The 71,568-nt window shown below is 48.1% G+C and overlaps 1 protein-coding gene across 1 annotated transcript; it reads left to right on the top strand.

Annotated features, from left to right (window-relative positions):
* The first annotated feature begins 30,134 nt into the window (after positions 1-30,134).
* Positions 30,135-67,284, top strand: LOC142382694 (FH1/FH2 domain-containing protein 3-like). Its single transcript, XM_075468817.1, has 10 exons — positions 30,135-30,391; positions 37,804-37,910; positions 41,287-41,351; positions 57,456-57,523; positions 58,905-59,010; positions 60,579-60,673; positions 61,001-61,112; positions 63,154-63,248; positions 66,574-66,717; positions 66,884-67,284. Exons 1-10 carry the CDS (start codon positions 30,227-30,229, stop codon positions 67,265-67,267), a joined length of 1,341 nt encoding a protein of 446 aa, XP_075324932.1. The 5' UTR covers positions 30,135-30,226; the 3' UTR covers positions 67,268-67,284.
* The last annotated feature ends 4,284 nt before the right edge of the window (positions 67,285-71,568 follow it).

Below are 71,568 nucleotides of genomic sequence, written 5' to 3'. Positions count from 1 at the left end.
CTAGGGACCACGGCCCTCGGGAACTCGGGACCACGGCCCTCGGGAACTAGGGACCACGTCCCTCGAGAACTAGGGACCAGGGCACTCGGGAACTAGGGACCACGGCCCTCGGGAACTAGGAACCACGGCCCTCGGGAACTAGGGACCACGGCCATCGGGAACTAGGGACCACGGCCCTCGGGAACTAGGGACCACGGCCCTTGGGAACTAGGGACCACGGCCCTCGGGAACTAGGGACCACGGCCCTCGGGAACTCGGAACTAGGGACCAGGGCCCCCGGGAACTAGGGACCAGGGCCCTCGGGAACTCGGGACCAGGGCCCTCGGGAACTAGGGACCACGGCCCTCGGGAACTCGGGACCACGGCCCTCGGGAACTATGGACCAGGGCCCTCGGGAACTAGGGACCAGGCCCTCGGGAACTAGGGACCACGGCCCTCGGGAACTCGGGACCACGGCCCTCGGGAACTCGGGACCACGGCCCTCGGGAACTATGGACCAGGGCCCTCGGGAACTAGGGACCACGGCCCTCGGGAACTAGGGACCACGGCCCTCGGGAACTAGGGACCAGGGCTCTCGGGAACTAGGGACCACGGCCCTCGGGAACTAGGAACCACGGCCCTCGGGAACTAGGGACCACGGCCATCGGGAACTAGGGACCACGGCCCTCGGGAACTAGGGACCACGGCCCTCGGGAACTAGGGACCACGGCCCTCGGGAACTAGGGACCACGGCCCTCGGGAACTCGGAACTAGGGACCAGGGCCCCCGGGAACTAGGGACCAGGGCCCTCGGGAACTCGGGACCAGGGCCCTCGGGAACTCGGGACCAGGGCCCTCGGGAACTAGGGACCACGGCCCTCGGGAACTATGGACCAGGGCCCTCGGGAACTAGGGACCAGGCCCTCGGGAACTAGGGACCACGGCCCTCGGGAACTCGGGACCACGTCCCTCGGGAACTCGGGACCACGGCCCTCGGGAACTATGGACCAGGGCCCTCGGGAACTAGGGACCACGGCCCTCGGGAACTAGGGACCACGGCCCTCGGGAACTAGGGACCAGGGCTCTCGGGAACTAGGGACCACGGCCCTCGGGAACTAGGGACCAGGGCCTTCGGGAACTAGGGACCACGGCCCTCGGGAACTCGGAACTAGGGACCAGGGCCCCCGGGAACTAGGGACCAGGGCCCTCGGGAACTCGGGACCAGGGCCCTCGGGAACTAGGGACCACGGCCCTCGGGAACTCGGGACCACGGCCCTCGGGAACTAGGGACCAGGGCCCTCGGGAACTAGGGATCACGGCCCTCGGGAACTCGGGACCAGGGCCCTCGGTAACTAGGCACCACGGCCCTCGGGAACTAGGGACCAGGGCCTTCGGGAACTCGGGACCACGGCCCTCGGGAACTAGGAACCAGGGCCCTTGGGAACTAGGGATCACGGCCCTCGGGAACTAGGAACCAGGGCCCTCGGGAACTAGGGATCACGGCCCTCTGGAACTAGGGACCAGGTTCCTCGGGAACTAAGGATCACGGCCCTCGGGAACTAGGGACCACGGCCCCTTGGGAACTAGGGACCAGGGCCCTCGGGAACAAGGGATCACGGCCCTCGGGAACTCGGGACCAGGGCCCTCGGTAACTAGGCACCATGGCCCTCGGGAACTAGGGACCACGGCCCTCGGGAACTAGGGATCACGGCCCTCGGGAACTAGGAACCAGGGCCCTCGGGAACTCGGGAACACGGCCCTCGGGAACTCGGGATCACGGCCCTCGGGAACTAGGGACCAGGTTCCTCGGGAACTAGGGATCACGGCCCTCGGGAACTAGGAACCACGGCCCTCGGGAACTCGGGACCACGGCCCTCGGGAACTAGGAACCAGGGCCCTCGGGAACTAGGGATCACGGCCCTCGGGAACTAGGGACCAGGGCCCTCGGGAACTAGGGACCACGGCCCTCGGGAACTCGGGACCACGGCCCTCGGGAACTAGGGACCACGGCCCTCGGGAACTCGGGACCACGCCCCTCGGGAACTAGGGACCAGGGCCCTTGGGAATTAGGGACCACGGCCCTCGGGAACTAGGGACCAGGCCCCTCGGGAACTAGGGACCACAGCCCTCGGGAACTAGGGACCACGGCCCTCGGGAACTAGGGACCAGGGCCCTCGGGAACTAGGGACCACGGCCCTCGGGAACTCGGAACTAGGGACCAGGGCCCCCGGGAACTAGGGACCACGGCTCTCGGGAACTCGGGACCACGGCTCTCGGGAACTCGGGACCACGGCCCTCGGGAACTAGGGACCACGGCCCTCGGGAACTAGGGACCACGGCTCTCGGGAACTCGGGACCACGGCCCCCGGGAACTAGGGACCAGGGCCCTCGGGAACTCGGGACCAGGGCCCTCGGGAACTAGGGACCACGGCCCTCGGGAACTCGGGACCACGGCCCTCGGGAACTCGGGACCACGGCCCTCGGGAACTATGGACCAGGGCCCTCGGGAACTAGGGACCAGGCCCTCGGGAACTAGGGACCACGGCCCTCGGGAACTCGGGACCACGGCCCTCGGGAACTCGGGACCACGGCCCTCGGGAACTATGGACCAGGGCCCTCGGGAACTAGGGACCACGGCCCTCGGGAACTAGGGACCACGGCCCTCGGGAACTAGGGACCAGGGCTCTCGGGAACTAGGGACCACGGCCCTCGGGAACTAGGAACCACGGCCCTCGGGAACTAGGGACCACGGCCATCGGGAACTAGGGACCACGGCCCTCGGGAACTAGGGACCACGGCCCTCGGGAACTAGGGACCACGGCCCTCGGGAACTAGGGACCACGGCCCTCGGGAACTCGGAACTAGGGACCAGGGCCCCCGGGAACTAGGGACCAGGGCCCTCGGGAACTCGGGACCAGGGCCCTCGGGAACTCGGGACCAGGGCCCTCGGGAACTAGGGACCACGGCCCTCGGGAACTATGGACCAGGGCCCTCGGGAACTAGGGACCAGGCCCTCGGGAACTAGGGACCACGGCCCTCGGGAACTCGGGACCACGTCCCTCGGGAACTCGGGACCACGGCCCTCGGGAACTATGGACCAGGGCCCTCGGGAACTAGGGACCACGGCCCTCGGGAACTAGGGACCACGGCCCTCGGGAACTAGGGACCAGGGCTCTCGGGAACTAGGGACCACGGCCCTCGGGAACTAGGGACCACGGCCCTCGGGAACTAGGGACCACGGCCCTCGGGAACTAGGGACCAGGGCCTTCGGGAACTAGGGACCACGGCCCTCGGGAACTCGGAACTAGGGACCAGGGCCCCCGGGAACTAGGGACCAGGGCCCTCGGGAACTCGGGACCAGGGCCCTCGGGAACTAGGGACCACGGCCCTCGGGAACTCGGGACCACGGCCCTCGGGAACTAGGGACCAGGGCCCTCGGGAACTAGGGATCACGGCCCTCGGGAACTCGGGACCAGGGCCCTCGGTAACTAGGCACCACGGCCCTCGGGAACTAGGGACCAGGGCCTTCGGGAACTCGGGACCACGGCCCTCGGGAACTAGGAACCAGGGCCCTTGGGAACTAGGGATCACGGCCCTCGGGAACTAGGAACCAGGGCCCTCGGGAACTAGGGATCACGGCCCTCTGGAACTAGGGACCAGGTTCCTCGGGAACTAAGGATCACGGCCCTCGGGAACTAGGGACCACGGCCCCTTGGGAACTAGGGACCAGGGCCCTCGGGAACAAGGGATCACGGCCCTCGGGAACTCGGGACCAGGGCCCTCGGTAACTAGGCACCATGGCCCTCGGGAACTAGGGACCACGGCCCTCGGGAACTAGGGATCACGGCCCTCGGGAACTAGGAACCAGGGCCCTCGGGAACTCGGGAACACGGCCCTCGGGAACTCGGGATCACGGCCCTCGGGAACTAGGGACCAGGTTCCTCGGGAACTAGGGATCACGGCCCTCGGGAACTAGGAACCACGGCCCTCGGGAACTCGGGACCACGGCCCTCGGGAACTAGGAACCAGGGCCCTCGGGAACTAGGGATCACGGCCCTCGGGAACTAGGGACCAGGGCCCTCGGGAACTAGGGATCACGGCCCTCGGGAACTAGGGACCACGGCCCTCGGGAACTAGGGACCAGGACCCTCGAAAATTAGGGACCACGGCCCTCGGGAATTAGGGACCACGGCCCTCGGGAACTAGGGACCACGGCCCTCGGGAACTAGGGACCACGGCCCTCGGGAACAAGGGACCAGGGCCTTGCCCTCTCCTGGCCCTCACCTGGCCCTCACCTGGCCCTCACCTGGCCCACTCCTGGCCCTCACCTGGCCCACTCCTGGCCCTCTCCTGGCCCTCACCTGGCCCACTCCTGGCCCTCACCTGGCCCTCACCTGACCCACTCCTGGCCCACTCCTGGCCCTCACCTGGCCCTCTCCTGGCCCTCACCTGGCCCTCACCTGGCCCACTCCTGGCCCTCACCTGGCCCTCACCTGGCCCACTCCTGGCCCTCACCTGGCCCTCACCTGGCCCACTCCTGGCCCACTCCTGGCCCTCACCTGGCCCTCACCTGGCCCACTCCTGGCCCTCACCTGGCCCTCACCTGGCCCACTCCTGGCCCTCACCTTGCCCTCACCTGGCCCTCACCTGGCCCACTCCTGGCCCACTCCTGGCCCACTCCTGGCCCTCACCTGGCCCACTCCTGGCCCTCACCTGGCCCACTCCTGGCCCTCACCTGGCCCTCACCTGACCCACTCCTGGCCCTCACCTGGCCCACTCCTGGCCCTCTCCTGGCCCTCACCTGTTCCTCACCTGGCCCTCTCCTGGCCCTCACCTGGCCCACTCCTGGCCCTCTCCTGGCCCTCACCTGTTCCTCACCTGGCCCACTCCTGGCCCTCACCTGGCCCTCACCTGACCCACTCCTGGCCCTCACCTGGCCCACTCCTGGCCCTCTCCTGGCCCTCACCTGTTCCTCACCTGGCCCTCACCTGGCCCACTCCTGGCCCTCACCTGGCCCACTCCTGGCCCTCACCTGGCCCTCTCCTGGCCCTCACCTGGCCCTCACCTGGTCCACTCCTGGCCCTCACCTGGCCCTCTCCTGGCCCTCACCTGGCCCTCACCTGGTCCACTCCTGGCCCTCACCTGGCCCTCTCCTGGCCCTCACCTGGCCCTCACCTGGCCCACTCCTGGCCCACTCCTGGCCCTCACCTGGCCCACTCCTGGCCCTCACCTGGCCCTCACCTGACCCACTCCTGGCCCTCTCCTGGCCCTCACATGGCCCACTCCTGGCCCTCACCTGGCCCTCACCTGGCCCTCACCTGGCCCTCTTCTGGCCCTCACCTGGCCCTCACCTGGCCCACTCCTGGCCCTCACCTGGCCCACTCCTGGCCCTCACCTGGCCCACTCCTGGTCCACTCCTGGCCCTCACCTGGCCCTCACCTGGCCCACTCCTGGCCCACTCCTGGCCCTCACCTGGCCCTCACCTGGCCCACTCCTGGTCCACTCCTGGTCCACTCCTGGCCCTCACCTGGCCCTCACCTGGCCCTCACCTGGCCCACTCCTGGTCCACTCCTGGCCCTCACCTGGCCCTCTCCTGGCCCACTCCTGGCCCTCACCTGGCCCACTCCTGGCCCTCACCTGGCCCTCACCTGGTCCACTCCTGGCCCACTCCTGGCCCTCACCTGGCCCTCACCTGGCCCACTCCTGGCCCTCACCTGGCCCACTCCTGGCCCTCACCTAGCCCACTCCTGGCCCTCTCCTGGCCCACTCCTGGCCCTCACCTGGCCCACTCCTGGCCCACTCCTGGCCCTCACCTGGCCCTCACCTGGCCCACTCCTGGCCCACTCCTGGCCCTCACCTAGCCCACTCCTGGCCCACTCCTGGCCCTCACCTAGCCCACTCCTGGCCCACTCCTAGCCCACTCCTGGCCCTCTCCTGGCCCACTCCTGGCAGCCGGTACAGCCCGATCACCTGGTGAATGAGCTCACATAGGGGCAGATGTCCTTTGGTCAGGGGGCAGATGTCCTTTGGTCAGGGGGCAGATGTATTTACAGACTCTGGAGGAGATCTGGACCACACATCCCGGTCAGGACCTCTCTTAGGAGCAGGAGCTGCGTTCAGTAGCTGCTCAGACGTCCTCTCTGGGCCCTGCAGGCCCCTGGAGGCCCCGGAGGTTCCACCCTGCTCTGCGACTGTGGGACTGAACTCGCTCAGCTCCTATGAGTTATGGCTCTGGGGGTAATTGGTTCTTTGGCTGAGAGTCTGTGCTGCTGTGTCGGATTAAACCCAACCGTAACTCAGCGGCTGCGGCCTGGCAGCGGGAGGTTAGCACTGCGGCTAACGCTAGCAGCAGGTAAACAAGGCTGACATGTTTCTGATGAGGTCACATGATTCACTGCTGAGCGCTGAGCTCGAAGTGTCACCGCTGCTTTATTTTCCTGCTCAGAAATGTGTTTATGATGATGCTGAGAGAAATGTTGCGACCTCACGCTGAGTTCAATCAAACCCAGGTGTCCTCAGCACTGTTGCTAGGCAACGGGCAACAAAATCTGACGTGTTTTGGATCAGGGTAAAAATGTGGAAAACAACAACAAAAAATTGGAACGTAACATTTACACAAACATTATGAAATGAAAACATTTAAAAACAGAAATATTGCGTTTAAAATACTGATGTTTGTCATGATGTTTCTCATGATGTTTGTCATGATGTTTCTCATGATGTTTGTCATGATGTTTGTCATGATGTTTGTCATGGATTGGTGGGTTGTGGAGGTTGTTGAGGGCCCGTGCAGACCGGTTTTATTTTAAACTGAAACCAGAACTGAGGCAGAACCAGACTGAGACTGCATCAGGTAGATATAAAACTGAAGTAAGAACAGACGGAGAATAAATCCTAATTCAGATCCAGAACCGAAATACTGAGAACACAAACAGGAAACCATAAAATACAAGACAAGAATATCTGACCCAAAGTCCCAAAATAAAACACAAAATGAAACAGAAAAAACACAAAATAAAACAGAAACGACTCAAAATTAAACAGAAACGACACAAAATACGAGAGAAAAACACAAAATAAAACACAAACCCTGACATGTTTTTGTTTTCTCTCTTTACAGAATAATGGCGTCTGAATGAGGAACATCAGGAACTCTGCAGAGAAACTTCAGGAGCTACAGGTTCACTCACTGACTCATGAAATACTGAAACCACCAAAGAAGAACAGAAGTGTCAGCAGTTCAGGACGTGCACGTGCACATGCATGTTCAGCCGTCTAACCTCTGTACAGCACAGATCGATGTGGCTGTCTGGAGTAACGACTGCCCGGGGACCTTTGAGCAACTCTGAAAGCGTGCTGTTCACGTGTCCTCAGCTCCCCACATCTGTGCTGCTGGGGGGGGGGGCCCTGGGGGCTGGGGGGGGGGGGGGCTCTGCTGAGCCAATCAGGGCTGTCTGCCTGAGATGGTGATGACCTCGGACGCTTGGCAGGCAGAGAAAGATGGCCGACATCCAAGTAGAGACCAAGAGTCAGACGGTGTGAAGGTGCTGCTGTGCTCTGATTGGCTGCCTGTTCCACGCAGGTGTGAAGCTCCTCTCCTTACCTGCTCAGGTGTGCAGAGGAGCACACCTGGCTTAAGATCTTTGCAGAGCAAAATACTGAGAACACAAACAGGAAAACATAAAATACAAGACAAGAATAGCTGACCCAAAGTCCCAAAATAAAACACAAAATTAAACAGAAACGACACAAAATAAAGCAGAAAAACACAAAATAAAGCAGAAAAACACAAAATAAAGCAGAAACGACACAAAATGAAACAGAAACGACATTTTGTGTTGAGCAAAGATCTTAAACTGAAGTTTAACCAGCAAAAAACAGCAAGAAACTAACTTTAACCACCGACTATGATGCTTTATGACGGGATGGAAACTGGGGGCGCACATGCTCTATGCGCGTCACGGGGAATAATATTAGGACAATTACAAGAATAAAGTTACTCACCAAGAAGCCAACCATCACGCACAGTGCCAGCCTGTAGTCTGTTCCCAACATGCTGTTACTCAGAATGAATGGTGCGCTGAACCACGGCACCTCGCCACACTGTTGGTTAATTGCATTTACGCATCACATATGATCTGTACATCGATCGAATGAAAATGTTTCCTGTTAACATACAAATTCATCATGTGATGGCGCTTTTATAGCAACGTGTGCGCAGTCGATAGCTCCGATTACAAAACCGGCTCTCGCTTCAAATGAAGCTTTAATGTTGGCCTGTCCTAACCTGACTCACGTCATCTGGCTGCGTTCACCAACTACACGCGGGGGCGTTCCCTTTCCTCACACAACCATCTGAGGAGCCTGGGAGTCATATGTGTTTCGTCCGATTAGAAAATAATGAGAGCCAATCATTAATCGCTGGATGGGACTTTGGATGAATCGGCGGCGTTATGGCCGGATACCAGAGGGCGGGAGTCAGGTAAGCTCTGAGCTACGTCACGGGTTGAGTCATTGGGAGTGGCTGCAGTGGCGCGTCAGTCAAGATGACGGACAGATTCTTCATCCAATCACATGCACGAGTTTTAGAAAAAATAGCCCCATTTGAAATCATGTCGGTTGTGGGCTCGTCCCAGATGGTATGCGAATACCAGAGGGCGGGAGTCAGGTAAGGCCTGTTGAACTGCATTGTGGGAATTTGATATACGTGGCTGAGATGCGGATAATTCTGTCCCACACGGCTGGCATGGCTCGGCTCAGGGTAGACTGGCACAGTCCCAATCGGTTGGCCAGCTCCCCCTGGAATGCCCCGGTTGCTATAGGAACCCCAGTGTGCACATCACCTGTGGAATGCTCCGGTTGCTATAGGAACCCCAGTGTGCACATCACCTGTGGAATGCTCCGGTTGCTATAGGAACCCCAGTGTGCAGACAGCTCCTCGCTGTGTTGCGCTCCAACGCCGGCAGCAGCTTTGAGCACAATTCCAGGAGGATTTCCCTCAAAAACGGCTAATGAGTCGCCATCATGTGCCAGCAGATCCTCTCTGTCTCTGAACACACGCTCTCTTCAAATTGCCCCATTTGCAAACTCTAATGGTATGCATTGCACCACTATGCGCTGCTTTTATATCCACTCGTGTAATTGCAGACACATGGGTGTGTTAATTGTTTATCAGTATTTATTCTTCATGTGTCTCAAATGTGCACATCACTGTCTGAGGACTAATTGTTTTCACATTTATTTATTACAACAGTTTCCCAACATCACCTCTAAGAAAAGTGGAAGAAAAGTGCGCAGGACTGAGGACCAGCAGCAGGACTGAGGACCAGCAGCAGGACTGAGGACCAGCAGCAGGACTGAGGACCAGCAGCAGTACTGAGGACCAGCAGCAGGACTGAGGACCAGCAGCAGGACTGAGGACCAGCAGCAGTACTGAGGACCAGCAGCAGGACTGAGGACCAGCAGCAGGACTGAGGACCAGCAGCAGGACTGAGGACCAGCAGCAGGACTGAGGACCAGCAGCAGTACTGAGGACCAGCAGCAGTACTGAGGACCAGCAGCAGGACTGAGGACCAGCAGCAGTACTGAGGACCAGCAGAAGTACTGAGGACCAGCAGCAGGACTGAGGACCAGCAGCAGTACTGAGGACCAGCAGAAGTACTGAGGACCAGCAGCAGTACTGAGGACCAGCAGCAGGACTGAGGACCAGCAGCAGGACTGAGGACCAGCAGCAGGACTGAGGACCAGCAGCAGGACTGAGGACCAGCAGCAGGACTGAGGACCAGCAGCAGGACTGAGGATGCTGGGGTCAGCTCGGGTTATGGAAGCCTTCTGGCAGTCGCTCTGGCAGCTTTGAAAGTCCAGTTGCTCAATCCGCCTCCTTTATCAGCACAGCTCACAAATTAAACACGAGCTGATGGCTGGAAGATAAGACGAGTCAGCAGAGTTTCTGCTGCTGGTGTCTGTAGATCTGATGGTGGCAGAGGTCAGAGGTCAGACAGTATGATGGTGTCAGAGGTCAGAGGTCAGACAGTGTGATGGTGGCAGAGGTCAGAGGTCAGACAGTATGATGGTGGCAGAGGTCAGAGGTCAGACAGTATGATGGTGGCAGAGGTCAGACAGTATGATGGTGGCAGAGGTCAGACAGTATGATGGTGGCAGAGGTCAGAGGTCAGACAGTGTGATGGTGGCAGAGGTCAGAGGTCAGACAGTATGATGGTGGCAGAGGTCAGACAGTATGATGGTGGCAGAGGTCAGACAGTGTGATGGTGGCAGAGGTCAGAGGTCAGACAGTATGATGGTGGCAGAGGTCAGACAGTGTGATGGTGGCAGAGGTCAGAGGTCAGACAGTGTGATGGTGGCAGAGGTCAGAGGTCAGACAGTATGATGGTGGCAGAGGTCAGACAGTATGATGGTGGCAGAGGTCAGACAGTATGATGGTGGCAGAGGTCAGACAGTATGATGGTGGCAGAGGTCAGACAGTATGATGGTGGCAGAGGTCAGACAGTGTGATGGTGGCAGAGGTCAGAGGTCAGACAGTGTGATGGTGGCAGAGGTCAGAGGTCAGACAGTATGATGGTGGCAGAGGTCAGACAGTATGATGGTGGCAGAGGTCAGACAGTGTGATGGTGGCAGAGGTCAGAGGTCAGACAGTATGATGGTGGCAGAGGTCAGAGGTCAGACAGTAGCTCAGGATAAGCTCAAAGGGCAGCAGGTGGAGGTTAACTGGGCCACATTAATGATTGTTCATAAAACACAGCATTCCTAAAGGTGGCGCCAGAGAGGTGGACATGCAGAGCAGGGCTCTTCTCCGGACAGCAGAACCAAAATCAGGAGATTTTAAAGGGAATACGGGTGACTTTTATTCTGATAAAACTTGTTGATCGATCAGCTGTTTGTGTGTTTTAGCCATTCATAGCTAACAGGCCAGCTAGCTTAGGTGTAGCTGTGCTATCACCTCCTTAAAGAACAAACCTTTGAACACAAACAGCTCTCCTAAACTCTGATCTGTCCCCAGATGTGTCCCCTGAAGCCAGCTGTGTCCCCTGCAGCCAGCTGTGTCTCCTGCAGCCAGCTGTGTCCCCTGCAGCCAGCTGTGTCCCCTGCAGCCAGATGTGTCCCCTGCAGCCAGATGTGTCCCCTGCAGCCAGCTGTGTCTCCTGCAGCCAGATGTGTCCCCTGCAGCCAGCTGTGTCCCCTGCAGCCAGATGTGTCCCCTGCAGCCAGCTGTGTCCCCTGCAGCCAGATGTGTCCCCTGCAGCCAGTTGTGTCCCCTGCAGCCAGATGTGTCCCCTGCAGCCAGATGTGTCCCCTGCAGCCAGCTGTGTCCCCTGCAGCCAGATGTGTTCCCTGCAGCCAGCTGTGTCCCCTGCAGCCAGCTGTGTCCCCTGCAGCCAGATGTGTCCCCTGCAGCCAGCTGTGTCCCCTGCAGCCAGCTGTGTCCCCTGTAGCCAGATGTGTCCCCTGCAGCCAGATGTGTCCCCTGCAGCCAGATGTGTCCCCTGCAGCCAGATGTGGATGCTAAACTTCCCATTAGCATGCTGCACAGGCTAACGGCCTCGGGCAGCTAATGAGGAACACGCTGCGTCACACAGGGAAGCTGGGACTCAGATGCAGATCATTCCAACATGAGTTATTACATGTGAGAGAACTGAACATGTTCTGGGACGACAGTAAATCACAGCCGAGCAGAGAAGCTGTTAATTAGATTACAGCCGTGGGGTGACTCACGTGCCTCGTTCATCATTCCAATGAAAGGACAGACCGGGAGCTGAGGCAGCCGAACACGACCGCCATCACTGTCCATCCTGTCCTGGACGCAGGATAAAACCAAGATCTGTTTGTTTACACCAGCAGAAAATGCTTATTCCTTCACTGTTTGCACTGATTATAAAGAGCTTTGAAAACTTTTTTCAGATTTCTGCTGAAAAATGATCTCAACAAACAACAGATCTGAACACAAGAACTCAAAGTGGATGAAGTTCAGTTCAGTTTTATTTATAGAGCACCAAAACACAACAAATGTGACCTCAGGGTCGTCTCAGAGAGTCAAACTGAAGCCAATCAATCAATTCATTGTGATCCAGAGAGGGGCCTGATAACTGAAGGCTCTGCCTCCCAAACTGGCAGCTGGTTCCACAGAGAGGGACCTGATAACTGAAGGCTCTGCCTCCCAAACTGGCAGCTGGTTCCACAGAGAGGGGCCTGATAACTGAAGGCTCTGCCTCCCAAACTGGCAGCTGGTTCCACAGAGAGGGGCCTGATAACTGAAGGCTCTGCCTCCCAAACTGGCAGCTGGTTCCACAGAGAGGGGCCTGATAACTGAAGGCTCTGCCTCCCAAACTGGCAGCTGGTTCCACAGAGAGGGGCCTGATAACTGAAGGCTTTGCCTCCCAAACTGGCAGCTGGTTCCACAGAGAGGGGCCTGATAACTGAAGGCTCTGCCTCCCAAACTGGCAGCTGGTTCCACAGAGAGGGGCCTGATAACTGAAGGCTCTGCCTCCCAAACTGGCAGCTGGTTCCTCAGAGAGGGGCCTGATAACTGAAGGCTCTGCCTCCCAAACTGGCAGCTGGTTCCACAGAGAGGGGCCTGATAACTGAAGGCTCTGCCTCCCAAACTGGCAGCTGGTTCCACAGAGAGGGGCCTGATAACTGAAGGCTCTGCCTCTAAAACTGGCAGCTGGTTCCACAGAGAGGGGCCTGATAACTGAAGAATGGTTTGTGTGAGACTTTGTGCTCAGAGGCAGCCGATGAAAGGCAGATTATTGGGAAACAGTGGCCGGATTATTGGCCACATGAGTGCTGTCCGCACCGAGGATACTAAGGAGTAATTAAAGCTGAAGAGCCTCAGCTGACCCGGCAGCAGGGCTGCTCATTGGCTGAACCCAGATGCTTCAGAAACTCCTCCTCCTTCTCCTGGGAGAGGCAGAAATACAGAAATACAGAAATACAGAAATACAGAAATACAGAAATACAGAAATACAGAAATACACAGCTCGGTGTGTGAGGGGAGGAAGGAAGGAAGGAGGTCTGGCTGGGCAGCCAGGTTGAGCAACCTCAGCGTGCCGACCGGCCCCCACCCCTCACCCAGTTGGTCTCTCCCTGATTGGCTGAGGATGTGGGGGGAAGGCGGCGAGCGGCCCCCTCTGAGCGGCGGCCCGCTGAGGCTCTGAGCAGCACATGGTGCCGGGGTCGAGGGTTCAAATCCCGGCAGAGTTGATCAATACGCTGAGAGAGATGCCAGCAGCAAGAGAGCAGCTGAGAGCAGGCAGGACCACCGGGGGGGAGAGGGTAGTACTACTGTAGTACTGTAGTAATTCTCCTTGGATATCTGGCAGTGAATGAATGGGATCAGAGGCACAAAGCGTGTCATACCCCGGTATGATAGGTGGCGCTGTACCCATTCCAGCTGTTGCTAATAGAGCCACTTCCTGTTGACCTCTGCACCACCAACAACAACAACAAACTCAGGCATTGGAGAAAGATGGAGAACGCAGAGCCAGATGAAGCTACGTCCCTCTACATTTGGTCTGTGATGAGCTGCTTGTTGCACAAACTCGATGCCCAACGGAGCATTCTCCATCGCGTTGTTTGTTTCTTTCTGACGGCGACAACAACAGGAATATCGTCTCCTTTGACTTCCGGGTCACGACCCCGGGAAAACATCTGGAGCATGCGCAGAACGCAAAGTCTGATTCACCACGTGCTTCAGCGTCTACAAGCAGGTTTAGAGTGACTTTCAACCCAGTTATCTCGGGGTCTGAATCCGATCCGATCCAATTCTTAGTCAGATTAAGGTGTCTACATGCACTTAATAACTCAGTCTGATTGGAATTTAGCCAATAATCCGATCCGATCCAGTTTTTAGTCAGACTAAGGTGTCTTCATGCACTTAATAACTCAGTCTGATTGTAATTTAGCCAATAATCCGATCCGATCCAGTTCTTAGTCAGATTAAGGTGTCTACATGCACTTAATAACTCAGTCTGATTAGAATTTAGCCAATAATCCCATCCGGTCCAGTTCTTAGTCAGATTGAGATGTCTGACGAAAGTTCCTCACAGCTTTCCTCTGAGCTTTCCTGGCCCGGGTCCAGCTGCAGGTTCACACTCATCCTTACAGTAAACAGAGGAGGGAAAACACCCGTCTGTGGTTCAGCTTCAGCCTGTCAGTCAAACACAATGGAAACAGAAACATGTGCACAGGTGTGATGACTCATGCATTCCATCCCAAGCGTCCCCACTGTTATTTTAATGATGAGATTAAACCAACAGAGGACTCTGAGCCCAACTTAATTAACATGTTCATTGACATGTACAAAACAAAAGGAGATTAAGGAACTTGTTTCAACACTGTCCTTTTTCCCGTATTCGATCCAATAAGAAACGCTCAACAGATAAGGTTAGATTAAGGGGCACTTTACACGGAAACGAAAACGGGTTAAAAACGCAAAACCTTTTTGCGGATGCACTATATCGTTTAGATGGTAACGGCGTCTTGGGGGCATGAAAACGCAAAAAAGTGAAACCGCCCTCCAGAGTGGAATTCTTGAAAACGCTCCACTGTTGCGCCACCGTGTAAACGATGAAAACGCAAAACTGCGTTTCTCGTCACATAGAAATGAGAAGAGAAGTAGAAAGACTTGGTCTGTGTTCGAAACTGCCTACTTCTCCTACTATTCCTACTAGTGATACTTTTTTAAGTTCCCGGATGCATACTAGATTCTCCTAAATGTTGGGTATGCATCATGAGGTTACTACTCATACTCAAACTACCCAAGATGCAACGCAACGTGACGTTGCCCATCGCCATTTGAACGGTCAAATTCCGTTAACGGGACGAGAGCAGTCAAAACGGCATAACAGGAAGTGCATTAGCTCACTGCGGCTAGCTTTAGTAGCGCCGAATTCGTGGGAACAAAATTGTAAACAGCCGGTATTTTGTCAGGTTTTCAACACGTTGGGGATCTAAACGACTACTTTCTCACCTGAAAATGTTTCAAATGTTGCTAAAGTTTACAGAGTTTAGAGCTTAAGAGAAATCAGCTTCAGGCCGGCTGATTTCGGCTCGGGCAGGAGCGAAATGCATTGTGGGTAAACGCTCTGCATACTGTCTGATCGATGAGAATGTAGTATGTAGTATGTAGAATGTAGTATGTAGTATGCAGTATGTAGTACGCAGTATGTAGTATGCAGTAGGCGGTTTCGAACACAGCCATTGTCTTGGTAGCGTTGTCACCTCGCCATCTGGCGTGTTCACTGCATTGATAAATATGAAACGTCACACACTTTTGCGTTTCCGTATGCACGCAGATTTTCACCCTAAAACGCTCGTCTAAATGCAGATTTAAAAGTGAAAACGAAACGCCACTTTTGCGTTTTGGTTTCAGATCGTTTCCGTGTAAAGGTCCAAGGTGGGAAACAGAATCTGGAGCCGTCACCACAGAAGAAGAAGGAGGAAGGAAGACGTCTGCTGCTCACAGACTCATCATGGAGGCTGTAGGACCAGATCCTGGTACCTGGTGGAAATAACTCCTTTTTTTAGCCATTCCATGTGCTGCGGTTCTGAACGGTAGAAACAGAAGTTTATGAACACATGAAGTGAAGCTGATGGGTTAAAACTCTGTGATGGGAAATAATCTCATTTCCATTAGTTCTGATTTATGCTGCAGATCCTGTTATTGAACATTCTGCTTCAAACTGATCCGATGGATGTATGTGGATGATGGTTCGCTCTGCTTTCCAGGTCATGATGCTGTAAATAAGCAGCTGATGGAGCTGATGGAGCTGATGGAGCTGATGGAGCTTCACTCCATCCCAGCACTGTCCCTGCTGCCCCCACCTCCACAGTCTGTGGGTGGGGGGGTCTCGGGGAGCTCCATCCAGAGGTTGCTGGCCCTCCATCACTCGCCCTGTCCTCCCCAGGACCCCGGACCCTTGCACAAGGCAGCGCTCGGCCCGCTCCGGTTATCTGATCACTCAGAGTGTTTCTGTCTCCTCTCTGGAAGCCGGGCTGATGCAGAGGTTGTGAAACAGCTGGCAGGCTGACGGGACTCGGTGGTGGGGTGATCTGGCTGAAAGTGCTGGCTCAGCAGGATGGAAGCTGGAGGTTAATGAAGCCGGCTGCAGAGCCGAGGAAGTGACAGGAGATGGAAAGCAGAGCAGCTCTGAGCCTTTCATCCATCCTGGTTCTGGCCTCAGTGTCCTCATGCTGGGACTCCTGAGCTCATCACTTCTGCTCCACGGGACCAAAGAGTGTTCAGGGCAGGTCAGTTCAATGCTGAGCAGTTAGGGGCGTGGAGCTCCTGACCCCCAGATACCCCCAGATACCCCCAGATCATCTTCAGGTTTCTGAGGGCGCTTTCACACCAGCTGTTTGGTCTGGTTAAACCGACCAGAGGCACTCAGTGTGGTCACGTTTTTTTTATTTTATTTATTAGTTTATTTGACAGGGACAATACAATCAGACATGGTTACAAATCAAAGCTGTAGCTGATGTGATGCATTCAGAGTATAGCAACAAGTGCTAATTTACAACTCCCATCCCTGGTTAGGCTTTTCTATGCTGACACACAACCTAAAATAGACATTAATTTACATAAGAACATTAATCTATAAATACAACAGTGCAGTTCAAACTTTCATCTCATTCATTCACTCTCACATTTTTACAAGTGAGTACAGTTTTGGTTTTCTTTAAGTGTTAAATGTGTTGCTATGTTACATGTCCCTCTAAATTTGGTCTGTGATGAGCTGATTGTTATATATTATAGACTATTATATCATATCTGTGAATATTATATCATATCTGTGAATATTTGATCATATCTGTGAATATTATATCATATCTGGGAATATTTGATCATATTTGTGTATATTATATCATATCTGGGAATATTTGATCATATTTGCGTATATTATATCATATCTGGGAATATTTGATCATATCTGTGAATATTATATCATATCTGGGAATATTACATAATATCTGTGAATATTATATAATATCTGGGGATATTTGGGAATATTTGATCATATTTGTGTATATTATATCATATCTGGGAATATTTGATCATATCTGTGAATATTATATCATATCTGGGAATATTACATAATATCTGTGAATATTATATAATATCTGGGGATATTTGGGAATATTTGATCATATATGTGAATATTATATCATAGCTGGGAATATTATTTCAACCTGGAGAGACTCACACGGAGAGATAGGAGACAATTGCAAGGTTTATTGTCAATATTTCTTTGGCGCTCGGGCCCCGGCGGAGGACATGCAAGCTGAACCGCTGTGAGCTTGCAAGTCCGGCATAGGGAGATAGATGCTGAATATCTTCCCCCCAAAAACTGAGCCGGGGCCGAGCTGGTGAGGGACTGGCTGCAAGGTGAGGAAGGAGCCTGTGAGAAGGGTTGCCCACCCTCCAAAAAAGAAGAGAGCCCGCCTGGGCTGCCTGAGGAGAGAGAGAGAAAGGGAGATTGAGCCCGCCTGAGCTGCGGTATTCTGAGCCCGCCTGGGCTGCGGTATTCTGAGCCCGCCTGGGCTGCGGCAGATTGAGCCCGCCTGGGCTGCCTGCGGACAGAGAGAAAGGGAGAGTGAGCCCGCCTGGGCTGCCTGAGGAGAGAGAGAACGTAAGAGTGAGCCCGCCTGGCTAGAGCTGAAAGACTCCACCACCAGTAGTTGCGAGAGCTTACCTATAAGCTGAGCGAGCGCTGAGCAGCGAGCACGGATTGAAGGTCTGGACGGATGTAGGAGGAGTAGGCTGCCGAAGACCAGCGACCGAGCTGTTGGAGAGATGCCTCAGGAACACCCTGGACGGCTGCGGAGGTAGCTGCCCCAATCCGAAACTAATGTCCGGAGTATTGGAGAGGGGAAAGGCCAGCTAGAGCCAGGGATTTCCTAAGGAATCTGATGAACCATGCTGCAGTCATGGGGGAGCCGTCGGGAGTGAGAAACGAGGGGCCAATGAAGGGGCGGAGCTTATGGCATTTGACAGAAAGTGACAAAACGGGCCGCCGAGACAGCCTATGGAGATGTCGGCAGGGCCTTTGCCCTTGGAATGGTTGAGGTGGAGGTCAAAATGATCGGGAACAAAACCAAGTCGTCGGGCATCAGATCTACTGACGGGTTGAAGACGCCCTGAGATGTGAACTCGCCTACCCTAAGGAGTCCGTAGAAGGCCAAGAGAAAACGCTTGACAGGAGTGCTTTAAGGTACGAAGAAAAGGGGGACGACCTCAGGGTTAAAAGAAGGCTCTTAAGAAAAGTGATGGATTTTCTGCCATCGAGCTGGGGAGGAGAGTGCTTAGCCATGCCCTTCAGGAGGGGCTTAATGGCATGGTTAGAGAACAGACTTGGGCATGAGCCCAGATGATAGAGTTTTGCATGGAAGTTAAAGCCAGCTAGGAGGGATCGAATATAAGGGAGCTTGAAACGTCGCTGGTCAAAGCTATGCAGGAGAGCCTAAATAAACTATTAAATGTAAAACGTGTTTTCGTCCTTTACAAAAGGGGAAAATTCAAAGCAAAGGTTAGCAACCCTGCAACCATTGACATGGATGCAAAACACGAGCCGCTGAAAGACAAAGTAGAGCCAGCAGATCAGCTGCTACACAAAAGCACCCATTTACTTATTCAAGTATTAACAGCTCCGAGTGGCTAAAATCTTTTAAAAACAATATTTCATTGATCCGGGACGAAAGTAGCTGTGTGAGGTGCGCCCAGACACAATGAGAGATGACTGCTGTCACACTGCCTTGGGAGCGGCTGATTGAGAATAAGGTGGCGTCGGTTTAAAAACAACTAATAACAAAATCTATCATGCGGCACGATACTCTGCAAATGTCCCACAGATCAGTGTGGCCTTGAGCAAGAGGCAGAAGCGTCACAACATTCGAGCAGCTGCCAGCAGTAAAGATTAAAGCCCTGTCTAACGGGGCAGCAGCAGGGCGTGAGGCAGAGCCAAGGAGCATAGCCGAGCAGAGCAGGGCACTGCAGAGCAGAGCAGGGCACTGCAGAGCAGAGCAGAGCAGGGCACTGCAGGGCAGAGCAGGGCACTGCAGAGCAGGGCACTGCAGAGCAGAGCAGAGCACTGCAGAGCAGAGCACACAGAGCAGAACCGGGAACAGCAGAGCAGGGCACGGGAGAACAGAGCAGAGCCGGCTACAGCAGGGCACCGCAGGGTACAGCAGGGTACAGCAGGGCACTGCAGAGCTGGGCACACAGCGCAGAACCGGGCACAGCAGAGCAGAACCGGGCAGAAGAGGGTACAGCAGAGCACAGCAGGGCAGAGCAGAGCAGAGCAGGGCAGAGCATAGCATAGCAGGGTACAGCAAAGCACGGCAAAGCACGGGAGAGCACAGCAGGGTACAGCAGAGCAAAGCATAGCAGGGGAGAGCAGAGCAGGGCAGAGCAGAGCAGTGCACTGGAGACCAAAGCAGAGCAGAGCACAGCAGAGCAGGGTACAGCAGAGCAGGGCAGGTATGTGAGCGTATCACCTATTTGGTGTCATAGGCTGTGTTCAAAACCGCCTACTACATACTGCATACTACATACTACATACTGCATACTACATACTACATACTGCATACTACATACTACATACTGCATACTGCATACTACATACTACATACTGCATACTACATACTACATACTGCATACTGCATACTGCATACTACATACTGCATACTGCATACTGCATACTACATAAAGCATACTACATACTGCATACTACATACTGCATACTGCATAATGCATACTGCATACTGCATACTACATACTGCATACTGCATACTACATACTACATACTGCATACTACATACTTCCATACCGCATACTGCATACTACATACTACGTACTGAATACTGCATACTGCAAACCACATACTGCATACTGCACACTACATACTTCCATACTGCATACTGCATACCACATACTGCATACTGCATACTGCATACTACATACTTCCATAATGCATACTGCATACTGCATACTGCATACTGCATACTACATACTACATACTGCATACTACATACTACATACTTCCATACCGCATACTGCATACTACATACTACATACTGAATACTGCATACTGCATACCACATACTGCATACTGCACACTACATACTTCCATACTGCATACTGCATACTACATACTGCATACTGCACACTACATACTTCCATACTGCATACTGCATACTACATACTACATACTGCATACTGCATACTACATACTTCCATACTGCATACTGCATACTACATACTGCATACTACATACTACATACTGCACACTTTATACTGCATACTGCATACTACATACTTCCATACTACATACTTCCATACTGCATACTGCATACTGCATACTACATACTGCATACTACATACTGCATACTACATACTTCCATACTGCATACTGCATACTGCATACTACGTACTGCATACTGCATACTGCATACTACATACTGCATACTACATACTGCATACTGCATACTACATACTGCATACTGATTGATCAGACAGTATGCAGAGCGTTTACCCACAATGCATTTCGCTCCTGCCCGAGCCGAAATCAGCCGGCCTGAAGCTGATTTCTTTTAAGCTCTAAACTCTGTAAACTTTAGCAACATTTGAAACATTTTCAGGTGAGAAAGTAGTCGTTTAGATCCCCAACGTGTTGAAAACCTGACAAAATACCGGCTATTTACAATTTTGTTCCCATGAATTTGGCGCTACTAAAGCTAGCCGCAGTGAGCTAACGCTCTTCCGGTTATTTTCACAAAATAAAATACCCGTTGCCTTTTATCATAGGGAAAGCCATTACCATACAATTGGTGCTTTTGTTTTGAAAACAGGAAGTGAACCTACCCTCGTTGTAGCTAGCTTGAAACTGCCGTTTTGACAGGAAATGACGATCGGCGACGTCACGTTACGTTGCATCTTGGGTAGTTTGAGTATGAGTAGTAACCTCATGATGCATACCCAACATTTAGGAGAATCTAGTATGCATCCGGGAACTTAAAAAAGTTAAAGTTAGTATGAGTAGTAGGAGAAGTATGCGGTTTCAAACACAGCCATAGAGTGTCCTAATCTATGCTAAGCTAATTTGGAGGTGCTCAAGATTAGGAATTAAATGACTTCAAAACGATCATGTTATGTCCAGTTTAATGATATCTCCAAAATAAAAACGTGTGTGTTTCCCATCCTGCAGAGACAGCTGTGAGCCCCTGATTTAGGGTCAGAATTAAGATGATTTCCACAGGACGTTGTGAGAGGAGCAGCGTTTAAAATGAGATCAGATTTAACTTCGGGGGGTAAAGATGGACTGATAGAAACTGTTACCTTATAAATGTGAATGTGATTACATCAGAACTCTGACCCCTTTATGGACCATAAACTGGTCGATGGCTCGATTCTGCATTCAAAGCTGCACCAGAGAAGTAAGTGAACCTTAAAACTATGCATTTCTTGTTTTGAAGTAGGCTTGTTGTGCACATTCACAACAAGCACACAGCTCTCTCTTAGCAGAGAGCTAACAGAGAGCAAGCTCTCTCAATATACATATACATATACATATATATGTGTATGTATCTCCTTTCCTTGTTGCCTCCTGTGTTCTGTGCCTTATCTTCCTTCCTGATACATTTATTTGATGTTTGAGCAAATGTTTGACTCGTCCCATTCAGCGCTGATGCTGCTTGATACTGTTGTCACGGCAACGGACTTGTTGTCCTGGGACAGCCAGGTGGGCGTGGCCTGATGTGTCACCGCTCACTGATTGATTGACACCCAGAGACCAGAGCGCCAAGTAATCAGCAGCAGGCTTTATCAGTTCGGCCAAAGTCTTCTGTGTGTGTGTGTGTGTGTGCGTGCATGTGAGTGTGTGTGTGTGTGTGTGTGTGTGTTTCAGCCTATTTCGTCACTTTTCTTATGTAATCACACTGAAAGCTGTCTGATAGAAACATGGAGAAACACTGCCCCCTGGCGGAGGAAATACAGACTGCAGTTTCTCTCTTTTTTACATCTAACAGACGTCACACTGTTCAGCTGTTCAGTGTGAAAGAATCCTGATTATAATAAAACAGAAACTAAACTCCAAAGCTGCCTCCTGATGAAAAAGGTCTCCACATTCAGGCTAACGGAGCTCTGGAGCTCTGGTCCTGTTCAGCTGGCAGCTTCACATCTTATTTTTGGTCCTGTGAGGCTTTGGAAGAGAGAAAAGTGGCCTCAGATCAGAACTTTAACTTCAGTTAGATCAGACATTTTCAGTCATAGTTACAAGATGTCAGAGATGTTCCTCACAACAACCATGTGAAGAAAAGACAAAGATAAAAAAGAGACTCGTTACACTGAAAGAACCAGGCGAACACAGAAGTTCAACCCACGTTAGAGAAAGTTTATTCACTGACTTTTGTTTCACATCAAAATTAATTTAAAATGAAGTTCTTCAGACAAAGACTGGAAGGGATCTGCATATTTCTGCCTCTGCAGAGCAGAATATCATTAAAGCATTCAGGTGACCTCTGACCCCTCAGGCGGCGCCGCATCAAGAACCCTCATTCATCAGCAGCTGATAGAAGCACACGGATGAGGGATTACTGTGGGAAACCTTTGTCCAGCACCACGATCCATTCACAGACTTTACTGTGCAGAGAAGAAGCCTGATGTTAGCCTGACGTTAGCCTAATGTTAGCCTGATGTTAGCCTGATGTTAACCTGATGTTAGCCTGATGTTAGCCTAATGTTAGCCTGATGTTAGCCTGATGTTAGCCTGGTGTTAACCTGATGTTAACCTGATGTTAGCCTAATGTTAGCCTAATGTTAACCTGATGTTAGCCTGATGTTAGCCTAATGTTAGCCTGATGTTAGCCTGGTGTTAACCTGATGTTAACCTGATGTTAGCCTGATGTTAGCCTAATGTTAGCCTGATGTTAACCTGATGTTAGCCTGATGTTAACCTGATGTTAGCCTGATGTTAGCCTAATGTTAGCCTGATGTTAGCCTGGTGTTAACCTGATGTTAGCCTGATGTTAGCCTGATGTTAGCCTGATGTTAGCCTGGTGTTAGCCTGATGTTAACCTGATGTTAGCCTGATGTTAACCTGATGTTAGCCCGATGTTAGCCTGATTTTAGCCTGATGTTAACCTGGTGTTAGCCTGATGTTAGCCTGATGTTAACCTGATGTTAACCTGGTGTTAGCCTGATGTTAGCCTGGTGTTAGCCTGGTGTTAACCTGATGTTAACCTGGTGTTAGCCTGATGTTAGCCTGATGTTAACCTGATGTTAACCTGGTGTTAGCCTGATGTTAGCCTGATGTTAGCCTGATGTTAGCCTGATGTTAACCTGATGTTAGCCTGATGTTAACCTGATGTTAGCCCGATGTTAGCCCGATGTTAGCCTGATGTTAGCCTGATGTTAACCTGATGTTAGCCTGATGTTAGCCTGATGTTAACCTGATGTTAGCCTGATGTTAACCTGATGTTAGCCTGATGTTAGCCTAATGTTAGCCTGATGTTAGCCTGGTGTTAACCTGATGTTAACCTGATGTTAGCCTGATGTTAGCCTGATGTTAGCCTGGTGTTAGCCTGATGTTAACCTGATGTTAGCCTGATGTTAACCTGATGTTAGCCCGATGTTAGCCCGATGTTAGCCTGATTTTAGCCTGATGTTAACCTGGTGTTAGCCTGATGTTAGCCTGATGTTAACCTGATGTTAACCTGGTGTTAGCCTGATGTTAGCCTGGTGTTAGCCTGGTGTTAACCTGATGTTAACCTGGTGTTAGCCTCAATTTTAAACGCTCACTATTAGAAAATATCAAAGAGCCAGAAGGGCGAGGGGATGGGTCTTCCCGCACCCCTGTTGCCTGGTTGCTGCCTGGGGCGGGGGGGCCAGGAGGAGGAGTTGTCCTGCTGGTTCGGGGTCTGTGGTCGCTGGGGGGCTGCTGGCCCCCGGATGTGCCCGCTACGCCACACTCCAGCAGAGGTGGGGGATGGATGCATGTGCTGTGCGAGTGTGTGTGGATGTGTTTTTTTTTTTATTGGGCACGTCTTGACTCCCGGGGCGCTTGCCCAGGGGCACTGGGGCAGGCGCTGGCCCACTGCGGTTGGCTGTCTGGGGCGCCTGGCCCTCTCGGGTGTTGGGCGGGGCCCCTGCCGGGGGGTTTGGTGGCGCTCGGGCTCGCGGGGGCCGGTTCCGGCGCGCGGCCCATGTCTGGGTGGCGGGGCTGGTAGGCTGCCGCCTCTGGTCGCCGGGGGGGCTCTGCCCGATGCTTGTGGGGGCTCTGTCCGGGAGCTTCCTCTGCTGTCTTCTGGGGGGATGCGTGGTTGTCCCTATGGTGGGCTTCCCGGGTTCTGTGCTCCTTGGGGGCTGTTGGTGGCCTGGGTCTGGGGGCCCTCTCGGCCTGCTTCTGATTGCTGGGGGGGGGGGGGTGGATTGTGGCACTATACACTGATATTTAAGCATGGTTATTATGTGGGACCATCTATGTGTATTGCATGTTCATGCACACACACACACACACACACACTCACACACACTTGTTTGTTTGTTTGTGTGTTTGTTCTCTGCTTGTTTGTTTGTGTGTTTGTTCTCTGCTTGTTTGTTTTTTGTGTTTGTTCTCTGCTTATTTGTGTGTTTGTTTGTTCTCTGCTTGTTTGTTTGTGTGTTTGTTCTCTGCTTGTTTGTTTGTGTGTTTGTTCTCTGCTTGTTTGTTTTTTGTGTTTGTTCTCTGCTTATTTGTGTGTTTGTTCTCTACTTTTTTGTTTGTGTGTTTGTTCTCTGCTTGTTTGTTTTTTGTGTTTGTTCTCTGCTTATTTGTGTGTTTGTTCTCTACTTTTTTGTTTGTGTGTTTGTTCTCTGCTTGTTTGTTTGTTTGTTTGTTCTCTGCTTGTTTGTTTTTGTGTGTTTGTTCTCTGCTTGTTTGTTTGTGTGTTTGTTCACTGCTTGTTTGTTTTTTGTGTTTGTTCTCTGCTTGTTTGTTTGTTTGTTTGTGTGCTTGTTCTCTGTTTGTTTGTTTGTGTGCTTGTTCTCTGCTTGTTTGTTTGTTTGTTTGTGTGTTTGTTCTCTGCTTGTTTGTTTGTTTGTTTGTGTGTGTGTTTGTTCTCTGCTTGTTTGTTTGTTTGTGTGTTTGTTCTCTGCTTATTTGTGTGTTTGTTCTCTACTTTTTTGTTAATGTGTTTGTTCTCTGCTTGTTTGTTTGTTTGTTCTCTGTTTGTTTGTTTGTTTTTGTGTTTGTTCTCTGCCTGTTTTTCATTTGTTCTCTGCTTGTTTGTTTGTGTGTTTGTTCTCTGCTTGTTTCTTTGTTTCTTTGTGTGCTTGTTCTCTGCTTGTTTGTTTGTTTGTTTGTGTGTTTGTTCTCTGCTTGTTTGTTTGTTTGTGTGCTTGTTCTCTGCTTGTTTGTTTGTTTGTGTGTTTGTTCTCTGCTTGTTTGTTTGTTTGTGAGTTTGTTCCCTGCTTGTTTGTTTGTTTGTGTGTTTGTTCTCTGCCTGTTTTTTATTTGTTCTCTGCTTGTTTGTTTGTTTGTGTGCTTGTTCTCTGCTTGTTTGTTTGTTTGTGTGCTTGTTCTCTGCTTGTTTGTTTGTTTGTGTGTTTGTTCTCTGCTGTTTGTTTGTTTGTGTGTTTGTTCTCTGCTTGTTTGTATGTTTGTTTGTTCTCTGCCTTTTTTTTATTTGATCTCTACTTGTTTGTTTGTTTGTTCCCTGCTTGTTTGTTTGTTTGTTTGTTTGTTTTTGTTTGTTCTCTGCCCGTTTTTTATTTGTTCTCTGCTTGTTTGTTTGTGTGTTTGTTCTCTTCTTTTTTGTTTGTTTGTGTGTTTGTTATCTGCCTGTTTTTATTTGTTCTCTGCTTGTTTGTTTGTTTGTGAGTTTGTTCTCTGCTTGTTTGTTTGTTTGTGTGTTTGTTCTCTGCTTGTTTGTTTGTGTGTTTGTTCTCTGCTTGTTTGTTTTTTGTGTGTTTGTTATCTGCTTGTTTGTTTTTTGTTTGTGTGTTTGTTCTCTGCTTGTTTGTTTGTTTGTGTGTATGTTCTCTGCTTGTTTATTTTTTGTGTTTGTTCTCTGCTTGTTTTTTGTTTGTGTGTTTGTTCTCTGCCTGTTTTTTATTTGTTCTTTGCTTGTTTGTTTTTTGTTTGTGTGTTTGTTCTCTGCTTGTTTGTTTGTTTGTGTGTATGTTCTCTGCTTGTTTATTTTTGTGTTTGTTCTCTGCTTGTTTTTTGTTTGTGTGTTTGTGCTCTGCCTGTTTTTTATTTGTTCTTTGCTTGTTTGTTTGTTTGTGTGTTTGTTCTCTGCTTGTTTGTTTGTTTGTGTGTTTGTTCTCTGCTTGTCTGCTTACAGGTGCTCCTGGTGCTTCTAAGGCTGGATTCCCCACAAAAGCCGTGAATCGTCTTCAGTTTTGTTTTTACAGGTGTAGCAGCTGGTTGTCGGATTTTTCATTGTTTTCTATGTTTGTCTCTTCATGTTTCTGTTCCTTTTTTTCTCTTCTTCGCTTTCCCTCTCTCTCTGTCCCCCGGTCCGGTTCGGCACTATTATCATATCATGTTAAATATTGTAACAAAAATAATTAAAGAAAAATAAGCAGCTGATGGGCGTCAAGGGGAGCTTTACATTCATAAAGCTTCCCTTGGCATCGCAAATGTGTTTAGCATAAACGGTATTCAGATTACAATTCTGCTGCCATAATGCTGGACAGGACAAGGGTCAGGGGCGTCTGTAGCTTGAGCAAACATTCGGGCTGTAGCCCAGACATGAAAACAATTTTTAAAGGGGGTCTGTGCATATTCATATCCTTGTCTCTACTAGGTATTTTATGTTGTGTCAGGCTGGATATTTCTGATGTGTGTTAGGCGAGTTTCTTTTAGCTTTAGCCCTTATCCATCAGATTCTAAAGTGAATAGCTTTGTTTTGTAACAAAGTAAGGTGCGCCTTGTTGGCTTTTAATCAACAGGACGATTATAGCGAAATATTCTTTTACATTCATCATGACATATCAAATTGCTTTCTTTTTCCTTTTAAATTGGCATTAGGAAAACAAAACAACTTCCCCTTAAATATATGTCTATATATATCGGCATAAAATAAAAGACTCAATACACACGAGTTCCAAAATTTCACACCATTAACAACCTCAGTTCACTCCCATAGACTTTTATATCTCCACAACTTTCTTTAGCACACCGAGAAACAACAGAAAAATAGCCTCAGAGCAGCTAAAAAGACAAGTTTCTCACCGTTGCTCTCTGTATTTCAAAGTACGCCGATATCGGAGCTTTCAGCGGCTCTACAGGTGACAGGTGAGTGGTTAGCCTGTTAGCCACAGAGCTTTCAGCGGCTCTACAGGTGACAGGTGAGTGGTTAGCCTGTTAGCCACAGAGCTAGCAGCGGCTCTACAGATGACAGGTGAGTGGTTAGCCTGTTAGCCACAGAGCTAGCAGCGGCTCTACAGATGACAGGTGAGTGGTTAGCCTGTTAGCCACAGAGCTTTCAGCGGCTCTACAGGTGACAGGTGAGTGTTAGTCTGTTAGCCACAGAGCTTTCAGCGGCTCTACAGGTGACAGGTGAGTGTTAGCCTGTTAGCCACAGAGCTAGCAGCGGCTCTACAGATGACAGGTGAGTGGTTAGCCTGTTAGCCACAGAGCTAGCAGCGGCTCTACAGATGACAGGTGAGTGGTTAGCCTGTTAGCCACAGAGCTTTCAGCGGCTCTACAGGTGACAGGTGAGTGGTTAGCCTGTTAGCCACAGAGCTTTCAGCGGCTCTACAGGTGACAGGTGAGTGTTAGTCTGTTAGCCACAGAGCTTGCAGCGGCTCTACAGGTGACAGGTGAGTGGTTAGCCTGTTAGCCACAGAGCTAGCAGCGGCTCTACAGATGACAGGTGAGTGTTAGCCTGTTAGCCACAGAGCTAGCAGCGGCTCTACAGGTGACAGGTGAGTGGTTAGCCTGTTAGCCACAGAGGTAGCAGCGGCTCTACAGATGAGTGTTAGTCTGTTAGCCACAGAGCTAGCATTAGCATGGACAACGGTAAGCGTTTATAAGCCTTTATTTTGATAACTGACTCGTCTTACCGACGTACTTGTCTCCGGACTTCCAATCGGTATGTGCTCTGGCTTTCTTTCGGTGTAACTCGGGATTTTTCTCCTTTTTCTGTCCTTTTTACATGTAGCTGCGCGTTACTTCTCTGGTTTAGGTCAGAAAATAAGGTAAAAATCGCGCGCCTGCAGTTCACTTCCGAGCTGAGAGGCTGAAGTGGCCTGCGTAGCCCCTGATTGGCTGTTGAGGCACTCCCCACGTCGGGTCATACAACTGTGCGGTGCATTCAAATGCAACAGGAACATTAAACTTTACCGATGCAAACATAAAATAAATACTCTCCCGCTTCTTTTATTGGTCTCTATGTCAGTCCAGAGAGATTTGGGGCTGAAGCCCCGAATGACCAGGTCCAGTGTTTCTGGTCCAGGTATCTGTAGTCCTCCACCTTCTCTCAGGATGGAGGCAGCAGCTCCTCCTGGCAGCCTGCGCTGCGGCCGGTCCGCCACCGGGGGGCGCTGCTGGACAACAGCCCGGCCTAGGAGCACCGAGGTGTCGGGTTGCAGCTGACCTCAGAGCAGCCTCTGTGGGTTAGCATCGGACCTGCTCATTATGTCATGATACTTAGCGGGTTTCATGACGTCACCAGCCCGCCCCCCCATGAAGCCATCGCTCAGCAAAGCGGATGTTCTGGGACATTTCCTTCACAATAAAGGTTTAACATGAGCTTTGGTTTTGGATAAAGATGAAAAACTCTTGTTTTATTTTTGTTTTATTGCTCTTTCAAAGGGAAATAACTAAAGTGTTCAACAGAATCATTCTTTATTAACCCCCAAAGGAACATTTCATTGTTGCAAATCTACAATTTAGCTAAATATCTAAAAAAAAAAAAAAGAAGCAGATTCACATTTAAACGTCTCTTCCTTTAAGATCAGGCTTCAAACTTTTCTTTCTGATAAAGCTCATAGTTAGGGCTCAGGTGACCCAAAACAGCCGGTCCAGGCCGGTTCTGGTTCTGGTTCTGGTTCTGATGGAGGTTTCTTAATGCACCAGTCCCTTCACAAACTCTGAACAATCAACAAACCAAATTGCAGTTATTGTACATTAACTGTACATAGCTCACTGTTTATACTGTTAATCTGTTTATACTGCCACATGTATATATATATATGGGGGGGGGGGGGGCGAGATCTCGTGCCACGAGATCTCGCGATATTAAACTCCGCGATATTTCTCGTCACTTCAAAAATCTGTATCGTGATTTTTTTTTTTTTTGCTTGATCACTTATTTATTTATTTTCATTACACCAGAGACGGTGAAAACTAAGAAAATCTTTGATTAGGCCTACACTACAAATGTTGTTAAGAGTTATAAATGCATGTGCAACTCAGTTCAATAAAAGTCTGTTATCCAGTCATAATTTGTCATTTTAGTTTTCTTAAAATATCGTATCGTATCGATCTCGTGAACCCAATATCGTGTATCTATCGTCTTGTGAGATGAGTGTATCGTCACACCCCTAATATATATATATATATATATATATATATATATATATATATATATATATATATATATGTGTGTGTATACAGATTTGCCACTGGTGTTTTTATACGTCTTTTAGTTGTATATAGAATTTTAAAATATTTTTTGTTTCTTTTTCACCTCCTACTTTATATATATTATATTTTACTTCATGTTCATTGCTGTTTTGCACCAGGGATAAGAGGGAAACACTATTTCTGTTCTGTGTATGTCCTGCACATATGGCAGCATTGACAATAAAGTTGACTTGATTATCAGGACCGGCTCTGAGTGAGACCAGCTGTGGATGTTTGGTCCGATCCGGCTGTTCACACAGATGAGCTCCATCCCATCGTCCTGAAGAAGAAAGAAAAGCTGTTTCCCTTCATTATAAACTGCATGTCACACATGCTTTTCCCCCTTCACCTTCTCTGGAATTAATTAGACTCTGATGTGAGAAAGAGAAACAGTAAAATCACTTAATGAGATCCATCCATTAAAAACTACTTTCAGTGAAATGTTGGGACTGATTCTGGAGTTTTATTGTGAAAGGCTGCAGCGGAAGTGAGTGTTAATGTCTCCGGCATCTTTACAGAGCAGCAGCAGCTCTCACTTTATTTAAAAGTCTCCCTCCGACGGGACGGACGCTCCCCGACCCCCACAGCCCCGGAGCCCGCAGTCCGGCCGCAGGTCGCACCGTCATGGCCTCCGTCACCTGCCGGGTCCAGTTCCTGGAGGACTCGGATCCGTTTATATGCACCAACTTCCCCGAACCCCGGAGACCTCCGACGGTCAACCTGGAGGAGAACCTGCCGCTCAGCGAGCAGATCGCCGGGATCCACAACCTGCTGGAGCCGCCGCTGAAGGTGGGTCACCTGGTGCATGGGTCACTTTACTGCCTGTCCCCGGACCGGACCGGACCGGACCGGACCGGACCGGACCGGACCGGACCGGACCGGACCGGACCGGACCGGACCGGAGTCTGCTTTAACGCTCCTTCTGGCAGGGGGACCACCAATGGAAACTAGCCTTTTGGCTATAATTGGGTGCATTTACATTTTCTTTGTAAAATGTCAATTAGTGTACGCTGTCCTTCTATAACAAATAAAGTTAATAATAATAATACAGAAACAAACCATGAAGGGAATAAAGTTAGACAGAATTAAAAGTTTAATGTGATATAAATATATAAATCTATAAACCCAGAATCTGAGGCAGAACCAGAGTTAGTTCAGTTCTGAGCAGCTTTAAGGTGAATATCTGCAGATGTTTCCATGGTAACAGCAGCATAGATTCACTGAAACATGTTCCAACATGAACATAAACCCAGAATCTGAGGCAGAACCAGAGTTAGTTCAGTTCTGAGCAGCTTTAAAGTGAATATCTGCAGATGTTTCCATGGTAACAGCTGCAGAGATTCACTGAAACATGTTCCAACATGAACATAAACCCAGAATCTGAGGCAGAACCAGAGTTAGTTCAGTTCTGAGCAGCTTTAAAGTGAATATCTGCAGATGTTTCCATGGTAACAGCTGCAGAGACTCACTGAAACATGTTCCAACATGAACATAAACCCAGAATCTGAGTCAGAACCAGAGTTAGTTCAGTTCTGAGCAGCTTTAAAGTGAATATCTGCAGATGTTTCCATGGTAACAGCTGCAGAGATTCACTGAAACATGTTCCAACATGAACATAAACCCAGAATCTGAGTCAGAACCAGAGTTAGTTCAGTTCTGAGCAGCTTTAAAGTGAATATCTGCAGATGTTTCCATGGTAACAGCTGCAGTGTCTCATGACAAAATGCTTCAAAAACCACATAAAGTACTTAATATGGCTGTCAAAATCACACCAGTGTAGTTGGAAATTAATTGTTATACAATAAATTATAATTAATTGTCTGTTTCTGGTAATTTAATGTAAAATAAAAAATCTAATCATTTTTTGTTGCTCGCCTGAGTCCAAATCTGAGGGAATTTTATTCCTGTTTGGTGATATAAAGTCCTGTTTTTCACATTCACTGGAGGAGAATGTGTGACAGGCTGCTGGGAACAAAGTGCCTAAAGATCCAGTTTAAAACGGCTTCTTTGCTCCTGACCACTTTACAGATGTCAGGAAGGCCTGGGGACACCTTTAAACTGTGAAAGACGTATCATGGAGTGAGTAGCTGCTGGATGTGGGTGTCCTGGCCTCGCTGCCGCCCTCCTGCATGACAAGTGTCTCTGATTGCAGCTGCTGAGGCAGAAGTGTAACCAGAAAAGTGAAAGAATGCAGGTCAGGGAGGTGGAGGCGTGGCCTCTGAGCAGAAGCAGAATAACCTCTGCACCCGCTTCCTGTCGCACGGCTCCATAATGATGCTGCTTTGTGCTGCGAGCCAGCTCCTCCAAACAGGAAGTGAAGGCAGGCAGCGTCATGCTCCTCTGGCTCAGCACCACGTCACGTCAGGAAGTTGTTTTTCATGCCCGGACTCATCCCAGTCAGAGGTTAAAGTAGTGCAGGTTGGGTTGAACTCTTTAAGGAATCCTCCTAATCAGCCTAGAGGAGGAAAGAAAGGACCATTTCAACATTTTACTGACAAACACTGAGCAAACCGTGAGATTTCTGCTTCCATCAGGAAAAAAATAACCAAATATAAACTAAAGATTCCGATATTCCCAGAGATGAAAGTAAGTCCTGAAGGAGAGCTCAGATCGGTGCTGATGGGGCAGCGATGCCATGACGTTAAGCTAACGTAGCGTAGCATAGCGTTGGTGTCTGAGCGTAGAGTTGGCGCCTGCTTCTTCTTCCGGCTTCTTCTTCCGGCTTCTTCTTCCGGCTTCTTCTTCCGGCTTCTTCCGGCTTCTTCTTCCGGCTTCTTCTTCCTGCTTCTTCCCGCTTCTTCTTCCCGCTTCTTCCGGCTTCTTCCTGCTTCTTCTTCCCGCTTTTTCCGGCTTCTTCCTGCTTCTTCCGGCTTCTTCTTCCGGCTTCTTCTTCCTGCTTCTTCTTCCCGCTTCTTCCCGCTTCTTCTTCCTGCTTCTTCCGGCTTCTTCTTCCTGCTTCTTCTTCCGGCTTCTTCCCGCTTCTTCTTCCTGCTTCTTCCGGCTTCTTCTTCCGGCTTCTTCTTCCTGCTTCTTCTTCCGGCTTCTTCCCGCTTCTTCTTCCTGCTTCTTCCCGCTTCTTCTTCCTGCTTCTTCCTGCTTCTTCCCGCTTCTTCTTCCCGCTTCTTCCTGCTTCTTCTTCCTACTTCTTCCTATTTCTTCTTCGCGCTTCTTCCTACTTCTTCTTCCTACTTCTTCTTCCTGCTTCTTCTTCCTACTTCTTCTTCCTGCTTCTTCCCGCTTCTTCTTCCCGCTTCTTCTTCCTGCTTCTTCCCGCTTCTTCTTCCCGCTTCTTCCGGCTTGTTCCGGCTTGTTCCGGCTTCTTCTTCCTGCTTCTTCTTCCTGCTTCTTCTTCCTGCTTCTTCTTCCCGCTTCTTCCGGCTTCTTCCTGCTTCTTCCTACTTCTTCTTCCCGCTTCTTCTTCCTGCTTCTTCCTGCTTCTTCTTCCTACTTCTTCCTATTTCTTCTTCGCGCTTCTTCCTACTTCTTCTTCCTGCTTCTTCTTCCTGCTTCTTCTTCCCGCTTCTTCCTACTTCTTCTTCCTACTTCTTCTTCCCGCTTCTTCCTGCTTCTTCTTCCTGCTTCTTCTTCCCGCTTCTTCCTACTTCTTCTTCCTGCTTCTTCTTCCCGCTTCTTCCTACTTCTTCTTCCTACTTCTTCTTCCCGCTTCTTCCTACTTCTTCTTCCTACTTCTTCTTCCCGCTTCTTCTTCCCGCTTCTTCCTGCTTCTTCTTCCCGCTTCTTCCTACTTCTTCTTCCTGCTTCTTCTTCCCGCTTCTTCCTACTTCTTCTTCCTACTTCTTCTTCCCGCTTCTTCTTCCCGCTTCTTCCTACTTCTTCTTCCCGCTTCTTCTTCCTACTTCTTCTTCCCGCTTCTTCCTACTTCTTCTTCCCGCTTCTTCTTCCCGCTTCTTCCTACTTCTTCTTCCCGCTTCTTCTTCCTGCTTCTTCTTCCCGCTTCTTCCTACTTCTTCTTCCTACTTCTTCTTCCCGCTTCTTCTTCCTACTTCTTCTTCCCGCTTCTTCCTACTTCTTCTTCCCGCTTCTTCTTCCCGCTTCTTCCTACTTCTTCTTCCCGCTTCTTCCTACTTCTTCTTCCCGCTTCTTCTTCCCGCTTCTTCCTACTTCTTCTTCCCGCTTCTTCCTACTTCTTCTTCCTACTTCTTCTTCCTGCTTCTTCTTCCCGCTTCTTCCTACTTCTTCTTCCTACTTCTTCTTCCCGCTTCTTCTTCCTACTTCTTCTTCCCGCTTCTTCCTACTTCTTCTTCCCGCTTCTTCCTACTTCTTCTTCCCGCTTCTTCTTCCCGCTTCTTCCTACTTCTTCTTCCCGCTTCTTCCTACTTCTTCTTCCTACTTCTTCTTCCTGCTTCTTCTTCCCGCTTCTTCCTACTTCTTCTTCCCGCTTCTTCTTCCTACTTCTTCTTCCCGCTTCTTCTTCCTACTTCTTCTTCCCGCTTCTTCCTACTTCTTCTTCCCGCTTCTTCCTACTTCTTCTTCCCGCTTCTTCTTCCTACTTCTTCTTCCCGCTTCTTCCTACTTCTTCTTCCCGCTTCTTCTTCCTGCTTCTTCCTACTTCTTATTCCCGCTTCTTCTTCCTGCTTCTTCTTCCCGCTTCTTCCTACTTCTTCTTCCCGCTTCTTCCTGCTTCTTCTTCCCGCTTCTTCCTACTTCTTCTTCCTACTTCTTCTTCCCGCTTCTTCTTCCTACTTCTTCTTCCCGCTTCTTCTTCCTACTTCTTCTTCCCGCTTCTTCCTACTTCTTCTTCTTCCTACTTCTTCTTCCCGCTTCTTCCTACTTCTTCTTCCCGCTTCTTCTTCCCGCTTCTTCCTGCTTCTTCCTACTTCTTCTTCCCGCTTCTTCTTCCCGCTTCTTCCTACTTCTTCTTCCCGCTTCTTCCTACTTCTTCTTCCCGCTTCTTCTTCCTACTTCTTCTTCCCGCTTCTTCCTACTTCTTCTTCCCGCTTCTTCTTCCCGCTTCTTCCTACTTCTTCTTCCCGCTTCTTCCTACTTCTTCTTCCTGCTTCTTCTTCCCGCTTCTTCCTACTTCTTCTTCCTACTTCTTCTTCCCGCTTCTTCTTCCTACTTCTTCTTCCCGCTTCTTCTTCCTACTTCTTCTTCCCGCTTCTTCCTACTTCTTCTTCCCGCTTCTTCCTACTTCTTCTTCCCGCTTCTTCTTCCCGCTTCTTCCTACTTCTTCTTCCCGCTTCTTCCTACTTCTTCTTCCTGCTTCTTCTTCCCGCTTCTTCCTACTTCTTCTTCCTGCTTCTTCTTCCCGCTTCTTCTTCCTACTTCTTCTTCCCGCTTCTTCTTCCTACTTCTTCTTCCCGCTTCTTCCTACTTCTTCTTCCCGCTTCTTCCCGCTTCTTCTTCCTACTTCTTCTTCCCGCTTCTTCCTACTTCTTCTTCCCGCTTCTTCTTCCTGCTTCTTCCCGCTTCTTCTTCCTACTTCTTCTTCCCGCTTCTTCTTCCTACTTCTTCTTCCTGCTTCTTCTTCCCGCTTCTTCTTCCCGCTTCTTCTTCCCGCTTCTTCCTGCTTCTTCTTCCTACTTCTTCTTCCCGCTTCTTCTTCCTACTTCTTCTTCCCGCTTCTTCCTACTTCTTCTTCCTGCTTCTTCTTCCTACTTCTTCTTCCCGCTTCTTCTTCCTGCTTCTTCTTCCCGCTTCTTCTTCCCGCTTCTTCCCGCTTCTTCCTACTTCTTCTTCCCGCTTCTTCTTCCCGCTTCTTCCTACTTCTTCTTCCCGCTTCTTCCTACTTCTTCTTCCTGCTTCTTCCCGCTTCTTCTTCCTACTTCTTCTTCCCGCTTCTTCTTCCTACTTCTTCTTCCCGCTTCTTCTTCCTACTTCTTCTTCCCGCTTCTTCCTACTTCTTCTTCCCGCTTCTTCCTACTTCTTCTTCCCGCTTCTTCTTCCTACTTCTTCTTCCCGCTTCTTCCTACTTCTTCTTCCCGCTTCTTCTTCCTGCTTCTTCCTACTTCTTCTTCCCGCTTCTTCTTCCTACTTCTTCCTATTTCTTCTTCGCGCTTCTTCCCGCTTCTTCCTACTTCTTCTTCGCGCTTCTTCCTACTTCTTCTTCCTGCTTCTTCTTCCTGCTTCTTCTTCCCGCTTCTTCTTCCTACTTCTTCTTCCCGCTTCTTCCTGCTTCTTCCCGCTTCTTGTTTGCTTGTTTGGGTGAAATCTGCTCCAGAGTTTCACGAGTCTTTTTGCAGCCCGCTGCGAGGCGTCTGAGCCCCGCAGGAATCACCAAACATCAGATAAAGATCAGAGCGCCGGTCCCTCCAGAACACATTCCTCCACAGACCCCCTAATTGTTCCCATCATGCTTTGGGGCTCGACCTGTGGCTTGGTTGATCCACAGAGATGATATGAGCTGCCCGGAGGAATTCTGCACGAGGGAGGAAGAGGGAGGGACCTGTAAACAGCAGATAAGGATGGATGGTCGGATGCAACACTAACAACATGGAGGATAAGAGCTGAACGGGCTTTTCCTTCCGCAGCTGCACAGAAATGATGACTTTGTTTTGTTTGCTGAGTCAGTTTGAAATGCTTTGAATTAAAGGAGCAGTTACAAGTTCTAGTAACCATGGCGACGCTCCTGTGGAAGGAGTTGAGAAGCATCCAGAACGTGCTGGTAGCAGCAGCGAGTGAGAAACTAAGTGAACCCCTGATCCAGCAGCTGGTAGCAGCAGCGAGTGAGAAACTAAGTGAACCCCTGATCCAGCAGCTGGTAGCAGCAGCGAGTGAGAAACTAAGTGAACCCTTGATCCAGCAGCTGGTAGCAGCAGCGAGTGAGAAACTAAGTGAACCCCTGATCCAGCAGCTGGTAGCAGCAGTGAGAAACTAAGTGAACCCCTGATCCAGCAGCTGGTAGCAGCAGTGAGTGAGAAACTAAGTGAACCCCTGATCCAGCAGCTGGTAGCAGCAGTGTGTGAGAAACTAAGTGAACCCCTGATCCAGCAGCTGGTAGCAGCAGTGTGTGAGAAACTAAGTGAACCCCTGATCCAGCAGCTGGTAGCAGCAGTGTGTGAGAAACTAAGTGAACCCCTGATCCAGCAGCTGGTAGCAGCAGTGAGTGAGAAACTAAGTGAACCCCTGATCCAGCAGCTGGTAGCCGCAGTGAGTGAGAAACTAAGTGAACCCCTGATCCAGCAGCTGGTAGCAGCAGCGAGTGAGAAACTAAGTGAACCCCTGATCCAGCAGCTGGTAGCAGCAGCGAGTGAGAAACTAAGTGAACCCCTGATCCAGCAGCTGGTAGCAGCAGTGAGTGAGAAACTAAGTGAACCCCTGATCCAGCAGCTGGTAGCAGCAGTGAGTGAGAAACTAAGTGAACCCCTTATCCAGCAGCTGCTAGCAGCAGTGAGTGAGAAACTAAGTGAACCCCTGATGCAGCAGCTGGTAGCAGCAGTGAGAAACTAAGTGAACCCCTGATCCAGAAGCTGGTAGCAGCAGTGAGAAACTAAGTGAACCCCTGATCCAGAAGCTGGTAGCAGCAGCTGGTAGCAGCAGTGTGTGAGAAACTAAGTGAACCCCTGATCCAGCAGCTGGTAGCAGCAGTGAGTACTCAGCGGTTCTGCAGACGGCTAAAAATAGACTCTGATCTGAAAACGGATGGTTCCCTGGAGGAGGAGAGGAGGCCCTGCAGAGAATGTGGCCCTGCAGAGAATGTGGCCCTGCAGAGAATGTGGCCCTGCAGAGAATGTGGCCCTGCAGAGAATGTGGCCCTGCAGAGAATGTGGCCCTGCAGCTTGCAGCACAGGCTGCAGCTACAGGGAGTCCAACAGGTCGGCCGGTCGGTACTCGGTGCTGAATCAGGGGCCCCATAAAGGCTCAATGACTGACTTCATCCTGCATCAAAGGACTCGGTTCTTACTTCAGATTTAAACTGCAGACTGACGGACTGTCAGCTCCCCACCTGCACACGCCTGTTCCACTGTTTCACCTTTACTGACTGTTTTATTTACTGAAAGCACCAGCAGACTCCTTCTCAGGGTGAACCTGTAAACCTGTTTCTGACTCTGATGAACCAGTTTAAGCTTTAAGGCTTCAATGGGAATCTGTGTGGGAAGCTTTCAGGTGTACAGGTGAGCGGCAGCACAAAGCCCCTCTGAGCTGTGAGAGGAACCGGTTTGCTGTGGTTGTGTTTACATACCGCACAGAGGGAGGAGCAGCATGCAGAGCACACACCTGACCTCCTCTCTGTGTTACAGGTGGAGGACTGCACCCTTCAGCTGTCCTTTAATGGGAACTACCTGGACCTGGACTCGTCCCTGACCGAGCAGCGAGATGAGCTGGAGAGCTTCTACCAAGACGTAGCGTAAGGACAGCTTCACCTGCTCCGTCACACCCACCGAACACACAGCAGCCGGCAGAGGCCCCGCCCACCTCACTTGCTGGGGGCGGGGCCTCTGAGGCTTCCTTTGTTTTGACTTGAAACTCCAGTGTTCACGTCACATGGAAACTGTGTCTCTTTCTCTCCCTCTCTCATTCTTTCCATACCTCCAAACTGTCGTTCTTTCCACTCTGATCCCAGCAGGCTGTGGTGTATAAGATGCTCTGTGTCGTCCTGCTGCTGCTCTGTGTCGTCCTGCTGCTGCTCTGTGTCCTCCTGCTGCTGCTCTGTGTTGTCCTGCTGCTGCTCTGTGTCCTCCTGCTGCTGCTCTGTGTCCTCCTGCTGCTGCTCTGTGTCCTCCTGCTGCTGCTCTGTGTTGTCCTGCTGCTGCTCTGTGTCGTCCTGCTGCTGCTCTGTGTCCTCCTGCTGCTGCTCTGTGTCCTCCTGCTGCTGCTCTGTGTCGTCCTGCTGCTGCTCTGTGTCCTCCTGCTGCTGCTCTGTGTCCTCCTGCTGCTGCTCTGTGTTGTCCTGCTGCTGCTCTGTGTCCTGCTGCTGCTCTGTGTCCTCCTGCTGCTCTGTGTCCTCCTGCTGCTGCTCTGTGTCCTCCTGCTGCTGCTCTGTGTCCTGCTGCTGCTCTGTGTCCTGCTGCTGCTCTGTGTCGTCCTGCTGCTGCTCTGTGTTGTCCTGCTGCTGCTCTGTGTTGTCCTGCTGCTGCTCTGTGTCCTCCTGCTGCTGCTCTGTGTCCTCCTGCTGCTGCTCTGTGTCGTCCTGCTGCTGCTCTGTGTCCTCCTGCTGCTCTATGTCCTCCTCCTGCTGCTGCTCTGTGTCGTCCTGCTGCTGCTCTGTGTTGTCCTGCTGCTGCTCTGTGTCCTCCTGCTGCTGCTCTGTGTCCTGCTGCTGCTCTGTGTCCTCCTGCTGCTCTGTGTCCTCCTCCTGCTGCTGCTCTGTGTCGTCCTGCTGCTGCTCTGTGTTGTCCTGCTGCTGCTCTGTGTCCTCCTGCTGCTGCTCTGTGTCCTGCTGCTGCTCTGTGTCCTCCTGCTGCTGCTGCTCTGTGTCCTCCTGCTGCTGCTCTGTGTCCTGCTGCTGCTCTGTGTCCTCCTGCTGCTGCTCTGTGTCCTGCTGCTGCTCTGTGTCCTCCTGCTGCTCTATGTCCTCCTCCTGCTGCTGCTCTGTGTCCTCCTGCTGCTCTATGTCCTCCTCCTGCTGCTCTGTGTCCTCCTGCTGCTGCTCTGTGTGCTCCTGCTGCTCTATGTCCTCCTCCTGCTGCTCTGCGTCCTCCTGCTGCTGCTCTGTGTCCTCCTGCTGCTGCTCTGTGTCCTCCTGCTGCTGCTCTGTGTCCTCCTCCTGCTGCTCTGTGTCCTCCTGCTGCTGCTCTGTGTCCTGCTGCTGCTCTGTGTCCTGCTGCTGCTCTGTGTCGTCCTGCTGCTGCTCTGTGTTGTCCTGCTGCTGCTCTGTGTCCTCCTGCTGCTGCTCTGTGTCCTCCTGCTGCTGCTCTGTGTCGTCCTGCTGCTGCTCTGTGTCGTCCTGCTGCTGCTCTGTGTCCTCCTGCTGCTCTATGTCCTCCTCCTGCTGCTGCTCTGTGTCGTCCTGCTGCTGCTCTGTGTTGTCCTGCTGCTGCTCTGTGTCCTCCTGCTGCTGCTCTGTGTCCTGCTGCTGCTCTGTGTCCTGCTGCTGCTCTGTGTCCTCCTGCTGCTCTGTGTCCTCCTCCTGCTGCTGCTCTGTGTCGTCCTGCTGCTGCTCTGTGTTGTCCTGCTGCTGCTCTGTGTCCTCCTGCTGCTGCTCTGTGTCCTGCTGCTGCTCTGTGTCCTCCTGCTGCTGCTGCTCTGTGTCCTCCTGCTGCTGCTCTGTGTCCTGCTGCTGCTCTGTGTCCTCCTGCTGCTGCTCTGTGTCCTGCTGCTGCTCTGTGTCCTCCTGCTGCTCTATGTCCTCCTCCTGCTGCTGCTCTGTGTCCTCCTGCTGCTCTATGTCCTCCTCCTGCTGCTCTGTGTCCTCCTGCTGCTGCTCTGTGTGCTCCTGCTGCTCTATGTCCTCCTCCTGCTGCTCTGCGTCCTCCTGCTGCTGCTCTGTGTCCTCCTGCTGCTGCTCTGTGTCCTCCTGCTGCTGCTCTGTGTCCTCCTCCTGCTGCTCTGTGTCCTCCTGCTGCTGCTCTGTGTCCTCCTAGTGCTCTGTGTCCTCCTGCTGCTCTGTGTCCTCCTGCTGCTGCTCTGTGTCCTCCTAGTGCTCTGTGTCCTCCTGCTGCTCTATGTCCTCCTCCTGCTGCTCTGTGTCCTCCTGCTGCTGCTCTGTGTCCTCCTGCTGCTCTGTGTCCTCCTGCTGCTGCTCTGTGTCCTCCTGCTGCTCTGTGTCCTGCTGCTGCTGCTTTGTGTCCTGCTGCTGCTGCTCTGTGTCCTCCTGCTGCTGCTCTGTTTCCTCCTGCTGCTGCTCTGTGTCCTGCTGCTGCTCTGTGTCCTCCTGCTGCTGCTCTGTGTCGTCCTCCTGCTGCTGCTCTGTGTCGTCCTCCTGCTGCTCTGTGTCCTCCTGCTGCTGCTGCTTTGTGTCCTCCTGCTGCTGCTCTGTGTCCTCCTGCTGCTGCTGCTCTGTGTCCTCCTGCTGCTGCTCTGTGTCCTCCTGCTGCTGCTCTGTGTCCTCCTGCTGCTCCTCTGTGTCCTCCTGCTGCTGCTGCTCTGTGTCCTCCTGCTGCTCCTCTGTGTCCTCCTGCTGCTGCTGCTCTGTGTCATCCTGCTGCTGCTCTGTGTCCTCCTGCTGCTGCTCTGTGTCCTCCTCCTGCTGCTCTGTGTCCTCCTGCTGCTGCTCTGTGTCCTCCTGCTGCTGCTCTGTTTCCTCCTGCTGCTGCTCTGTGTCCTCCTGCTGCTGCTCTGTGTCCTCCTGCTGCTGCTCTGTGTCCTCCTGCTGCTGCTCTGTGTCCTCCTGCTGCTGCTCTGTGTCCTCCTGCTGCTGCTCTGTGTCCTCCTGCTGCTGCTCTGTGTCCTCCTGCTGCTGCTCTGTGTCCTCCTGCTGCTGCTCTGTGTCCTCCTGCTGCTGCTCTGTGTCCTCCTGCTGCTGCTCTGTGTCCTCCTGCTGCTGCTCTGTGTCCTCCTGCTGCTGCTCTGTGTCCTGCTGCTGCTGCTCTGTGTCCTGCTGCTGCTGCTCTGTGTCCTCCTGCTGCTGCTCTGTGTCCTCCTGCTGCTGCTGCTCTGTGTCCTCCTGCTGCTGCTCTGTGTCCTCCTGCTGCTGCTCTGTGTCCTCCTGCTGCCTCTGCTCTGTGTCCTCCTGCTGCTGCTGCTCTGTGTCCTCCTGCTGCTGCTCTGTGTCCTCCTGCTGCTGCTGCTCTGTGTCCTCCTTTAATCTCTGAGCACTAACCTTTTCTCTCTTGTTTCCACAGGAAGGGGAAGAAGCCCCTCCTGATCCTGAGGACTCAGCTCTCCGTACGCGTCCACTCCATCCTGGGTAAATATCTGCCTCTATGTAACTATCTGCCCCTGGGTAACTATCTGCCCCTGGGTAATTATCTTCCCCTGTCGATGACTCAGGGGAAACCCTCAGTCAGGAGGCACTTTCCTCCTTCTTTCTGTCCACACTTCCACCGCAGTCAGCTGGAAGGATTCCCTCTGAGTCAGAGAGCTCTGAGTTTATAGCCCAGCTGTTTGTCTTTCTGTCAGCTGTGTTCCTGCTGCATTCCAGATGTTTCCCAGAGGTTTCTGCAGCTGTGAGCGTACACAGCAGGAGCCTCTATATCTGTGTCAGTAATAAGTGGAAATGGATTTGTTTACATATGAATATATCACTGCTGCTATGGATTCCTGTCTAATTATACCAGCATACTGCATACTGCATACTACATACTGCATACTTCCATACTGCATACTCCATACTGCATACTACATACTGCATACTACATCCTGCATACTCCATACTGCATACTACATACTCCATACTGCATACTCCATACTGCATACTCCATACTGCATACTCCATACTTTATACTGCATACTGCATACTGCATACTCCATACTTCCATACTACATACTGCATACTCCATACTGCATACTACATACTGCATACTTCCATACTACATACTACAAACTGCATACTGCGTACTGCATACTACATACTGCGTACTACATACTTCATACTGCATACTATATACTGCATACTGCATACTACATACTGCGTACTACATACTGCATACTGCATACTACATACTGCATACTACATACTGCATACTACATACTGCATACTACATACTGCATACTACATACTGCATACTGCATACTACATACTGCATACTTCCATACTACATACTACATACTACATACTGCATACTGCGTACTGCATACTACATACTGCGTACTACATACTGCATACTGCATACTACATACTACATACTGCATACTACATACTGCATACTGCATACTACATACTGCATACTTCCATACTACATACTACATACTACAAACTGCATACTACATACTGCATACTGCATACTGCATACTGCGTACTACATACTTCATACTGCATACTATATACTGCATACTGCATACTACATACTGCGTACTACATACTACATACTGCATACTACATACTACATACTGCATACTACATACTGCATACTATATACTGCATACTACATACTGCATACTATATACTGCATACTACATACTACATACTGCATACTGCATACTATATACTGCATACTACATACTATATACTGCATACTACATACTACATACTGCATACTACATACTGCATACTATATACTGCATACTACATACTATATACTGCATACTGCATACTACATACTACATACTGCATACTATATACTGCATACTACATACTACATACTGCATACTACATACTTCATACTGCATACTATATACTGCATACTGCATACTACATACTGCGTACTACATACTGCGTACTTCCATACTACATACTGCATACTGCATACTTCCATACTACATACTGCATACTACATCCTGCATACTACATCCTGCATACTCCATACTGCATACTGCATACTACATACTACATACTGCGTACTGCATACTCCATACTGCATACTACATACTGCATACTTCCATACTACATACTGCATACTGCATACTACATCCTGCATACTACATCCTGCATACTACATACTACATCCTGCATACTACATCCTGCATACTCCATACTGCATACTTCCATACTACATACTGCATACTACATCCTGCATACTACATCCTGCATACTCCGTACTGGCATACTACATACTGCATACTACATACTACATACTGCATACTACATGCTGCATACTATATACTGCATACTGCATACTTCCATACTACATACTGCATACTACATACTGCATACTATATGCTGCATACTATATACTGCATACTACATACTTCCATACTACATACTGCATACTACATACTGCATACTGCATACTTCCATACTACATACTGCATACTACATACTGCATACTACATGCTGCATACTATATACTGCATACTACATACTGCATACTACATACTGCATACTACATGGTGCATACTATATACTGCATACTACATGCTGCATACTACATACTGCATACTACATACTGCATACTATATACTGCATACTGCATACTGCATACTTCCATACTACAAACTGCATACTACATACTGCATACTACATACTGCATACTATATACTCCATACTGCATACTACATACTGCATACTCCATACTACATACTGCATACTACATGCTGCATACTATATACTGCATACTGCATACTTCCATACTACATACTTCATACTACATCCTGCATACTAAATACTGGATACTGCATACTTCCATACTACATACTGCATACTACATAGTGCATACTACAAACTACATACTGCGTACTGCATACTACATACTACATACTGCGTACTACATACTACATACTGCATACATCCATACTGCATACTACATACTGCATACTTCCATACTACATACTGCATACTCCATACTGCATACCACATACTGCATACTTCCATACTATATACGGCATGAGTAGTAACCTCATGATGCATACCCAACAATTCGGAGAATCTTGTATTTATCCGGGAACTTCTCGCTGACTCAAACTCGCATACTAACTCAGAAAGTTAGTAGGAGAAGTAGGAGGTTTGGAACACAGTCAGTGTGTTTGTGTGCTCAGTTTCAACCTGTTCTCAGCAGGTCTGCTCGCTGTTTGTCTTTGAGATGCATTCTGGGAACTGTAGTCTTTAGACTGACGGCTGAAGGAAATGCCTCTCTGAGCTATCAGATCAGAGTCAGTCTTGTTCATCACAACTTGTTTGTTGCACCAGATGTAATAATGATGAAGAATAGAAATGGACCTCCTCTGTGTCAGCTGGCTCCACCAAAGCTCCACCCAGACTCAGAGATGCCTGTGGTTACCTCCTTAACCAAGTTTTCTTCTTCAGGCTGTGTTTACGCAGATCACCCGACACTTAAGTTGAACACAAAGGTCGGTCCAAAGGAGCAGAGTGCGTCCCTGTTGGAAAGTGGCTTCACATTGGTGCTTGTTGGGTTAATGTTGGACCAATGGAGCACCTCTGATGGTGTCACCTGAAACCGTAGCTTGGTTTGTGGCTAAATATGACCGAGCTTCAGTGTGATGAGTGTTGAACTGCCCAGAGTTCCTGTTCACAACCGCTTGTTTCTGTTTTCATCCCAGCAGACCAACCCTCCAGCCTGCTTTTTTTATTTTTAGCCCTTTTCTAGCCTTATCTGAGCCTGTTGTGTTCCTGTTGGTGGCCGAGTTAAACCCCACAGGCTTCGGTTTTATTGCCTTTAAGGGATTTGAAACAATGCAGAAAAGGCTGTGCAGACAGAGGGCGAAAGAGGAGAGATCTCTGAGAAAGAGCTGCTGCAGATCGGTGTGTTCAGCAAAAAGTGTCACCTTCTGTCACCATAGTAACACGACAAACACGGGACTGCTTTACAGCAGTTCTCACATGATTACAAATCCTTTTCTAAAGTAGTTTCCTCTGCTTATGGTCATTTAGCATCTTTGTGTGGTTCTATCATTTCTTTACTGGCCTTTTGTGTCTCTGTGATGTTTGTCTCTTTTTGTGGTCATTTTGTGTCTCTTTCTGGTAGTTTTGTGTCTCTTTGTGGTCGTTTTGTGTCTCTTTGTGGTTGTTTTATGTCTCTGTGGTAGTTTTATGCCTCTTTGTGGTCATTGTATGCCTCTTTGTGCTAGTTTTGTCTATTTGTAGTCCTTTTGTGTCTCTTTGTGGTAGTTTTATGCCTCTTTGTGGTCATTGTATGCCTCTTTGTGCTAGTTTTGTCCTTTTGTGTCTCTTTTTGTGGTCATTTTGTGTCTCTTTGTGGTCATTTTGTGTCTCTTTCTGGTAGTTTTGTGCCTCTTTGTGATAGTTTTGTGTCTCTTTGTGGTCGTTTTGTGTCTCTTTGTGGTTGTTTTATGTCTCTGTGGTAGTTTTATGCCTCTTTGTGGTCATTGTATGCCTCTTTGTGCTAGTTTTGTCTATTTGTAGTCCTTTTGTGTCTCTTTGTGGTAGTTTTATGCCTCTTTGTGGTCATTGTATGCCTCTTTGTGCTAGTTTTGTCCTTTTGTGTCTCTTTTTGTGGTCATTTTGTGTCTCTTTGTGGTAGTTTTGTGCCTCTTTGTGGTAGTTTGTGTCTCTTTGTGGTCGTTTTGTGTCTCTTTGTGGTTGTTTTGTGTCTCTTTGTGGTTGTTTTGTGTCTCTTTGTGGTTGTTTTATGTCTCTTTGTGGTTGTTTTATGTCTCTTTGTGGTTGTTTTATGCCTCTTTGTGCTAGTTTTGTCCTTTTGTGTCTCTTTTTGTGGTCATTTTGTGTCTTTTTGTGGTCATTTTGTGTCTCTTTGTGGTTGTTTTGTGTCTCTTTGTGGTCATTTTGTGTCTCTTTGTGGTTGTTTTGTGTCTCTTTGTGGTTGTTTTATGCCTCTTTGTGGTAGTTTGTGTCTCTTTGTGGTCGTTTTGTGTCTCTTTGTGGTTGTTTTGTGTCTCTTTGTGGTTGTTTTGTGTCTCTTTGTGGTTGTTTTATGTCTCTTTGTGGTTGTTTTATGTCTCTTTGTGGTTGTTTTATGTCTCTTTGTGGTTGTTTTATGCCTCTTTGTGCTAGTTTTGTCCTTTTGTGTCTCTTTTTGTGGTCATTTTGTCTCTTTTTGTGGTCGTTTTGTGGTCGTTTTGTGTCTCTTTGTGGTCGTTTTGTGTCTCTTTGTGGTTGTTTTGTGTCTCTTTGTGGTTGTTTTGTGTCTCTTTGTGGTTGTTTTATGTCTCTTTGTGGTTGTTTTATGTCTCTTTGTGGTTGTTTTATGTCTCTTTGTGGTTGTTTTATGCCTCTTTGTGCTAGTTTTGTCCTTTTGTGTCTCTTTTTGTGGTCATTTTGTCTCTTTTTGTGGTCATTTTGTGTCTCTTTGTGGTCGTTTTGTGGTCGTTTTGTGTCTCTTTGTGGTAGTTTTGTGCCTCTTTGTGGTAGTTTTGTGTCTCTTTGTAGTAGTTATGTGTCTCTTTGTGGTTGTTTTGTGCCTCTTTGTGGTAGTTTTGTGTCTCTTTGTGGTTGTTTTGTGCCTCTTTGTGGTAGTTTTGTGCCTCTTTGTGGTAGTTTTGTGTCTCTTTGTGGTTGTTTTGTGTCTCTTTGTGGTTGTTTTGTGTCTCTTTGTGGTTGTTTTGTGCCTCTTTGTGGTAGTTTTGTGTCTCTTTGTGGTTGTTTTGTGTCTCTTTGTGGTTGTTTTGTGCCTCTTTGTGGTAGTTTTGTGTCTCTTTGTGGTTGTTTTGTGCCTCTTTGTGGTAGTTTTGTGCCTCTTTGTGGTAGTTTTGTGCCTCTTTGTGGTAGTTTTGTGTCTCTTTGTGGTTGTTTTGTGTCTCTTTGTGGTAGTTTTGTGTCTCTTTGCGGTGGGTCTGCATTTCTCTGTTATTTTATAAGCAAAGTTTTAATGTCTGAGAAATTCTTTAAAAATCTTTTTTTGGGAGCTCCAGACGGAACATTTCTTTTTTTAATCTTTGAGGACTCTTTAAGTGTCTTCAGGACGAAGCCAGATGCTGTCAGAGCGCCAGCTGTTTGGCTCTGTCCCTGTGTCGAAGGTTCCTCATCAGAGGACACACTGTAAGGGTTCCACCTCTGAGGAGCAGCTCTGGGATCTCCCGTCTCTCCTGGGAAATGCTTAACTTTCCCAGAGATCCTGCCATCAGTTCTTAAACTGCCTGGCATGACCCCGCCCTTCCTGCTGAGGGGATTTCCCAGCATGCTTCCTGCTTTGAGTCCTCGCTGTGTTGTGACGGAGGCACGGCAGCGTCTGCAGCTCGGTGACTCAGGACTGAAGTGGTGACCTACAGCTGTTAAACAGTTAAGAGTTAATCTTAAACTGTTGGTCACCAAAGCTTTAATCAGGTGGAATAAATATGAATGTGTTGATCTAAGGTTTCTGATCAGTCACTTCCTGAGGAAGGTGCCCGGTGGTTCGATCCCCGACCACGTGAGGAAGTGTCCTCCGGAACATCTGACCCCCCGTTTCCTGGATGCCTCCGTCAGTGTGAGGAACAGGCCTGGACTGAGAGCTGCTTTTATCAGTCCCACTTTGTGCTGTTTCTGGCTCAGATTCAGTCCCAGGCTGTGTTCCAAACCGCATACTTCTCCTACTACTCATACTAACTTTAACTTTTTGTAAGTTCCCGGATGCATACTAGATTCTCCTAAATGTTGGGTATGCATCATGAGGTCACTACTCATACTCAAACTACCCAAGATGCAACGTAATGTGACGTTGCCGATCGTCATTTCCTGTCAAAACGGCAGTTTCAAGCTAGCTACAACGAGGGTAGGTTCACTTCCTGTTTTCAAAACAAAAGCACCAATTGTATGGTAATGGCTTTCCCTATGATAAAAGGCAACGGGTATTTTATTTTGTGAAAATAACAGGAAGTGCGTTGCTCACTGCGGCTAGCTTTAGTAGCGCCGAATTCGTGGGAACAAAATTGTAAACAGCCGGTATTTTGTCAGATTTTCAACACGTTGGGGATCTAAACGACTACTTTCTCAACTGAAAATGTTTCAAATGTTGCTAAAGTTTACAGAGTTTAGAGCTTAAAGGGATAGTTCGGGATATTTGACATGGATCTGTATGGCATCACCATAACCAGTGTCGTGCATTCAAACTGACTTACCCCCGACAGTGTCCTGTGAGCCGAGTTCTTGTCCAGTGTTGGTCAAGGCGAAAGTAGTCCGGCTTGTTTGCTGGGGTCAAGAAATTAGCGCGTTTTTCTTCCCAAAACAGTACGTGTGCTAAAGAGTGATTTATTTCATCACAAAAACCGAAGCCGGCAAAAGTCACTCCTCGTTATCACTTGGGCCCTATACTGTCTCTCATTGTGTATCAGTGCGCACGTCATTCTGACCGCGAGCTGTGCGCACGAGTCTTTCTGTTCTTAGGCAGTGCTCAACACTTACTCTGCAGACAACTGGCCATCGGGTCCAGCTGGTCTGGGACGCCTCTTCCAGTTGATCTTGGGAACATGGAAAAAAGTTCTCAAGACGCCTGCATTCAGGAGTGCAGGGAAGTCCCCGTTATTTGTGATGCAGGCAGCAGCTGTCCCGCCGACATCCTCATCTATGGTTTTGTATCTGGGGCATAACTAAATCCCACTCGTGGCAGCAGTAACATTCCACCTCTGTCTGCATTACTTCGCACTTCAAACAAGTGCACCAGGATTTGTCGGCCACCCTGGGTATCGCAGCTCCAGCAGTGGCTCCAGCTTCTGTTTCCATCACTTCTCTGTCCACCCTCTCTCTTTCTGCCCGATCTAAGTCCATTTGGCGAACTTCCTCCTCAGTATAAACGGGTTCATAAAGATACCCCCTTGGCTCTGAACGGAAGTCAATATGTTCCTCGTCGCTCTCGTTGTCAGACATCTTCCCGAGCAGTAAACAAAGTGAACTCGTGCGCACAGCTCGCGGTCAGAATGACGTGCGCACTGATACACAATGAGAGACAGTATAGGGCCCAAGTGATAACGAGGAGTGACTTTTGCCGGCTTCGGTTTTTGTGATGAAATAAATCACTCTTTGGCACACGTACTGTTTTGGGAAGAAAAACGCGCTAATTTCTTGACCCCAGCAAACAAGCCGGACTACTTTCGCCTTGACCAACACTGGACAAGAACTCGGCTCACAGGACACTGTCGGGGGTAAGTCAGTTTGAATGCACGACACTGGTTATGGTGATGCCATACAGATTCATGTCAAATATCCCGAACTATCCCTTTAAGGGAAATCAGCTTCAGGCCGGCTGATTTCGGCTCGGGCAGGAGCGAAATGCATTGTGGGTAAACGCTCTGCATACTGTCTGATCAATGAGTATACAGTATGCAGTATGTAGTATGCAGTATGTAGTAGGCGGTTTCGAACACAGCCTTTTACCTTCACTTCAGTCTCTCTGCTGACTGATCAGGTGACTCCTGCTGCAGTTCATCAGCGTTTCTGCTCCACGTCTAAAGTTTGTGGTTCACGTCTTATCTTTACCTGATAAGCTGCAGAGACGGGTGGAGGATCGGAGAGGTGACGTAGGCCTCCTATAAAGATACTAACTTCCTTCATGATGGCGTCACACATCAGATAAACTGATATTAGGCAGAACTTTTCTGTCCAATCAGGTTTTCAGTATCCTGACAGCGAGTCCCAAACTTCAGGCTTCAGTTCAGGAGTTAACCAACCAGAGGATGGTGTCTCTCTGGCCCCGCCCACTTTGTGTGATGAGGTCATCATCAAACAGAGATACACATACAGTTTATAGTTTTCTGTTTATGTCAAGTGAGACGCGTCCTTCAGGCTGTGACGTCCACATTTAGAAAAAAGGAAAAATGATCAATGATAAGGAGAATCTGTGTTCAGCCTGTCAGGAGATGCTAACAGCCTGTCAGGAGTCGCTAACAGCCTGGCAGGAGATGCTAACAGCCTGTCAGGAGATGCTAACAGCCTGTCAGGAGATGCTAACAGCCTGTCAGGAGTCGCTAACAGCCTGGCAGGAGATGCTAACAGCCTGTCAGGAGATGCTAACAGCCTGTCAGGAGTCGCTAACAGCCTGGCAGGAGTCGCTAACAGCCTGTCAGGAGATGCTAACAGCCTGTCAGGAGATGCTAACAGCCTGTCAGGAGTTGCTAACAGCTTGTCAGGAGATGCTAACAGCCTGTCAGGAGTCGCTAACAGCCTGGCAGGAGTCGCTAACAGCCTGTCAGGAGTCGCTAACAGCCTAGCAGGAGATGCTAACAACCTGTCGGAAGATGCTAACAGCCTAGCAGGAGATGCTAACAGACTGTCAGGAGTTGCTAACAGCCTGTCGGAAGATGCTAACGGCCTAGCAGGAGATGCTAACAGCCTGTCAGGAGTCGCTAACAGCCTGTCGGAAGATGCTAACAGCCTAGCAGGAGATGCTAACAGCCTGTCAGGAGTCGCTAACAGCCTAGCAGGACATGCTAACAAGCTGTCAGGAGATGCTTACAGCCTGTCAGGAGATGCTAACAGCCTAGCAGGAGATCCTAACAGCCTGTCGGGAGTTGCTAACAGCCTGTCGGGAGTCGCTAACAGCCTAGCAGGAGATCCTAACAGCCTGTCGGGAGTTGCTAACAGCTTGTCGGGAGTTGCTAACAGCCTGTCGGGAGTCGCTAACAGCCTAGCAGGAGATCCTAACAGCCTGTCGGGAGTTGCTAACAGCCTGTCGTGAGATGCTAACAGCCTAGCAGTAGATGCTAACAGCCTGTCAGGAGTCGCTAACAGCCTAGCAGGAGATCCTAACAGCTTGTCGGGAGTTGCTAACAGCTTGTCGGGAGTTGCTAACAGCCTGTCGGGAGTCGCTAACAGCCTAGCAGGAGATCCTAACAGCCTGTCGGGAGTTGCTAACAGCCTTTCGGGAGATGCAGGGCCCCGCCCTTGCAGTCAGAAAGTAAAGAGTCCGGCTGCTGCTGCCCTCTGTCTGAATAAACTTGATGACTGTTTGAGAACAACATGTAGAAAATGATTTGCGTGCGAGTCGGCCTCAGAATGTCGGGCCGAGTCACACGTCTGTGTCACCGAGCGAACGCCGTCCCACCGACCAATCAGGACGGCCGTGGGCCTGATACTGCTGTGTGTGATATGTCACAGCTGCTGTGTGCTCCAGGCTGTCCTCAGACCTGGTTTCAGGGCTCGGGTCTGGACCAGGCGCTTGTTTTCCTGTGTTCAGGCCTCACACATCGACACAGATTTCTGAGGGTCGGAACGTGGTTTCTGCCGTTGGTTAAGAAGCTGAGGAATGCATTGTGTCGAAGAGACTCACCACAAAGACGGAAACCTGAACCTGGAGCTCAGCTGCACATCCTGACAGTCTGATGCATCTGTTGTTAGCCGTTAGCTGTTAGCCTGAGATCAGTCAGCATGAAGAAGGGAGAAGGGAATGGCTGCCACCAAACCTGTTAACCTGCAGATGCTGTTAATCTCAAGGATTCTCTATAGTCACATGAACATGTTTACGGTATGAAATCAGGTCTCAGGTCCTGGTTTAATGAGCCTGAAAAATAAGTGTATAACACCAGAGAAAAATAGATAAATAACAAAGATATAAACAGTTAATTACACACCTGAGAGCAGGAGGTGGTCCGTAATATTTCACCTTTGGTGTTTATATTGTTTCCCCTGGTCCTGTACGCCATGATGCTTATTCATTTATCTTTGTTACAATACTTAACCGGCCCGGGGGAATGGAACCCGATCGGGGGACAGAGGGACAGAGGGAGAGCAAAGAAAAGGAAACGGAACAGAAATATGAAGAAACAATCAGAGGACACACTGAAAAAGCAGCAGCTGCAGCTGCAGAAACCAAACTGAAGACAGTCCACGACCTCTGGGGATCCAGCCAGGAGCACCTGGAGGCAGGCGAGCAGAGAACAAACAAACACATAAACAAACAAACAAACAGAAAAGCACAAGCAGCAGCATCACATACAACACGCAGATGGCCTCAGACCACAGGACAACACAACATGCTGCTGAGCTAATGAACGTGTGGCACCAACAGGAAATACCACCTTGAGTTTATCTGGCTTCCTTCCTGTGTGTGCAGATAAACAGGAATCTGTCCCTGTTTCCCTCTGCTTCACTCAGACTGATCCTCCTCGTAGTGATCGTAGCGTTCGTAGAGCTCGTAGCGCTCGTAGCGTTCGTAGCGTTCGTAGCGCTCGTAGCGCTCGTAGCGTTCGTAGCGCTCGTAGAGCTCGTAGCGTTCGGAGTGTTAGTAGAGGTCGTAGCGTTCGTAGCGCTCGTAGCGTTCGTAGCGCTCGTAGCGTTCGTAGCGCTCGTAGAGCTCGTAGCGTTCGGAGCGTTCGTAGAGTTTGTAGCGTTCGTAGCGCTCGTAGAGCTCGTAGCGTTCGTAGCGTTCGTAGAGTTTGTAGCGTTCGTAGCGCTCGTAGCGTTCGTAGAGTTCGTAGCGCTCGTAGCGTTCGTTGAGTTCGTAGCGTTCGTAGCGCTCGTAGCGTTCGTAGTGTTCGTAGCGCTCGTAGCGTTCGTAGCGTTCTTAGAGTTCGTAGCGTTCGTAGCGCTCGTAGCGCTCGTAGCGTTCGTAGCGCTCGTAGCGTTCGTAGCGCTCGTAGAGCTCGTAGCGTTCGGAGCGTTCGTGAGGTCGTAGCGTTCATAGAGTTTGTAGCGTTCGTAGCGCTCGTAGCGTTCGTAGAGTTCGTAGCGCTCGTAGCGTTCGTAGAGTTCGTAGCGCTCGTAGCGTTCGTAGCGCTCGTAGCGTTCGTAGCGTTCGTAGAGTTCGTAGCGTTCGTAGAGTTCGTAGCGCTCGTAGCGTTCGTAGCGTTCGTAGAGTTCGTAGCGTTCGTAGCGCTCGTAGCGTTCGTAGCGCTCGTAGCGTTCGTAGCGTTCTTAGAGTTCGTAGCGTTCGTAGAGTTCGTAGCGCTCGTAGCGCTCGTAGCGTTCGTAGCGTTCGTAGAGTTCGTAGCGTTCGTAGCGCTCGTAGCGCTCGTAGCGTTCGTAGCGTTCGTAGCGTTCGTAGCGCTCGTAGCGTTCGTAGCGCTCGTAGCGTTCGTAGCGCTCGTAGAGTTCGTAGCGCTCGTAGCGTTCGTAGAGTTCGTAGCGTTCGTAGCGCTCGTAGCGCTCGTAGTGTTCGTAGCGTTCGTAGTGCTCGTAGAGCTCGCGCCTCGGGGACGTAAAGAGGACCTGAGTTCAGTGGAGCTGCAGAGATTGTCCTAAAGCAACATGAACCTTTGGCCCTCAGTCTCAGAGTAGCAGTGCAGTCAGGACTGAGGAATTGTGTGTGCGGGCCTCATAAAACACTTATAGCTCTTTATAAGCCCTCAGCTGTTGCAGTGAAACTGTGGCTGGCTGGCAGCCATCTTGGCTCTGAGTCATCGTCCTCTCTGAGCCGGGTGAAATGAACCAGTGACGCTCCGCCGGTGACTCAGAGTTCTCAGAAACACGATGGTTGAACCTGACTCACAAACTGTGACTGTGCCGACCACATGGTGACGCCTGTGTTTCCATGCGGGTGTCCCTGCTCGCTTCTGCATGAATCTAGTCAGAGCTCAGAGGGGGCGGAGCCACTGCACGCCCTAAGACAGTGACACTAATTCTCGGGCAGTTTGTGGGCAGTTTTTTCTTGATGCCTAATGTCGGCACACTGAGCTCCGTGTTTGGTCTCAGAATGCCGACGTAGATCGTACTCTTTGACAACCGCCTCATAACACAAAAGACATACCGCTTTTTCTCCTTGAAGCACAAACAACGCATTCGCCTTCCAATCTTTCTTGAAACAGAACAACTGATGCACATGGAAGGGCATCTGCATCGATTTTTCTCTTCCTGGACATCACTATTTGTATTTCTCAATTCCACTTGTTGGGAAAATCGCATCGATTTGGAAACATTGCAATCCAGTGGCGGGATGCCGTCACTTTGCGCGTAACACAATGCATCGGCATGCATTGTGGGAAATGTAGTTTTTGGTCACTGCACGTGTTTGACTTATTTATTTTTAGACAATCATACCTTTTAAGCACTCGCGGGCCACATAACATGACGTGGCGGGCCACATTTGGCCCGCGGGCCTTGAGTTTGACACATATGCCCTAAGATGATCCGACTGAACATGGGTGTAAAGTGACAGAAGAAGAAGCTGCTTTCTGCCTCTGTGTTTAAACTGTCAACTGCTGAAAAAAGGGCAAAATCTCCTTTAATACTCTCATTCTTCTGTTGATTTCTTTATTTGCACATTTATTTAATCAAGAAAACTGACAGTAAATGAAGCAGAAATATCGATAAGTGAACTTGTTTCTGGATGGTTTTTCTTGTTGGTCGGAGGACGTCTCAGCAGACTTTGATCACGGATGCTTTGGTGTTTCTGGAGCTGCTGACGAGCAGCTTCTGCACAGCAGGTTTATTGCTTCTGTCAGCTCTGAGAATCTCACGCGGCCCGGTGAAATGTGTGTTTGTTCATCTCGCAGCAGACTGAGAGTGTCTCACTGAGGTGTGCAGCAGTGAACTCTGATCATGTGTTTCAGTGTGAGGGCAGGCGGCTGCAGGTGGGACTGCGCTGAGGGGAATAAATGCTGATGCACTTTGTTCCAGAAACTCTGGCCTTTCTCAGGGATCTCCATGTGGATGGAGAGCTGAATAAACTGTTTACTGTGCCGTAAACAGGATGCTGCAGCAGCTTTTCAGGCTGCACCACAGACAGCAGTCGGTTCTCTGGGTCATCGACCCATGACTTCCTGTCACGTGACACCTCCCGGTTACAGATGTGTTTAGATTGAGTTTTGTTGCAGATTCTCTGCTTTGATTTGTGTCCTGGAGTCAGTTTCTCAATCGTCTGCTCTCAGACTGACTCCAGTTCAGTTTGGCTGTGTTCGAAACCGCCTACTGCATACTACATACTGCATACTGCATACTGCATACTACATACTGCATACTGCATACTACATACTGCATACTACATACTGCATACTGCATACTACATACTGCATACTACATACTGCATACTACATACTGCATACTGCATACTACATACTACATACTACATACTGCATACTACATACTGCATACTACATACTGCATACTGCATACTACATACTGCATACTACATACTGCATACTGCATACTACATACTGCATACTACATACTGCATACTACATACTGCATACTGCATACTACATACTACATACTGCATACTACATACTGCATACTGCATACTACATACTACATACTGCATACTGCATACTACATACTGCATACTACATACTACATACTGCATACTACATACTACATACTACATACTGCATACTACATACTGCATACTACATACTGCATACTACATACTGCATACTACATACTACATACTGCATACTACATACTACATACTGCATACTATATACTGCATACTGCATACTACATACTACATACTGCATACTACATACTGCATACTGCATACTACATACTACATACTGCATACTACATACTTCCATACTACATACTACATACTTACATACTACATACTGCATACTTACATACTACATACTTCCATACTGCATACTACATACTGCATACTACATACTGCATACTACATACTGCATACTACATACTACATACTTCCATACTACATACTGCATACTACATACTGCATACTACATACTTCCATACTACAAACTACATACTGCATACTACATTTACGTTGCATCTTGGGTAGTTTGAGTATGAGTAGTAACCTCATGATGCATACCCAACATTTCGGCGAATCTAGTATGCATCCGGGAACTTAAAAAAAGTTAAAGTTAGTGGGAGTGTAGGAGAAGTAGGTGGTTTCGAACACAGCCTTTGTTTGCCTTCTGGTTGGATCGTTTCCCAGAGTTTAGCGGACGGTGATGAGGAAGACGCTCCAGTGATGAAGATCCTCTTCAGTTTGGTTTTAGATGCTGTCGAGGCCTGAGAAATTATTCACTAAAACTTTAAAACTTGACCTGCAACACAACCAAAGAGGAAGTGTTGAGTCCTTTCTAGGTTCTCATTTTCATTCATCTAACCCTGAACTGCAGACTGAAAGTGTCAGAAAGTGACTCGGCTCTGAGCCTCGTTCATAGACCCAATCTTTGTGAGTCTCACTAAAACAGTAAGGTCAGAGTTTGTTGAAACGTACTGAACCTGAACAGTTAGATCCTTACGGTGCGTTCACACCAGACGCGGTCGGGCGACGCGATTACATACAAAGTCAATGCAAAGACGCAATTAGACGCGGATTCGAGCCGGCGGCGCGATGAGGCGCGGTGGGGCGGTGCGGCGGTGCGGTGGCCGCCGCGCGAGTGAAAATATGCGATTCGCGCGAGTTCAAAAAAATCCAACTTTGGCGAAATATTCGCGCCAGACAATCGGCGTTGAGATTCTGGACGACAGTGACGTGGAGACAGATGGACAGGCGCTCCGCAGCTGAAATGGAGTCGTGTCTGTGGCATGCAGATGGGACTGCAGATGGAAATTAGCTTCTAAGCTACAATCTGGTGCAGGTCATCTCTTTACTTTGTAATTAATGTACTTTGCACTTGGTCCCTGACTAAATAAAATAAAAAAATTCTCGGTGGGACGCCGGCTGCAGGCGCTCCGCAGCTGGGCCGCGGCTCTGTTTCAGCTGCGGGGCGCCTGTGGCATGGTGTCCTGCCGAGAAATCGCGGCGCCGGTCCTCCCGAGCGGGTCGTCGGGCTGGGTCCTGGTGGGCCTGGGGTGCCGCTGGAGGCGGCCGTCATCCAGACGGAACTCCTGGAGAAGGCGATGAAATTATCCGAGCTGAATGCACCACCGGATGATGTCACTGATCCAGACACGACGGCGTGTGCGTTTCAGACGAATCTCGGACTGCCACAGCAGCTACAAGGACGCGATCAGCCATGGATAGCCCCTTGAGCTATTCACTCGTTTTTTACTCGCGCGAAAGAGGCGATGGAATTTAATTTACACCTGCGGCAACGATCGCGCGATGAAGGCGGTGCGAATATTCGCATCGCGTTTGGTGTGAACGCACCGTTAGGCTTTAGATCCCTCCTCCAATGAAAAGTGAACAAGAGCCACATCAGGACCTCCTCCTGGAAGGTCTTTCTCACTAAATGTTCGTATTTTCACGTCATCGTCTGAACGTTTGTCTTCAGGTGTTCTCCAGGGTTCCGCTCTGGGCCCGGTGCTGTTTGCTTCCTTGGGGTCATAGAATCGGAACATTTTAAAGCTGTTTCCTGCTATCGTTACACAGATGATGTTCAGCTGTCTGTTTTCAGCCTGATGTCTTTTCTAAGATGCATAAAGTCCATAAAGACTGGATGTCAGACACCTGAACAAACAGGCTCTGGATTCTTCAGTCTGACCCACTGTACGTAGTATTGGTGTTCTGAGCCTGGATCAGCTTGTTGGATCCCAGCAGAGATGGAAATGATTGATCATCTCATCCCGTCCTTATTATTGGAATGCCCTTTTTACTGTCTGAGCAGAACGTCTCTGAACCGCTGACATGTAAGGTCACTTCCTGTGTTTCTTCTTCTTGTGTTTCAGAGAAGCTGTACAACTCTCAGGGTCCGGAGCTCAGACGGTCACTCTTCTCCCTCAAACAGCTCTTCCAGGTGAGAGCTTCCTCATTCAGACGCAGAAAAGCTGCAGGTTCCTTCTCATGTTCGAGTTTTATTGGTTGTTGGAACAGACCGACGCCCAAAACATGCTCCAGGTTATACCTGCTGAAACACCTATACAACTATATCATATCCCACCTGAGGGACTCGTTGGGGTTAGGGAGGCTCCTTTGGACCGGACCCCCGGTGTCAGTCAGTCCCCTCAGGACGTATGCAAAGCATCGCTTCGTATCTGTTTGAGCTGTGAGCTGAATATGTCTCCTGTAGGGCCGGCACGGTATATGTATTCGTACCAAACAGTCACGGTACGGGGGTCACGGTTCGGTACGCGCATTTCCACGCAGAATACACACGGTACAGAAGTTTTCTGAACGCGGAACTGTTATTTTGCAAGAGTTTCCTTCAGGACCCATTTAAACACTGCCACATGCAAGCTCTGATTGGTCCGTAGAGATATACGCTTTCGGACAGAGTAGTTATAAGAACGCAGTTATCAGAACTGTCCTACTCGAATTTCGTTCTGATAACTGCCCTTCCCCAGCGGAGCTGTTTCAGTCGGCATTGCACATGAGTTGGGACTGATGCGCCGCGCGCAGCCGTCCGCGTCAGTGACGTGTTAGCCGTTAGCCGTTTAGCGCCACATTCAACTACAAAACAGAACAAAACAAAACCCGAGAGAAGAAAAAACACCACAAAGAAGCTAATATGGAGAGCGGGGAGGCCACTGTGTTCATGGTCTGCATGATAGTGATATTAATCATGGACAATCACATCAGGCGTCTAACATCGAGGCTGGAAGAGCACACAGAGAGTCAGGAGATACTTTTTCGTTTCATGAAGGAAGAAAGGAGAGCAGAGCGCCGCAGACAAAGGAGACAACGTGTAAGTTTAACTTATTAAACACGCGCCGGTTCTGTCTGTGTGGTATGAGGAAACATTTCAGCCGTGATAGCATGACATGGGGCGTAGCTACCGACCACCACACACCTCCGTCAGATGTGTTCTATAGAAACCATGAAAAGACCCGACCAATTACGTCTCCCAAATGTATTACAACAACCCCTGGATACGAATACATGCAGAGCAAAAACAGTTACCGAAGCAATTGGAATTTACATCGCATCTGCTATGCGCCCATATTCCACTGTAGAAGAGGCAGGATTCAGATATCTATTACATGTGCTCGAACCTCGCTACACGCCTCCTTCGGCACTGTACCGAAAATGTACCGAACCGTAGGGTCCGTACCGAGGTACGTACCGAACCGTGAGTTTTTTGTACCGTTCCACCCCTAGTCTCCTGTGAGGAGGCTCGTAGCGCCTTACAGACGAACTGAGGGATCAGAGGAGTGAGACTTTGTGCTCTGTGTCTGCAGGACGATAAAGACCTGGTTCCAGAGTTCGTGGCTTCTGAGGGTTTGACCTGCTTCATTAAGGTTGGAGCAGAGGCCGACCACAACTACCAGAACTACATCCTGAGAGGTGAGGCTCCACCCAACACTGACCGTTAGCAGGAGGCTCCACCCAACAAACAAACCGTTAGCAGCAGGCTACACCCAACACTGACCGTTAGCAGGTGGCTACACCCAACACTGACCGTTAGCAGGTGGCTACACCCAACAAACAAACCGTTAGCAGGAGGCTACACCCAACACTGACCGTTAGCAGGTGGCTACACCCAACAAACAAACTGTTAGCAGGAGGCTACACCCAACACTGACCGTTAGCAGGAGGCCATACCCAACACTGACCGTTAGCAGGAGACTATACCCAACAAACAAACCGTTAGCAGGAGGCTACACCCAACACTGACCGTTAGCAGGAGGCTCCACCCAACACTGACCGTTGGCAGGAGGCTCCACCCAACACTGACCGTTGGCAGGAGGCTACACCCAACACTGACCATTAGCAGGAGGCTATACCCAACACTGACCATTAGCAGGAGACTACACCCAACACTCTGACCATTAGCAGGAGGCTACACCCAACACTGACCGTTAGCAGGAGGCTACACCCAACACTGACCATTAACAGGAGGCTATACCCAACACTGACCATTAGCAGGAGGCTATACCCAACACTGACCGTTAACAGGAGGCTACACCCAACAAACAAACCGTTAGCAGGAGGCTACACCCAACACTGACCGTTAGCAGGTGGCTACACCCAACACTGACCGTTAGCAGGTGGCTACACCCAACAAACAAACCGTTAGCAGGAGGCTATACCCACCACTGACCGTTAGCAGGAGGCTATACCCAACACTGACCGTTAGCAGGAGGCTATACCCAACACTGACCGTTAGCAGGAGGCTCCACCCAACACTGACCGTTGGCAGGAGGCTCCACCCAACACTGACCGTTGGCAGGAGGCTCCACCCAACACTGACCGTTAGCAGGAGGCTATACCCAACACTGACCGTTAGCAGGAGGCTACCCCCAACACTGACCGTTAGCAGGTGGCTACACCCAACACTGACCGTTAGCAGGAGGCTACACCCTACACTGACCGTTAGCAGGAGGCTATACCCAACACTGACCATTAGCAGGAGGCTACACCCTACACTGACCGTTAGCAGGAGGCTATACCCAACACTGACCGTTAGCAGGAGGCTAAAAACTCTCACTGATGGAACTAGCTTCAGTGGCTGCTCTGATCAGTTTCTAAAGAACCCGTCAGAAATGATTCTCAGCAGCTGGCGACGTGCTGGAAAACTTTGAGTCATTTCCTGTTGGTGTCTGAAAGTTTTCCACAGTGGGAAGGTTCAGGTTTGTCAGGGTCACAGAGGATGGAGCTTCAGTGTTCGGGGCTGCAGCCCCAGCAGCCCCAGCAGCCCCAGCAGCCGGCCCAATAATCCATCCACTGCGGCTTCAGAGGATGGAAACAGCTTCGGCTTCACACGTCCAGAAAAGCCACAGAGCAGAGTCAGCGCTGCAGATTATATGTTCCTGAGCAGCAGCTGGAGCCGAGCGTGGAAACATCATCTGTGTGTGTGTGTGTGTGTGTGTGTGTGTGTGTGTGTGTGTGTGTGTGTGTGTGTGTGTCCTCAGCTCTCAGTCAGATCATGCTGTTCGTGGACGGCATGAACGGCGTGATCAACCACAACGAGACGGTACAGTGGCTGTACACGCTGACGGGAAGTCTGGTGAGTCAGCACCGTGCAGCACACTGATGCAACACAGCTGGATACTCAGTCACCCATCACATCAAACACACACATTCATGTTCACCAGGTACACAAAAACACCTTCAGAGAAGCTAAAAAACCAGGTACACCCACAGCAGCCCAGATGTTTGTCCACACAGTCAGACGCTGATGTTCAGGCCTTCCCGTGGCCACAGATGTCATGTGATCTGACATTAATCTGTTCTGTGTACCACCTGAGCTCCTCCCCAGACCCGGAGCAGTTCCACCAGCGGGGCAGCAGCGCCCCCTGCTGGACCAACGCTGAACCTCTTCCTGTCTCCTCAGTCTCGTCTGGTGGTGAAAACGTCTCTGAAGCTGCTCATCGTCTTTGTCGAGTATTCAGAGTCCAACAGTCCTCTGCTGATTACCGCCGTCAACACCGTGGACGGAAGGAGAGGTAAACACCCACGCTGGGTTCAGAGGTCAAAGGTCAGGGCCAACCGTTCAGCCTCAGTCTGCAGCTTTATCCGTTAGATATTGATTCTGACTCATCAGCTAATCAGTGATATCTGCTTCTGGAAATAAAAGCCTGTGAGCAACAGACTTTTACAAAATAAAAGCCTGTCAGCAGCAGACTTTTACAAAATAAAAGCCTGTGAGCAGCAGACTTTTACAAAATAAAAGCCTGTGAGAAACAGACTTTTACAAAATAAAAGCCTGTGAGAAACAGACTTTTACAAAATAAAAGCCTGTGAGCAGCAGACTTTTACAAAATAAAAGCCTGTCAGCAGCAGACTTTTACAAAATAAAAGCCTGTGAGCAGCAGACTTTTACAAAATAAAAGCCTGTGAGAAACAGACTTTTACAAAATAAAAGCCTGTGAGCAACAGACTTTTACAAAATAAAAGCCTGTCAGCAGCAGACTTTTACAAAATAAAAGCCTGTGAGCAGCAGACTTTTACAAAATAAAAGCCTGTGAGAAACAGACTTTTACAAAATAAAAGCCTGTGAGAAACAGACTTTTACAAAATAAAAGCCTGTGAGCGACAGACTTTTACAAAATAAAAGCCTGTGAGCGACAGACTTTTACAAAATAAAAGCCTGTGAGCAACAGACTTTTACAAAATAAAAGCCTGTGAGCAACAGACTTTTACAAAATAAAAGCCTGTGAGCAACAGACTTTTACAAAATAAAAGCCTGTGAGCAGCAGACTTTTACAATAATAAAATAAATAATGAAACAGGGGTGGCATCAGACAGCTCTTTGCTGCATGTTGTTCCCCCTCTCTCTGCCCCCTGCTTCCTGTCTTTCTGAACTTTCCATTAAAGGCACAAATTTCCCCCCAATTTTTTTTTAAATTTAAAAATAAATAAAGAAAAACTGCGTTAATGCGCGATGAAATATTTATCGGCGTTAAATAATTAACGAGTTAACGCGATAAAAACGAGTTAACTCGCCCAGCTCTAGTTTAAACCAATGAGAAGGATTTTTATTGGTTAAAATCAAACTGCATCAGATCTGTTCATCTTCACATCACCTGAGAACAACTGAAACTCTTTTTCTGAGGACAGAAGACACGAACTCTTTCCAGCCAGATCTGAGTGTTTGATGTTTTTTCTGTTTCTTCTTTATTTGCTGCAAACGGCCTTTAAAGCAGAAATCCACCTGCAGCTCAGCTTTAATGACACAGTCAGAACACCTGCTCCACTCAGAGCCGATGACCAGTTAAGGCTGATTCATACTCGGCGCAAACGCACAACTGTTCTGGCTCGAGAACCATTAATGACGTCATCGAAAGCGCCAGCCCCTTCACAGTTCCTTCAGCTCATAAGCGCAGTTTGCGCCGAGAATGCGTCACATTTGCAGTTCTCTCCAGACCAGCGGGCGTCACTGTTGAGGAAACAAGCTGAAAAGCATACGAAGAAAGCATACACAATGCCACCTGTGGTGTCACGTCAGCAGAGGCTGGCACATCTGATGGAATGAATTTACTCTGGGTGTAGAACTGTATATGTATCTCAGAGCTAAGCGGCTGCGGCAAAAACAGAAGAGAAGGTGGAATGTTCGTCCTTTGCAACAAGACGAACTTTGTCAAACGTTGTCCCAGTGTGACTTCATAGACGTGTCGTACAGATGTTTGTAGAGGCGCACCCTCTCGGTCACCGCGGTCTCTGCAGTGTTCATTTTTTCTTTTTCTTGGTCAGCTGTTTCCGGTTGAGCGCGCGCGAAGTCAGAAAAAAAGTTGTGTGCGCGCCCTTGCGCCGCGCGAGGATTTTCTAGCTTGCGACGGGGGGCGTGGCGGAATTTTGGGACACGTGACCGTTTGCGCCATTTGCGACCAGCTAGTATGAGCGAGGTTGCGCCGAGTAAGAATCAGCCTTTAGTGACACCATCAGTTGGGGTTAGTTAAAGCAGTTAACCTGACCCGTCCTCTGCTGTACGGGCCCCATCATCAAAGCTGTTGCCGTGGTTACTGCATCAAGCGTGTGTTGTTGCAGGTGTGAAGCCGTGGAGTTATGTGATGGATGTCCTGGAGGAGAAGAACGGCGCCGACACCGAGCTGCTCATGTTCACCATGACGCTCATCAACAAGGTGAAGAAAATATTCAGTTTTATTATAAAACATTCCGTTTTATCAGCAAATATTCCGTTTTATCAGCAAATATTCCGTTTTATTATAAAACATTCAGTTTTATCAGCAAATATTCAGTTTTATTATAAAACATTCAGTTTTATCAGCAAATATTCAGTTTTATCAGCAAACATTCAGTTTTATCAGCAAATATTCCGTTTTATCAGCAAATATTCAGTTTTATCAGCAAATATTCCGTTTTATCAGCAAATATTCCGTTTTATCAGCAAATATTCCGTTTTATCAGAAAACATTCAGTTTTATCAGCAAACATTCAGTTTTATCAGCAAATATTCAGTTTTATCAGAAAACATTCAGTTTTATCAGCAAATATTCAGTTTTATCAGCAAACATTCAGTTTTATCAGCAAATATTCAGTTTTATTATAAAACATTCAGTTTTATCAGCAAATATTCAGTTTTATCAGCAAACATTCAGTTTTATCAGCAAACATTCCGTTTTATCAGCAAATATTCAGTTTTATTATAAAACATTCAGTTTTATCAGCAAATATTCCGTTTTATCAGCAAATATTCCGTTTTATCAGCAAACATTCAGTTTTATCAGCAAACATTCAGTTTTATCAGCAAATATTCCGTTTTATCAGCAAACATTCAGTTTTATCAGCAAATATTCCGTTTTATCAGCAAATATTCCGTTTTATCAGCAAACATTCAGTTTTATCAGCAAATATTCAGTTTTATTATAAAACATTCAGTTTTATCAGCAAATATTCCGTTTTATCAGCAAACATTCAGTTTTATCAGCAAATATTCCGTTTTATCAGCAAACATTCCGTTTTATCAGCAAATATTCAGTTTTATTATAAAACATTCAGTTTTATCAGCAAATATTCCGTTTTATCAGCAAATATTCCGTTTTATCAGCAAATATTCCGTTTTATCAGCAAATATTCCGTTTTATCAGCAAACATTCAGTTTTATCAGCAAATATTCCGTTTTATCAGCAAACATTCAGTTTTATCAGCAAATATTCCGTTTTATCAGCAAATATTCCGTTTTATCTGCAAACATTCAGTTTTATCAGCAAATATTCCGTTTTATCAGCAAATATTCCGTTTTATCAGCAAATATTCAGTTTTATCAGCAAACATTCCGTTTTATCAGCAAACATTCAGTTTTATCAGCAAATATTCCGTTTTATCAGCAAATATTCCGTTTTATCTGCAAACATTCCGTTTTATCAGCAAATATTCCGTTTTATCAGCAAATATTCAGTTTTATCAGCAAACATTCAGTTTTATCAGCAAACATTCAGTTTTATCAGCAAATATTCCGTTTTATCAGCAAATATTCCGTTTTATCAGCAAACATTCAGTTTTATCAGCAAATATTCCGTTTTATCAGCAAATATTCAGTTTTATCAGCAAACATTCAGTTTTATCAGCAAATATTCCGTTTTATCAGCAAATATTCCGTTTTATCTGCAAACATTCAGTTTTATCAGCAAATATTCAGTTATATCAGCAAATATTCAGTTATATCAGCAAACATTCAGTTTTATCAGCAAATATTCCGTTTTATCTGCAAATATTCAGTTATATCAGCAAATATTCAGTTTTATCAGCAAACATTCCGTTTTATCAGCAAATATTCAGTTTTATCAGAAAACATTCAGTTTTATCAGCAAACATTCAGTTATATCAGCAAATATTCAGTTATATCAGAAAACATTCAGTTTTATCAGCAAACATTCAGTTTTATCAGCAAACATTCAGTTTTATCAGCAAACATTCAGTTATATCAGCAAATATTCAGTTATATCAGCAAACATTCAGTTATATCAGCAAATATTCAGTTATATCAGCAAATATTCAGTTATATCAGCAAACATTCAGTTTTATCAGCAAACATTCAGTTTTATCAGAAAACATTCAGTTTTATCAGCAAACATTCAGTTATATCAGCAAACATTCAGTTTTATCAGCAAACATTCAGTTTTATCAGAAAATATTCAGTTTTATCAGCAAATATTCAGTTATATCAGCAAACATTCAGTTATATCAGCAAATATTCAGTTTTATCAGCAAATATTCAGTTTTATAAGGTAAACGATGTAAAAATCTGGGTCCAAAGTGTTCTGGGGCAACAAACTAGCTGTAAAAGCAGTGGTTCAGTCTCCTGAGAACAGTGATGGCCTCACACTCCCCAACTTTAGGGGATGTTATTTGGCAGCTAATGTGCGAAAATGTCCGTGTTGGATGGATGATGTCACTAACTTCACCAACTGATTGGTTTCCTCACGTTTCATAGATAAACAGAGTTGGGTGTCATCAGCATAGCACTGAAAATGTTTTTTCCTGATGATGTCGTACAAAGAAAACAGAATAGGTCCCAGTCTAGAACCCTGTGGAACACCAGTAATAACTGGTGTGTGTCGAGGACACAACATGCAGATGTGGAAATGGAAATCGATGAGATGAATATGACTTTAACCAGTCCAAAGCAGTGTTTCTGATAAGTTGTTGTGTTCAATGTGATCAGCACAGAGACTAAACCTCTGTCAGAGGCATGAGGCGGCCATCTTTAACTGGTGTGGTTTCAGTTCTGTGGTGGACTGAAGCTCAGACCTTTACTCTGAAAATGGAAGTTATGTTAAAACAGTTGAGTGTAGTTTTTAAACATTTTAATGACGGCTAACTTAAAGGCCTGTGGTACACAGTAGATATATAAAAAAAGACCCTTAAACAGTGGTTGAAAACAACCCAGACATAAGTATTCAGTTTCTCTCATGGGTCACCTCTCCGTCTTTTCCATTTTGTGTACAGACTCTTAACTTTGATGTGAATTAGTGTTTGTTTTTTTTTGTTTTTGTTTTTGTTTTTTTTAAATGTCAGATTTCTGCATGTTATATCCATTTGTCATGGTGTATTGTCTGTATGTTTTTTTTATGATACCTGCCTTAGGACAACGGATGAAATTTAGCAACTGTGCTAATTCTGGCATATTTACATTGATGCTCTGCTGATATGTTGATTAATGTGCAGTGTCCTAATCAAATTAATAATAAATAAATAATAGATGGAGACATACTGATCTGATCGAGTGTTGAATAGAGGTAAAACACTTTAAAAGAGTGATGTGGAATTTAACACGCAGGTTGATGGCAACAACTCGGTGTGAGAAAAACTGAGTCAAAATGAGTTTTTTCCTCATTTTAAAGAGTCTCAGCTTCAGCCTGTTGAGTTGTCAGGATGAAACGGATGAATAAGTGATGGATGGGGTTCAGTCAGAACAAACAGTGAACAGCAGGCTGTGTTTCTCAGACTCTGGCCGTGCTCCCGGACCAGGACTCGTTCTACGATGCGACGGACTGTCTGGAGCAGCTGGGAATGGAGACCATCATCCACAAACACATGAGCAACAAGGGGACGGAGCCGGACCTCCGAGCTCAGTTCAGCATTTACGAGGTAACAGCAACCCGACCGTTAAAATGGAAACAGTTCTTTTTACTGTGTCTGTATTTACGGGATTTTACAGCCAAAGTGCAGAATAACAGAGCCGGGATGTCCCACAGTCTGTTGAACATTTCATGGAGATAACAGGAGTTTCTGACAGAAGTGTTTGTGTGTGCAGGCGGCTCTGCGGGACGAAGACGGCGAGATGGACGACTCCTCCCCCCACCTCCGTAAAGAGAGAAGAAAGATGGCCGCCGGTGAGCAGGAGGGACGCAGGAGCCGCCGCTCATCCAGCCAAAACCTCCCGGATCTCCTGCCCTCCTCCCCCTCCACCACCCCTCCTGCAGTTGTCTCCCCCTCCTCCACCTACTCCCCCACCCTCTCCTCCCCCAGCCCCACGCCAGGACTCGATAGCAGGGCTTCATCCCCGCTGACCTCGGATCCTGGCAGCTCCACCTCCAGCCCGTCCGTGTCCCAGAGAGGATCTCCTCTGCCCCCCCACACGGCCGCCAATGGCTCTGCAACCACGGAGATGGAGACCAAGGCGCCGCTTAGCCCGTAAGCTGAAAACCACTAAATAAATGCAAAAAACAAACTCAGACAAGCTGAAAAACAACCTCAGAGAAGCTGAAAAACAACCTCAGAGAAGCTAAAAACAACCTCAGAGAAGCTAAAAACAACCTCAGAGAAGCTGAACAACAACCTCAGAGAAGCTAAAAACAACCTCAGAGAAGCTAAAAACAACCTCAGAGAAGCTAAAAGCTAAAAAAACAACCTCAGAGAAGCTAAAAAACAACCTCAGAGAAGCTAAAAAACAACCTCAGAGAAAAGCTAAAACAACCTCAGAGAAGCTAAAAAACAACCTCAGAGAAAAGCTAAAAAAAAACCTCAGAGAAGCTAAAAAACAACCTCAGAGAAGCTAAAAAACAACCTCAGAGAAGCTAAAAAACAACCTCAGAGAAAAGCTAAAACAACCTCAGAGAGAAGCTAAAAACAACCTCAGAGAGAAGCTAAAAATATCCTCAGAGAAGCTAAAAAACAACCTCAGAGAGAAGCTAAAAAACAACCTCAGAGAGAAGCTAAAAACAACCTCAGACAGAAGCTAAAAAACAACCTCAGAGAGAAGCTAAAAAACAACCTCAGAGAAGCTAAGACACAACCTCAGAGAAGCTAAAACACAACCTCAGAGAAGCTAAAAAACAACCTCAGAGAAGCTAAAAAACAACCTCAGAGAAGCTAAAAGCTAAAAAACAACCTCAGACAAGCTAAAAGTTAAAACACAACCTCAGACAAGCTAAAAGTTAAAACACAACCTCAGAGAAGCTAAAAGTTAAAAAACAACCTCAGAGAAGCTAAAAAACAACCTCAGAGAAGCTAAAAAACAACCTCAGAGAGAAGCTAAAAAACAACCTCAGAGAGAAGCTAAAAACAACCTCAGACAGAAGCTAAAAAACAACCTCAGAGAGAAGCTAAAAAACAACCTCAGAGAATCTAAAACACAACCTCAGAGAAGCTAAAAAACAACCTCAGACAAGCTAAAAGTTAAAACACAACCTCAGAGTAGCTAAAAGTTAAAACACTACCTCAGACAAGCTAAAAGCTAAAAAACAACCTCAGAGAAGCTAAAAGTTAAAAAACAACCTCAGAGAAGCTAAAAGCTAAAACACAACCTCAGAGAAGCTAAAAGCTAAAAAAACAACCTCAGAGAAGCTAAAAAAACAACCTCAGAGAAGCTAAAGAACAACCTCAGAGAAGCTAAAAACTAAAGAAAACAACCCCAGAGAAGCTAAAAGCTAAAAAACAACCTCAGAGAATCTAAAAACAAAAAACAAAAAAACCTCAGAGAAGCTAAAAGCTTAAAATTGAATTCCAATTGGCTTGAATTGGACTTACTATCTAAGTGCCTTGAGATGACATTTGTTGTATTTGGCGCTATATAAATAAAAATGAATTGAATTGAATTGAATTAAAAAACAACCTCAGAAAAGCTAAAAAAACAACCTCAGAGAAGCTAAAACACAACCTCAGAGAAGCTAAAAGCTAAAAAACAACCTCAGAGAAGCTAAAAGTTAAAAAACAACCTCAGAGAAGCTAAAACCTAAAACACAACCTCAGAGAAGCTAAAAGCTAAAACACAACCTCAGAGAAGCTAAAAAAACAACCTCAGAGAAGCTAAAACACAACCTCAGAGAAGCTAAAAGCTAAAAAACAACCTCAGAGAAGCTAAAAGTTAAAAAACAACCTCAGAGAAGCTAAAACCTAAAACACAACCTCAGAGAAGCTAAAAGCTAAAACACAACCTCAGAGAAGCTAAAAAAACAACCTCAGAGAAGCTAAAGAACAACCTCAGAGAAGCTAAAAACTAAAAAACAACCTCAGAGAATCTAAAAACAAAAAACAAAAAAACCTTAGAGAAGCTAAAAGCTAAAATTGAATTCCAATTGGCTTGAATTGGACTTACTATCTAAGTGCCTTGAGATGACATTTGTTGTATTTGGCGCTATATAAATAAAAATGAATTGAATTGAATTGAATTAAAAAACAACCTCAGAAAAGCTAAAAAAACAACCTCAGAGAGAAGCTAAAAGCTAAAAAAAACAACCCCAGAGAAGCTAAAAGCTAAAAAACAACCTCAGAGATGCTAAAAAACAACCTCAGAGAATCTAAATACAAAAAACAAAAAAACCTCAGAGAAGCTAAAAGCTAAAAAACAACCTCAGAAAAGCTAAAAAACAACCTCAGAGAAGCTAAAAAAAACCTCAGAGAGAAGCTAAAAAACAAGCTCAGAGAAGCTAAAAGCTAAAAAAAACAACCTCAGAGAAGCTAAAAACAACCTCAGAGAGAAGCTAAAAACAACCTCAGAGAAGCTAAAAACAACCTCAGAGAGAAGCTAAAAAACAACCTCAGAGAGAAGCTAAAAACAACCTCAGAGAGAAGCTAAAAACAACCTCAGAGAGAAGCTAAAAAACAACCTCAGAGAGAAGCTAAAAACAACCTCAGAGAGAAGCTAAAAACAACCTCAGAGAGAAGCTAAAAACAACCTCAGAGAGAAGCTAAAAAACAACCTCAGAGAAGCTAAAAAACAACCTCAGAGAAGCTAAAAAACAACCTCAGAGAGAAGCTAAAAAACAACCTCAGAGAAGCTAAAAAACAACCTCAGAGAAGCTAAAAAACAACCCCAGAGAGAACCTAAAAACCTCAGAGAGAACCTAAAAACAACCTCAGAGAGAAGCTAAAAACATCCTCAGAGAGAAGCTAAAAAACAACCTCAGAGAAGCTAAAAAACAACCTCAGAGAAGCTAAAAAACATCCTCAGAGAAGCTAAAAAACAACCTCAGAGAGAAGCTAAAAACAACCTCAGAGAAGCTAAAAAACAACCTCAGAGAAGCTAAAAAACATCCTCAGAGAAGCTAAAAAACAACCTCAGAGAGAAGCTAAAAACAACCTCAGAGAGAAGCTAAAAAACAACCTCAGAGAGAAGCTAAAAAACAACCTCAGAGAAGCTAAAAAACATCCTCAGAGAAGCTAAAAAACAACCTCAGAGAGAAGCTAAAAAACAACCTCAGAGAAGCTAAAAAACAACCTCAGAGAAGCTAAAAAACATCCTCAGAGAAGCTAAAAAACAACCTCAGAGAGAAGCTAAAAACAACCTCAGAGAGAAGCTAAAAAACAACCTCAGAGAAGCTAAACACAACCTCAGAGAGAAGCTAAAAACAACCTCAGAGAGAAGCTAAAAAACAACCTCAGACAGAAGCTAAAAACATCCTCAGAGAAGCTAAAAAACAACCTCAGAGAGAAGCTAAAAAACAACCTCAGAGAAGCTAAACACAACCTCAGAGAGAAGCTAAAAACATCCTCAGAGAAGCTAAAAAACAACCTCAGAGAGAAGCTAAAAACAACCTCAGAGAAAAGCTAAAAAACAACCTCAGAGAGAAGCTAAAAAACAACCTTAGACAGAAGCTAAAAAACAACCTCAGAGAAGCTAAAAAACAACCTCAGAGAGAACCTAAAAAACAACCTCAGAGAAGCTAAAAAACAACCTCAGAGAAGCTAAAAAACAACCTCAGAGAGAACCTAAAAACCTCAGACAGAACCTAAAAACAACCTCAGAGAGAAGCTAAAAACATCCTCAGAGAAGCTAAAAAACAACCTCAGAGAAGCTAAAAAACAACCTCAGAGAAGCTAAAAAACAACCTCAGAGAAGCTAAAAACAACCTCAGAGAGAAGCTAAAAAACAACCTCAGAGAGAAGCTAAAAACAACCTCAGAGAAGCTAAAAAACAACCTCAGAGAGAAGCTAAAAACAACCTCAGAGAGAAGCTAAAAACAACCTCAGAGAGAAGCTAAAAAACAACCTCAGAGAAGCTAAACACAACCTCAGAGAGAAGCTAAAAACAACCTCAGAGAGAAGCTAAAAAACAACCTCAGAGAGAAGCTAAAAAACAACCTCAGAGAAGCTAAACACAACCTCAGAGAGAAGCTAAAAACATCCTCAGAGAAGCTAAAAACAACCTCAGAGAAAAGCTAAAAAACAACCTCAGAGAGAAGCTAAAAAACAACCTTAGACAGAAGCTAAAAAACAACCTCAGAGAAGCTAAAAAACAACCTCAGAGAGAAGCTAAAAAACAACCTTAGACAGAAGCTAAAAACAACCTCAGAGAGAAGCTAAAAAACAACCTTAGACAGAAGCTAAAAAACAACCTCAGAGAAGCTAAACACAACCTCAGAGAGAAGCTAAAAACAACCTCAGAGAGAAGCTAAAAAACAACCTCAGACAGAAGCTAAAAACATCCTCAGAGAAGCTAAAAAACAACCTCAGAGAGAAGCTAAAAAACAACCTCAGAGAAGCTAAACACAACCTCAG

This window comes from Odontesthes bonariensis, chromosome 1, assembly GCF_027942865.1.
Source record: "Odontesthes bonariensis isolate fOdoBon6 chromosome 1, fOdoBon6.hap1, whole genome shotgun sequence".
Taxonomy (NCBI): Eukaryota; Metazoa; Chordata; class Actinopteri; order Atheriniformes; family Atherinopsidae; genus Odontesthes; species Odontesthes bonariensis.
The sequence above is the reverse complement of the archived record's forward strand: the minus strand, read 5'-3'. Positions and strand labels throughout refer to the sequence as shown.

Coding starts and splice junctions, on each gene's coding strand:
- LOC142382694 (XM_075468817.1), top strand. CDS start 30,227: ATGGCCTCCGTCACCTGCCGGGTCCAGTTCCTGGAGGACTCGGATCCG. Junction 59,011..60,578: donor CCAGAACTACATCCTGAGAG/GTGAGGCTCCAC, acceptor GTGTGTCCTCAG/CTCTCAGTCAGATCATGCTG. Junction 66,718..66,883: donor CTCAGTTCAGCATTTACGAG/GTAACAGCAACC, acceptor TTGTGTGTGCAG/GCGGCTCTGCGGGACGAAGA.